The 72,089-nt window shown below is 39.8% G+C and overlaps 1 protein-coding gene across 1 annotated transcript; it reads right to left on the minus strand.

Annotated features, from left to right (window-relative positions):
• Nucleotides 1-5,819: 5,819 nt before the first annotated feature.
• RAB11FIP2 (RAB11 family interacting protein 2) lies at nucleotides 5,820-40,092 on the minus strand. The gene is made up of 5 exons (XM_081104379.1): nucleotides 39,592-40,092; nucleotides 33,893-34,335; nucleotides 32,521-32,989; nucleotides 13,063-13,108; nucleotides 5,820-6,978 (listed from the first exon to the last, which is right to left on the minus strand). The coding sequence occupies exons 1-5, from the start codon at nucleotides 39,939-39,941 to the stop codon at nucleotides 6,751-6,753; spliced, it is 1,536 nt and encodes a 511-aa protein (XP_080960505.1). The 5' UTR covers nucleotides 39,942-40,092; the 3' UTR covers nucleotides 5,820-6,750.
• Between the last annotated feature and the right edge of the window lie 31,997 nt (nucleotides 40,093-72,089).

Raw genomic sequence — 72,089 nt, forward strand, 5'->3', positions numbered from 1 at the left:
ATTATACATCACCTGTCATTTGACCTGAACACAGCACAGCATTAATATTATGTGCTAAACTGATCTTTGGGACACTAATGATTTTTGTACAATTTTTATCAGAAGGCAAGATCATTGTAAATACTGAAGAATAGTAATTACTACAAATAAGGGATGGAGCAGATCCTGGGATAACAGTCAAATGTGCTAAACAGACTGTATTTCCCTGCACTGTTGTCCCTCCCAAATGCAACTGCAGTCACACTCAGGGACAGGCATACTAGAGAAAGTCTTTTTTTCCATTAATTGTAATAAGAACATTTAACCTAACCTCTTAACAAAATTAAAAATATATATATTTTTATTGATTTTAGAGAAAAAGGGAGAGGGAGAGATAGAAACATCAATGATGAGAGATAATTATTGATCAGCTGCCTCCTGCACACCCCTCACTTGGGGACCGTGCCAGCAACACAGGCATGTGCCCTGACCAGGAATCAAACTGTGATCTCCTGGTCCACAGGTCTACACTCAAGCACTGAGCAATACTGGCTGGACTTAACAAATGTTTAAGTGTACAAACAGTATTGCTAACTACAGGCTCAGCTGTCCAGAGGATCTCTAGGACTGACTCGTCGTGCATAACTGAGACCCTGTGCCCACTGAATAGCTATTCCTCCTCCCCTCCCACAAGAAAGTCTGGAGCTGGGATTCTGCCTTACCATCACACACATCCCATATGCCCCTGGGCCCACCCAGATTTTGAATAAACACAACACTGTTCGTGGCAGAAGTAAACAACCACCATACCCTGACTTGTTCTTCCCACGATGAGGAGGAGGAGGAGGAGGAAGTGAACGAGGAGGAGGAGGAGAGGATGACCAGTCATCAGAAACAGTGACTCACTCAAGAAGAGATTGCAAACTGGTGGCCTCCGATTTTTTGTTAAAAAAATAATTAGTTTGCTACATTTGGAAATCATATTTCACAGAAATAGCTGTATTTTCAGTTTCTCTAGAAAGATCATGTTTAGCAACCCTGGCCGTGCATTCACTGCCATATGGCCTCGAGGAGCCGGAGCTGCACAGCTGTTGCCCACTTTCATGGGGGAGAACAGGCTCCCCAGATTGCCACTGTCCCCAGTAATCCCTCCTCTTCCACGCCTGGCCTGCCTCATTAGCCACCGTCCCTGCCTGGCTCCGTAAACATTTGAGTTCCCAATCCCTGCTCTAAGGTGTAGCACAAATAAGATAATTTGCTGGGAACTGCCCATAACCTGTGGTCTGTCTCACACACTTTACACCACTCACCAGAGCTGAGTAGAATATAACGTTATAACAGCGTCAATCTCCCTCTGTTCTTATTAAATAAATAAATCATTTGCAAACTTTGGTACTGGAATGAAAACAAACTGGACCATACCTGCCATTTGTCCACCACACACCATAATTGAAAAGCTCTGCGAGAGAAATCTGTTTTCACGCTGCCCCGCATAAATTCTGACTTTTGAATATGCCTGACAAATGATGAAACCACTGGAAATGTCATTATCGAATTGTAGGCTGTGAGGAGTATAAGACAGAATTGAGTACTTCTAATCCATGTCATTATAGGTCTGTAACTGTCCGTCATAAGAAGGTGAAAGTACGACATTTGTGCCACCATGTAACATTATTTGGGGAGAAAATGTAGAATGTGGGGCGTCCAGGCACAGGCCCTTTACTTTGAAAAGGGCACAGAAACATTTCTGACACAGGCAGTGCATTCAAACAAAACCTACATGAAAAATGGTCGTTCTAATAGAATAATAACTCTCTACTTCCAATTGTTCCAAATACCTTTGTCTTAATAGACTAAGGAAAAATAAACGTGTGTACCAGGGACAGGTAGGAAGGAACAATCTAGAGAGATACTGGGGAAGTGAAGGGTGAGTTACACGGGACCTCCACGTTTGAGAGCGACCGGAGACTAGGAAGGTGTTCCAGTCTGCAGAGAAATCCCTTGTCCCAAATGCGTGTGATTTATGTCCAAGGCTATTGCATATGGATCACAACTCATAATGTAGAACACAACTGCCTAATACACTGCCACACACACACACACACACACACACACACACTCACACACACTCACACACGCACACACACACTCGCACACTCGCACACACACACACACACTCACACACACACTCACACACACACACGCGCGCACTCACACACACACGCGCGCACGCACACACACACACGCACACGCACACACACACACACACACACACACCACACCCGAGCCCCGAGCCCGGGTCCTTAGGTTCCTGTTTCCCTTGGATAGACAGGTGTATCTATAGACGCTGTATCGAGAAAACACTGGGCATAGGCCTTTGCCTATATATACATCCTCAAATGTTATTTTCTACCAAACTTGAGCTCTATCCCTATGAGGGAACATTGTATATACAGAGGGCATTCACACTTTTGTTGACTGTCCACTCTAAGGTACTCGGTCACTCGCCTCTGAATGAATTTTCAGAACTATTTTCATAGTGAATGAGTGTGTGGGTCTTACAGAATACTTGCTGCAATGCGTCAAACAGGAGGCATCCTATTTTTAAAGGACAAGGAGGACTCGTGTATAAATGCACACACCACGCTGTTTTATCTGTAATAAGAAATTAGACAACGAAATTAAGATTAAACACTTTAATCAACTATAATAAATCAATATATATTATATAAAAAAGTCTGATTCATGCATCAGATTACATAAATTATACAACTGTCACATTATGCAAGGCTTACATACTTTTGAGTTTGTGTCGGTAAAAATGTATACAAGTTACTAAGAGCATTTTACTTAACAAGTGTAATACTCTTCAGTTATAAATAATGCTTGTGTCTTTCAAGTACCTGCTAAATATACACATTTCTAGATCTGCAGCATTCTTCTGTACCTCAAAATACAAACCATCTGGAAGCTTCAAAGATTTATAGGCCCAACGTATCATTTGTTACAGACTTCAATTCCATGGTAAGAGGGGATTTTTTTTGACATAGAAAAGAAATGAAATAAAATGCCAACTCGAGTTTAATGCTTGAAGAGCTTCTCCACTACTTATTAAATACATCGCGAAAGCCTCCAGATGCAGATGAATTAGTTAAGGTGCCATCTACTGCATATTAAATACTTCCAATCGCTGCATCTGGATTAGGAGAGTTATAAATCTGTGAAAATGGGGGCTTTCGAATGTGCGCTGACAGACCCTTGCATCTACCATCACGAACCAGCAGCACTGTGATCCTTTACCTCTTACTTCAAAGAGATCAAGTGAGCGAGCATGCTTCATACTTCACTTACACACGCACAGTGACACCTAGCATATCTACAAGACATATGAGCACACGGACATCAAAAAGTCCCAGCCTCACTTACAGACCCGAGGCCGGGAGCTTTGCCTGAAAAGCCGGAGGAAGAGAAAAGCTCCAGTGTAACAAGTACGAGATATATTAAAGCCAGTTCTTTTGTGTTTTTTTAGATTCCCCTTGCTAAAGAGCAAGCACCGTCACAGGGGTGGTGGGCGGGGGAGAGAGGGAGGGCAGAGGAGTTGGTGAAGGCAGGAAAGCAAAGCTGTCACTAATGAGCTGGATTTAACTAGGTTTCTAGTCCTGAAACCCTTTTCAATACAAGGCAACATTTTCACAGCTGGAAAATTACAACTAAAGCTTCATTTACTGCCAAAAGCAATAGATGTAGTTATGTATAATCTATGGATAGCACTATGTTCACGGGAGAATGGCAAAACTAGGCTCAAGGCAGAATAGAGCAGCCAAAAGCAATACTTAAACGTCTCTCATGAATGGGTGACACGTCACTTATATACAATTCTAAGATATGATCCTGCTATTTAGTGAATGAAACTGAGGCATAAGTGGAAGGACAATATGTTCACTATTTTCAGAACTGAATTTTAAAACTGGGAGGGAAACTGGTTTATAAAATAAGGCTACTTTAAAAATAATAGAAATATTTTAATTAATAACAGAAGTATATTAACTTAAGATACTGAGATAAATATCAATTCTGTGGTTTTTAAAAAAATCCTCTTATTGGTGGAAATATTTTTGATCATGCATTTTAAGCATAAATAAAATCCATTTATAAGTCTATAGTGCTGTGCTCTATTATTTAATGAGTACATTTATTTTATTTCTATTTCGAAGCTATTAACAAAATACACCATTAGAATACTACTGGTAAAGGTTACATTTTGGAAAAAGAAACTAAGGTGACTTTTGGCCTTCCTTCTACAATGCTAGCAAATAAAACTAATCTACATGCACTTCTGCCCAAATGCAGGAAACACTGATATGTTTACTGGGGAACTCATTTTCACTTTTTGTTTGTAGTTTATTATATTGACAGATTATGAAAACAAATAACTTGTACTCTGGGTCATGAGGAAAACTTCATAAACATTTAACAGAACATTTTTAGGCAGTGATAAATGCAGGATGAGTTTTCAATAGAATTCTTATCTCAGATTTAAAGATAAAAATATTGAGTCAGTTATAACCAAATCTCTCACGTGTAGATAAATCTAATTCTTAACAGTTTTTATACAAGCAAAGAATGTCTCCTTAAAAATCAATCTCCTCATAAAAAGAATAAAAAGAATAGCAGTTACTTGAATGATACTTTTTACCGATCTCTATTCACATAAAACATAACCCCAATATAAAACTAATATCTTGGTTCATTCTATCAGGAGTAAATTTGGCCAAAGCATATTAAAATATCTGTAACTAATCTGTCATAATACTAAAAACATGAATTTTGATATTTTTAAAAAGTGTAAAAAGAGCTACAATTATACTAACAACACAAAATCAAGTGCTAAGAATTTTGTAAATATTTAATAAATGTTAATTAAAATGGCACCACGTTAAAAATAATTAAGATTTCAAATGGAAAAATAAAATTCTACATCAGATTTGGAGGTTTAGGAAATATATATATATATATATATATATATATATATATATGAAAAAGTTGGTAGAGCTATTTTCCCTCCTCCATTTCTTCATTTCAAAAATTACTGAATTTTTGTATTTGGGGAAAGTTTTCACAATTTCAAAATGTATGCTCTCATAGGAAAACTAAAGAAACTCAGAAAATACAAATAACAGGGATTTTGGCTTATGAACTAAATATAAACTTGGCCAAGTATTATCTGATTCAGAATATTAAAATAAGCAAAATGATTATATCTGCTTTGTATCTAACTTTCAAGTAAGTCTTAGTACAGATGCATATTAAAACAAAAATGCACTTCATTAAAAGGCTGAGAAATATATGTCTCCATATACAGTGTTTTTTCATTTTAAATTCAGAAGAAACAGTGTTTCATAGTAAGTATTTTAGATTGTAAGGTAAAAAATAAGCTGTAATTAATATTTTTATAACCATTGCTTTTCGCTTTACATTTCAGACTAATTTTGTACAACTACAGGAAGATGATTCATGGAAAATATTCAACATTTTGGGGAAGCAGACATAAAAAAAAGTGGACATATAATTTGGTGATAAATCAATTCTTAAAGGATAGATGCAGATTAATGTGTAACGTCATGCTAATAAAGATCTGTTCTAAAAACTCACTCTTTAGTAACTGTTATTTTGGTTCAAGACCCAAATGCAACCATCTGTTCTATTATTTATGGAACTTGAAACCAAGCCTAATTCTCTATTCCGAGAATCTGCCCACTGTTTTGGGTTATCAGACATCAGATGATCACCTACTTTTACCCTCCAAGTTATTTTCAGCTTTAATTCTTACTATTTTCTTTGCTAGTGTTTTATAGGCATTTAGAATGGCAAGAAAACAAATTACATTAGCTTATCTCCCGCTTGTAGCTTAGACAAAACTCAAATGTTACGCTGAAAAATGAATTCGAGAAATCCACGCTGTTTGAAGTTAATGGACTTTCCTAAAACACGTCATTCTTCAACAAGGCCTTCAGAGCATTACTTTTGGATAAAGAGCAAAAACCTGGCGCTGGAGTGACATAGTAGCAGCTCATTTTGAAACCAAGGTTCAGAATCAAGAGTGACTTGAAGCAGCTCCCCTACACACACGTAATACTGCAGGAGCAATGATGCTTCGTTGAGCGCACATACATTTTCCAGTTAAGAAACTGGTATCATTTTAGAGGAAACCAACTGATTTTAAATATCCTAAAAACACATGTATATGTGAGGTATATGCACGTATTTTATATGCAAAGATACATGAACTTATATTCACGTACATACGGATGTATATAAAATATGAACTGTTTGGGAAGTAGTGTTTATAATGAGCAGTACTCCTGCAGCTGAACTGTCTACAAATAGAATGCTCAGGAACCAACCACAGTATCAATTCTCACAATGTCAAGTCATGAGAAATCTTCCTGAGGAATGAGCCATGACTTCTGAAGACACGCCTGGGCCTCGGGCAGGTGAGCGGGCCGGCCAGCACTCCCGTGAATCCCAAGGAGCTGCTGACTTACTGGAATCGGGCCCTTTTCCCTCTCAAAGTTTTAATTATTGAGCTCACTTCAAAGGTCACTCTTGACAGTCCCCGCTCATATTTACAAGTAAAACACCTTTGCACAACGGACGAGCCTGGACTGCAACCTGCAAGTGCAGTCTCTTCCGGTAACAAGTCTTTCCTTTTCTCTTTCCTTTTCTTGCCCCCCGTCTTCCCCCAATTACCAAGGCAGCACAAATGGCTCGTTAGCTGTTGGAGAACTTGCCAGCCTTCCTGGACGGCTCGTAGGGCACGCGGAGGATGCTGGGCGTCTCCTCCATGACCCGCACGAGGAGGTTGTCGATGTAGTCCTCCAGCTCCCGGATGTGCGTGTCCTTCCTGCGCAGCAGCTCTTTGTGCTTCACCAGCTCCTGCAGGACCTCCTCGTAGGTCAGGCTGCGGTACCCGGCAGTGGCATCAAAAGGGTTGCTGTCCTAGAACGGGAGAGAGGCGGCACTTCAGTTCTCGGGAACAAAATCAGAATTATTCTGAACTTCAGCTTCTGGTTTTTCTCTGTCCTTGGCGAGAACCAACGTGACAGTTCACAGAATGGCTAGTCAGTTCTGAGGCAAGCACTGCGTCAGATCAGAGGCATCAAAGCCCTTATTCTAATTCTAAATTCTTCTACAATCATTTTTTACGGTGTGGACAATGTCCTAGTAAAAGAGACAGGCATACAACTTAAGATTCAGATAAAATGTTCTCTAATAAATTTAACTGAAATAGGTAAAAATTAAAGACTGCTAAGAATTAACTTGGAGGAACTATAGGAAGCTGTTGAGAACTATACATTTGGACATGAGTTTAGTTCTCATCAAACTGCTTCCGCTGAACTGTAGTTTAATGCTGTGTCTTTGACTTTACTGAAGATGGGCACAAGCAGCAGCAAGATCAAATCTGCTTCTTGCTATGAAATGTTGAAGGCATTCGGAATTAAATCTTATAAGATGCTCCCATGGGAGTAACTTCTGATTTAATTTAGAGGCAAAGAGCGTTTTCTCCCCCGAGTAACTAGTTCATTTCTATCTCACAGTAGCAATGCCTATACACCTTATCTTATTTCCCTTTTTGCCCTTGTTATCAGGAAACTCAGAGTTCAACTATGATCACGTTAATATTTAGTATATCTGCATTCTCTTCCATTTCACTGTTGATTTACTTTGTGAAAGTTATTCCATTAATGAAAATTCTTTTTACATTAATGTATAAATATAAACAAAAAAGAAGAAAGGCATTGACCTAATTTTCATTACAAAGCATTCTAATATTAAAAGAAAAATATTTCTTAAGAATTCAATAAACTATGTCATCATCCATTTATAGTGGATAGTAATTAGATTTTTCATTATGTAAAATATAAAGCCCACACATAAATTACCAGTAGTATTTTTTATGTCTTTTTATACATAGTTCTATCACTAAGCTCAACAAATTAAAATGTTTTTTATCACTTTCATTCAAAACATTTCCATTTGGCTTTAAGGAAAATAAAATACTGGGGAAATTGGTCTTGCTCTTTCAGACTACAGTATCTAATCTATTCAGTGGGAGACAGAGAATGGGGACCAATGAATGCAGAAAGGTTCTTTTTCCGTTTTCCATAGACATTAAATTTGCCTTTACTCATTTTCAGGATCTACTTTCATTTGCTATGTGTCTAGAAGTTTCCATGAGTAAAGCCAAAGTGTAACTTTTTATCCCCTGTTCCCGCAGGCACCAGGATTGCCAAAACCAAAAATCAAGCTTGAGTGCAGGCATCAATTTGATGGGTAAGTTATCCAACCACACTTTCTTCTCCGGGATAACAATGCAAGTCCAGGAAGGGGACACGCTCCCAGCCCCACAGAATCTCTCAGGTTCTGTGGAGAAGATCTAGCTGGCACCAGGCGGAAATGCAGCAGGTGCAGCTCCAGCAGTGGCTCAGTCTGTTCAAAGGAAGAAGCAAGGCTGGAGGCACGGGGGTCAAACAGGTCATCGGTACAGAATGGCCGGCAAGGAAGGTTCGGGACTGGGAGCTGAGAGGCTGAAATGGCAGGTTCCAAACATCATCGAGGATGACCAATGCCATCACTGAGGACTTGTAGGTTTACTGCTGTGGGAGACAGGAAGCCTTCGAAGGTTTCCGTAGACAAGAAAGATATGATTGAAGCCACGTTCTAGGCCAGTGATGGCGAACCTTTTGAGCTCGGCATGTCAGCATTTTGAAAAACCCTAACTTAACTCTGGTGCCATATAGAAATTTTTTGATATTTGCAACCATAGTAAAACAAAGACTTATATATATATATATTTTAAATATATTTTATTGATATTTTACAGAGAGAAAGGGAGAGAGATAGAGAATTAGAAACATCGATGAGAGAGAAACATCGATCAGCCGCCTCCTGTACATCTCCCACTGGGGATGTGCCCGCAACCCAGGCACATGCCCTTAACCGGAATCGAACCTGGGACCTTTCAGTCCGCAAGCCGACGCTCTATCCACTGAGCCAAACCGGTTTCGGCAAGACTTATATTTTTGATATTTATTTTATATATTTAAATGCCATGTAACAAAGAAAAATCAACCAAAAAAATGAGTTCGCGTGTCACCTCTGACACGCGTGTCACAGGTTGGCCATCACTGCTCTAGGACAATGAAAATGGCAGCAGTGGGGAAATCACTTGGAGGGGCTACGATTAGTTATTAAGCTATTGAAATATCACAGACAGATACTGATGAGGGTCTCCACCAGGTCAACAGAATGAATAGGGAGACTGCTAAGGGGAAGTGAGTTTAAGTTCTGTAAGATATATTTAAAACACCTTATTTTGTTTTAATATTAGAAACTGGGAAGATACAACTTCATGCGTTATATTGCCTTTGTCTCTAAAAACATTTCAGAATGTTACTCTGCAACAGTTAAAGGACAATTCTGTTAATCTACTTTTATTCTCTTCTCTCTCAGATCAATTCATCTTTTTTAAGATTAAGTCTCAATACACATACCCTCTCATGTATTGAATAGTTTAATTGGTCATGAATAGAGATATAAAACATTATTATAATTTCTTAGCCACATTCTTATTAAATAATTATTAAGCAGGTTTCTATAGAAAAGATACACTATAGAGGTAAGTATATATTTTTTAATTTATTAAAAATAAGCTAGAATTCCTCACTTTAACTTGAATAATTCAGCACAAATGAGACAGAGACCAACCTAGCTCACTCTGACAAATGAGATGTTCTCCAAGGTCTTTTAACTCTAAAATGTCCTGGTTTACATAGTGATATTTCTGAACTGCATTTTTAAAAAGTAATACCACCCAACTAATGTGATTTCATCTTTCTAATAAAATATTTACTGAAAAATAGGGATTCTGGTGAGAATTGCAGGGATTCATGAAATTAAACTAAATGGGATTCATTACTGATTGGTTGACTTATGTTTTTCTTAATTTAACTTAAGAATCACATGCTTGAGTCTCTCTAATCTTAATCAAATTATACACATATGAACTGACTTCTACAAACAAATTAAGTGATGAACATAGCTAGAAAATCACTTACATTGTTATATTTAGCACTACGCCAGTAATACCAGAAAATGTAGCTAAAATATTTTTTAAATATTTCTCTAGAGACGATGAGGATGAAAAATGTCAAACTATTCTTATTTTGACATAGTCTAAATTTTATGTCATGACTATCTGACAATTTAATCTCAGAATAGTTATTATCCTGGAATAGTGTTACACTACACAGCCATAATCTGAAATATACAGAAGCCATTATTCAGCTCATTTTGTTCCCCTACAACCCTATAATGCTTGCATATAGGCAGACTTCCCAGAAATACACTTCTGACCTTTTCAATAAATTGTCCACTTGTCCTTTTATGTGAAACTTTTACCCCAAATTTCTACATCAAGTTTTTAGGCAGAAAAACATTTTAGAAACACATGTACTATAAACTATATTCTGAAAAAATATATAAAATAATTAAAAAGTCTTATGCTCAGTTCCAGATTTCATCCCATATTTGAAAAGCAGGTAAATACCTTTTAATTTTAGGCATAAGATTCTTAAATTGATACACTCAATAAATATATATCCTTGTTTGTTGATATAATTCCAAATAAAATAATAACTGATATCAATTCATATGTACAATAGAAAATTAAAATAAGCAAAAAAAAGTATTTTGCTTAAAGTGGAAAACTCTCAGGAAAATATAAATTATTGGTATAGACTCAAGTAAACTACATGGGACGCCTAAGTACTCAACATTATTTCCTCCAGCACTCCACACAGACAGCACATATGTTTTTAAGATGTCATCTTACATTGAAATGTAAATTTTTCTTCCTTCTTCCCCTTTCACAACCAATTCTTTTTCATTCACACCCAACCTCTGTTAAAAATTTCCATATGCAGATATAAGGAATTAGGTGTTAGGTGAGAGAAAAGAATTATTACATTAAGTTTTCTAATCAAAATCTTAAATAACATATAGTTGTGCAAAAGACTTTGAGAATCACTAGTGATCTATTTTTACTTTACACAGTAAACTAGGAAATGTATATATTTTTTTACAATATTTAAATTTGAACAAAAGCAAATGATCAGGACTCAAAATAACTGAAGATTTAAAGAAAGGTTGTCCTGGTAACCAAATATTGGTGGGGCACTAACTGACATCCAAGGCAACCAGAGGAGAGAGAGAGAGAGATAAGAGGAAGGCTTGGCATTCTCTGATCATCTCATTATTGTTCTAATGAGGAACTTTGCTCTGGGAATATCATCGCAGCTACTTTCACATCTTTTGTCCTACTCCCTTCATCTCCCTTTCAGTTCTTAATTAGGCCTTAAAGAGCTCACACTGCCCTTTCAACTGGCTACTGCTCCTGTTTAAACACTGTGCTTTCACAGACAGGTGTTGGCACTAGCATGTAAGACATACAAACTTAATTACAAAATACTATGTCCAGAAGGAGGAAAAATAACTTGGTGGATGGCTATTATCGGAGAACTTAACGGAAATTACTTCAAACATCTTCTAATCTTCAAATAAAAATTGTTCAAATACTTTTCCTCAAAAAACGATCGGTCTGAGGATGGGTTCCTCCTCCTATTTGTATCTTGCAGTAAATTAACAACACCTAAGTAATCCTTTAACTGTCCTTAAGAATCGTTAGTATTCCAGAGAAAAATAATCACACATCAAGGATTCTTTTATCACTTTTAAATCCTTTAACTAAAACAATTTTCACATTTTATTTCTTTAAAGAATTCTAAGGATGCTTTTACAGCAATAAATTACAAGATTTGGAAAAATACATTTACAAGCACATAGAAATTGTAATTAAGGTTACTTAATAAACAATAGCTACACATGAAATCGATTTTTTGATGTTTGCATTTTGTTTGAGATTAAGTAACTTGCCTGATAGAATTCATTTTACTATTTGATCAAAGGCTCACTTCAGATATTCTGACATTTCTCGCCAGACTGCATCTTATAAAGACTGGAGTATTTATGAAGCATAAAAACTTACAAATCATTTACATAAAACAGCAAGAACACAGCACAAAGCTTCTATAATGTTTTCTATAATTTTAAAGAAATAACTACATTTAGAATGGTTTATACACTACCATGGTTTCTTCTGGGCATAGCTCATCATAGAAAATTGTGATATGTTATTGCTTTAAAAAATTCTTATTATACATCTGGATCACACACATTAAGGGCAGATGGTTCAAACAGCAACCACCAGCATCTTGGAGTAAAGGCTCTACTTCTGTTATTCAATGAGAATTTAGTTTTCTACCAAGAACACGTGCCCACATTTTGATAAAGTAACTTCTGCCCTAGGTTTAATATATTTCGATTTGACTGAAGATGCAATGGAACTCTGAACAGAGATCCAAAACTGGATTTCAAATAACAATAGCATGAAGTTAAGATACCTGAATAATCTTTGCCAGATATGTGAGCTTAACTCGACTGCTGGCTACACCAAGCCCGCTAATATGTATGGTTTTGTTCTGTCTGGGAAGGTTAGTGTCCTAAAGGTTCTTTCAAATGCACTCCTGGTTAACTGCATTTCCTGCCAGGATGCAAGATTGTTGAATGTTAATAAGCGGTATTATTCTTTCTTCAGTATTTGTCCCAACAACAAACCGTTTTCTCCACATGCTCTTATTTCCTAACAATAATGTTGACCTTGCCATACAGCTTTCATATTAATTTTAAAAGAGTCTGCAAATAAAATATGTATATGCTAAGCAGGCTTCAATTATAATTATGTTTACCTGAAGTTCTATTAATTGTATAAAAGTCACACCCTATCATATATTAAAAATAAAGACTGGGTTTTGCTTTTCTTCTTTCTCCCCAAATTATCATGCTAATCTATAATCGGTAGGCAACAGGGATTCGACGGGATGGGAGCCTTTCTGGAAACCTGTGCCCCGCAGAAGGCTGGCTTGTGGCTTGCTTTCTGCTTCTCTAACCCCCTCTGCAACTTACCGGGATTTTCCTGAGGTCTTCACTGCTTGTCAGATTTACATGAAAACTGAGCAATAAAAGACAAAACACAAATGTTAAAAATGTATCATGGTCCACATGGGAGGAAACATAAAAACAGGACATTTTAAACCAACATTTCAGTAACAATTTCTAAAGTCCTAAATCACTCGGATGAGTGAAATTTAATCCAGGATGTAGAAGAAAACCAATATTTACTCAACATCCGAAAGCAGCTACAATTTTAAGCTTTGAAGGAAAACCCTTCAGTTATTATCAGAACTGAAAAACTTTACCTCCAAATATGTAGTTTCTAAACATTTTTAAACATGAGCGTTTTACCCAGTGAGATATTTTATAAAACGAAATTTCCTAACGTTATTATTCATTTTACATACACACTCACCTTAGTCCTCCTGATAAAAAATGATGGAGAATTAAATAAATTTAGGATGGAAAGATTGTAGCATAGAATAGACAAAGCAAACTTTGCAAAAAAAAAAATTCTACAGGTATTAAAGCAATTATCTTTTAAATTTTTAAACATCGGGCTATCAATAGAATACATTCAGAGTGCTAGGAACCATTTCTATCATGAATGTGATGTCGAAGTAGCTGATCTTCAAAATTCAAATACCCAAATGGACCAAAAAAAAAAAAAAAAAGGATTTCTTCTGTACAGAGGGTAAGAAAACATCCCGGCTGAGTGCTATCATCACTTTCTTCTCTGAAACATGTCCATTAGGAAGGGCACTGCAACCAAAAAGACGCTAAACTTCAAAGCCATCTGATGAGTCAATATTTCATCATTGCTATTCAAGTTTAATTTTTACCCGGCACTTAAGAGTATTAGCCTTGCTAACCACTACAAAGCATGACTGTCCTCGGAACCTTTTTATACCTCCCCCAAAAGACTTAACAGTAAAATATATTTTTCACGTTATCTGTGCTTTATCAGCCAAATCATTGGAATCCTTTGAAGAAATTCACTTTCAAAACTTTGGGCTGTGTGCACGCAGTCTGGACACTAGATTATAACATCCGGAAAATAATCTATTATTACAGGTACACACCCCGAGCTGTAAATCTACAGAGCATACAGGCCATGGACAGCCACCTCAAAGGAATTTCTCACAGAGCCAAGGTTTCACTTGTTATGACTAAGATTTGTAGTGCTCGCTTCAGAACTGGTGGCTGACCTCTAGCTAGGACTCCTATGGGTAAACTGAGCATTTCAGTAGAGCTGGGTGATTTGGCAGAAAAGACTGGAATATGTTTTAAATACCTACAATGCACCATTTACAGGCAGAGGCGGCTGACTCATTGCCTGTATCTCATCATTTTTACTGTGTTCTATATGGTCCCAGACTAGACCACTGTTCCGGAAAGTCTCACCAGTCTGACAAAAAGAGTGGCTTAAAAGAAAACAACAAAACAAAATCCAAAAATACATTGTCATGGAGTAGTCCTCCGCCTAGGGTGCCACGGTAGCAGCTGCTAACACATGGGGTTCCCATCCTCTCGGATTTTCAACCCAATGTGGTCAACATCAGGGTCCAGTCGGACTACCCTCTCCTCGCGCCATTATCTCACAGCGAGCGGTCTCCCCACAGGTCAAGAAACACATTCTGCTGCCTCTCTCCATCTGACGGTGACCACCTCCGGGACAAAATGCCCGCATTCAGGTTTCACAGCACGGCACAGTGGGTACAAGCAGAGAAGCGGGTGAGGGCCCTGGGACCAGGAGGTGTGAATTCAAAGCTTGCTTCTGCCCTGTAACTGCTGTGTGAGCTTGAGCAAGTTACTTAACTGTTTGTCTGGGTTCCTCCCTCTGTGAAATGGGGATCTACCATACAAGACTGTGAAGGCTGACTTAGTTAGCATGTCAAACACTTAGCACAGTGACTGGCAGACAGGACATGTTCAACATATTATTTTATTTAATCAATATTTACATAGCACTCGAACTGTGTCAGCTACTGTTCTAAGCACTTTCCCAAAATTAACTCATTTAATCTTCACAACCTTAAGGCAGGTTGTACATTCAGAGAAATTGAAGGACAGTTTCAAGTTCGCACCAGTTTACTTGTTTCTTTACTCAATATTTGTTCTACAAAATAAATCAAGAGTGGATGTTATAGGAGAGATAATAATGATTCCTTAAAACATATTTCAGTGTATTAATTTCAAAATTTTAAATTAGTTTACTTAGAAAAATTATTAAAATGTAGGAATACCACAGAGTAAAAAATAAGCTTTTACATTCAGAGTACATTCAGAAAATAGGTATACTGGACTGGTGTTATACTTATTGTGATATAATCATCTTCATTTTCAAAATGAATACACGAGAGCCACAAGGAGGTGTGGTGCCTTGCGTGTGGTCAGAGATGGCAATGGAGTGTCTGGCTCTGGCCCCTGAGCACAGGTTACACTGCAAAGCCCTGAACGTACCAGCCACGTGGGTTGACCAGAAAGTGCACCGCACAGCATTCTGGGCGAGCGCATGGTCCATCCAGCTGCAATTGGGGGAGGCTGGGGACAGCACCCTGGGAGTGACACTGTCAGACCCTGTAGTGGAAAGAGTTCCCTTTTGCAGCAATTGGTGCAGGAAGGCCTGAGTCCATGGAGAAGTAGGACTTTCAATGGCATGAAGAATCGGTCTGGCAGGCCAGAGAGGGAGGACTCCCAAAACAGAGGGCACAGCCTGGGCTGCTAGAAAGCGGTGTTCACAGTGGACATCAGAGACCGGAACACAAGGCAGGCAGCAGGGGAGGAGCCCTTGAAGGGTTTGATGCAAAGATGAGGCTCTTAGACCTGATCCATCGGGCAACCATGTTTCCTACTTTTAGTCTTCTTTCATAAATGCTACTTAAACATTTCATGGGCAGTAGCATTATCCATCCCATTACATCCTTGAAGAATAAACAATATTAAGACTATATAAATTGCATTATGTCTCAGGAAGAAAGCAGTGAACTAAGAAATAGAAATTCTGGTATTAGATTTATTGGGATAAGGGTTCTTAAGAAACAGACATGTAGGACCAAGATTTTATCAAGATCATAAAACTAGCAATACGCAATGTCCGATGGCTGTGGCCTCTGGAACTAAAGTGAAACTCCGTGACAGCCTGAAGCATGTCTGAGAATTATTAGAAAGATCAGACTGAACAGGTCGCAGCAGGGAGGGGAAAGCGTGCCGGGTGCAGCGAGCCCCACTATTTCCCATCCTACCTGCCTGTAATCGGAGCCCCCTGCCACTCAGCAATCCCCAGTGCAGGCCTGGGCTCAGGGCAATTGTATGGGGCATTGTCTCAAGTCTAAAGGCGGAACCCCTCCCTTGTGGTCGGCTTTATAGTCACACACTGACATGTCACACAGATGACGGACTCAGGCATTCACACTGCTTTTTTTGATCCTTCCTTAAGGGGGGAAAAAGAGTTAACTGAACTGGATTGAATTAGCTTGGTGAAAAATAAAATGTCTCTATTTACCGAAGTGTGGCACCAATTTGTGATATCTTTCCCTTTGGACTGCTGTCCTCATGTCACACAAGATATTGAATAATACAGTCTGACTGCTCAACTGAGCTGTTGACAGGTTAAGGAACATGGTGTTCTTAATCAGGTAGAAAATGAACTTAGACATGCTCACACTGAAAGAACTTCAGGAAAAGTTAAATTTCACAATTAAAAGAAATTGTTTTAGAAATCAGAACTGAAGGAGTTTGGGGGTAGCAGGGGATTTTAAAGTAACTATTAAGCTGATACAGATATTTTAAATTCATATTTTAAAAAGATTTTTAAACTAAGAAAATGCTTTACCTTAACATTCTAAAGTTTTTAAGTAAAAACTTATTTTTCACTCTGTGCTATTTCCAAATTTAAATAATTTTTTCTAAGTAAACTCTAATTTTAAATTTTGAAATTAATAGTACTTGTGTATATTTTAAGGAATCATTAGTATCTCTCCTATAACATCTATTGATTTATTCTGCAGAATAAATACTTATACTGCAGAAATCACGGCCGCATTTGGCAACGATCAGAGTCTTTTTCTTTGTCGTTCCTTTTCTCTTCTAAAAACATAAATACAATCATTTGGAGCGAGAATTCCTAAGACAGGGAAGGGACTAATGAGAGTAAAAGGAGTATGAAGTGCTTGTCAAGATAAAAATAAAAACCCACAGAAGAACAAAGGTCTAATAAAACTGATTCACAGTCTTGTTAGTATAAGACAATGCGAACTGTGCAGGTTCCTGGCTCTAGGGGTTGAAGTCCTTCAATGAGAAGTCGCAGTAACAACACGGGGAGCTCTTTGGAAGGCATTTAAGAACAAGTATTATTACATCTTCCATAATGCCTCTCTTTCTAGGTCCCACAAAGGTAAACGCATTTTGGTCTACAAACTTGATCCATTTGTATTTAATAAGTGGATTCAAGTTATTTGAAAACTCCAGGAGGCGTCCCACCTGGCTGGGGGACCATGAGGGGAAGGAGTGAGGAGTAACGTTGAGTTGAGCACCAGTCATTCCTTATTGTGTATGGGGATAAGTACAACTTTAACCTGTCACAGAAGAACTCCTGACATTCATTATGTTCAAAGGGGAGTAGCCCATTGATCTTCCTGTTTCACTCAGAGAGTGGGCTCTGGAGACCCGAGGCTTCACTTTGGAGACAAATGTAGCTAGGGGAGGGGTATAAACAGAACTGTAACAGAACATAACAGCACCTTTAATGAGTCTGAAGCGAGGAAAAGGAAAGTGCCCCATTGACAGTGAAGCAAGGGAGAATAAAAAGACATAGGCCCAACAACACGGTTATTTATTGGACTTTTAACTGTGGTACCTACCAGGTGTCTTTCTGAGCACTTTACATGTTAACTCAGTCCCATGAGGTGCTACTTTTTACTTCCATTTACAGAAGACCAAACAGGCACAGAAAAGTTAAGAAGCTTACTCCAGGTAACAGTTATTAAGTTTTCAAAGGAACAGTAATTAATAAGGTTTTATAATACATAAAGGTGGACACATGTCATTATACATTTGTCGAAACCCATAGAATATACAAGAACCCTAATGTAAATTATGGGCTTTATATAATTATAATGTGTCAATATAGGTCAATCAGTTGTGACAAATGCACCACTCTAGTGAGGGATATTAATAATGGGGGAGGCTATGCATGTGTGGGGTAGGAATACATGGGAATCTCTGTACCTTCCACTCAATTTTGCTGTAACCTAAAACTGCTCTAAATTTTATTTTTCTTAAACTTTGCCTTTTGTGGCCCTGGCCAGATGCCTCAATTGGTTGGAGCATCGACCTGTACACCTAAAAAAGTGGCAGGTTTGATTCCTGGTCAGGGCACATACTCAGGTTGAGGGTTTGATCCCCAGACAGGAGGCACCCTATCGATGTCTCTCTCTCTCTCTCCCTCCACCCCCTCTTCCTTCCTCTCTTGCTAAAATATGTTTAAAAAGTCTGCCTTTTGTGAATCTTAATCCCTGGATTCCCCACCCCTTTCTTCTATAAACTCCTTGAAGAAAGAATGGTATCTCATTAACCTTTTCAGTCCCCGAATGTGACAATACTTAGAGCATCATGGCAGATGCTTAACAAAGGTATGTTGACTAAATGAATAGCCAGTGCTTAGTAAAAATGTGTAAAAGCTGAGCTAAGAGTCTACTGAGTAAATCAATGGAAGGTCAGTTTCAACAACAAGTTTATAAAGTGGCCAGAGGAGAGGAAATGATTTTTTTCTGAATAATAACTATTATTTACTGTATATCTAGGTCTGGCAGGATTATTAATGGATTTTTTTCAGTTCTTTTTAAGATAGGAAGAATTATTCTGATACAACTGCCAATATGAATTGAAAGGTGACTCCAATAAAGTCAACACATCTACCTAGTTTATCCATTTCACCAACCAGGTCCACCAGTTTAGGTATCTGACCACAATACAGATTAGCTTGAGATTTTTCTGGAAAAATACTAAAAACATTTATTCCGTAGAAGTTCAATAGAGTTTAAAGAAGTTAAGGAGTTCAAGAAATGTTCTTGAATGATCCTCTTTATAAAAACCCAAAGAAATGAAGTGTCCAAAGAGAATTTCCACTAGTAAATACAACCTTTTGTACGTTTCAATTCGGTTTATTTCACAAGCAGACACGGCTTAAGAGGCAAGGTGCAACTCCATATTGTCTCTCTCCCTTTCTTTTTAGGAAAAAAAGAAAAATCGGTACCAAGTCAAATTAATGATATAAAGTACTACATTATCTCTCTTGGGTCTGGGCAAGCACACTAAATACATGAATAGCAAAACAAAACCTAATACGATATGTCTATGGGGACCAACAGTAATTGACTTATTAATAGTCTCACAGGACATCTCGCAAGAGATCTCACAGGCAAGACAATTAATGACTATGGTCAGTGACACTAAAGATCATGGACAGCAGGTTCAGACCTAGCTGCTTTTCTATCTGAACAGTAACAAATATATTGTTGAAAAGGTCCTAAAATGTAACGATTTCAAGATATTTACAAAATTAAGGCATTATATTCAATCAAGTTTAACTTACTATTCTAGAAAAGAAGTAATTATTTTAAATATAAATCAACCAAACGATTCACAAATTGTCCAACATAAGCCCTATGAATTCCAACAGTTCTCCATTTATTTAAAACTAAGCTTCTCATTTTTCTCTTTCGCACCGTAATACATGAGAATACATCTGCAACAGCATAAAATTTCCTTGACATCTCAAATTTAACTTAAAACTTCAGGTACATTTTTGCATTTTTCACTCTAACTACAATCATATGTCTTTTTCTTGATAAAAAAAAAGAATCCTTCTCCCCAAATCTTTAGGAATACTGTCACTCTCAGAAGTTAGGCTGTGTTCACCCCGTTGCTCTAAGTAGACCCTGGTCCACTGCCTGCCATAGGTCCACTAGTCCAGTGGTCGGCCAACTGCGGCTCGCGAGCCACATGCGGCTCTTTGGCCCCTTGAGTGTGGCTCTTCCACAAAATACCACATGCGGGCGTGCATGTACAGTGTGATTGAAACTTTGTGGCCCATGCGCAGAAGTGGGTATTTTGTGGAAGAGCCACACTCAAGGGGCCAAAGAGCCGCATGTGGCTCGCGAGTCGCAGTTTGCCGACCACTGCACTAGTCTATTTGGAGTTGGGGATGGGGATGGAGGTGGGAATCAAGTTGTTCATTTTAGAAGCAAAACTGTAAAGCTGGAAAGGTGTGATGAGAACAAGGCATCAGGCCCCTACCAGGGCCAGACCCAGCATAGGCTCTGACTCTGTATGAGCCAGGCCAACCCAGTGCCCTTGATCAGCTTCTTCCTGAGGAAAGAATGAGGACAACCTGTGCAGAGGTAATTCTGCCATGAGGGCAGGAATGAGGCAAGTTGCCCCTGGGTCCTGCTGGACTCGGCACAAAAGGACAGAGAGCCCACAATGCCCCTGGCCAAGAGTACCCAAGCTGGCTTTGTACCTGAGACAAGGCCAAGTTCTGGAGAGGAAGCTATGATGTCCTCTTTCACAATTTAATCTGAGCTCAGCACGTGAGTTTAGGAAATAGTCAGCATGCTTTAAGACAGAGCCAAACGTTAGAAATCTACCACACACTGTCCTTACTCGTGCTATGCAAGAATTTCTGAACACAGGAATTTATAGCAATAGTAGGTATAATACCTTTGCCTTGTATAGTAACAAAATAAGTTTTCTACTTTTACTAAATTTCAATGTAGTTTGGTTTATTTCATCAAAGATTATTACTAAACATATATCTTGAAAGAAACTAGAAAATCTATCAAGTTTATTGTTTTCTTCCAAATGTATACCCTTTATTGGTCAGCTCCTAAATTCCACTTGCATTTAAGTTTTTTAAAGTTGAGAATATTTTGTTACTAATAACTTCACTTAACGTAAAGTGATTCTGTAGATGCTGTGCAGTAAAATCACAGAGAGAGCCACTGTTTCCAGACTCACCCTGTGGCAAACGCTCCCCTGGCACAGTGTTCATGCCCCTGCATAACACCAAGGTAGCTTTATCCCATGTAACACTGAACAACAATGAGGCTCAGAGGTGAGTAAGATCACCCAGCTATTCAACAGACTCAAATCCACACCACACTGATTCCAAAACCTGAGTATTATATTACTATATATATATATTTTTTTCATGTTATTCTGTAAAATCCATGGGTGGAAGAAGTTAAATAGATCTTCTGAATCAAATATTAAATTATGATTTACATTTTTTATTTAGTTTGGGTATTTTATTTAAAAATAATCTATATGAAAAAAAATATCATGTACACCTCAAGTAAACAAAATATGTGATTAACCTGAACACCCCCATTCCCGCACCAGGCTCCATAAAAAGAGGTTTCAATGCAGAGGTGCGGCAGGGCACCCTCCTAATTGGCTCCTTGGTCGCTTAAAGTAGCAACATACTTCCTTGGGGAATGACAGACATGGAGTATATATAGCTCCATGACTCTGACTAGAAAAGAAATGGTGAAATTACTAAGTGATTGGTAAAGAGCTAACGTAGTCCCTATTTATAAAATCTTTCTTCACAATTTTAATGCTTTCCTGCTGTTTGCTGAAATAACTCTCTTACTCATGCCCTATCTTATAAAATCACTGTCTATGGTTAAGAACAGGCTCAAAGGCCTCTTCCTTAAAGAAGCATTTCCCAAATTCTGAGCAAACTGCACCTTCCCTCAGCAAGCACCGTGTTCAACAGTCACTGCCTGGATTACAGGCCACTGTGCACCTTCCCTCTGGCCAGCCGGTGAGGCCACCAGTTCTCTATGAACCATCGCTTCAACCCAGTCAGCCCAGCCCTAATAGAGCTTGACATACGTGTCTGTTAAAACAGCTCTAAACACTGGCCATGTGAATTAAGTTTCATTCTAGGCCAAACTGATTCATGTAATTGCTATTCAAGAGGTATTAGCACTTTTGTCAGAAAGAGCTCTAAGCTTAAAAATACATATAAAATACATAAAAACATGTATTTGATGTATAATACTTAATATGTAATAAATATTTATATATCTTAATATTTATATATTTCTATTTAATTATTATTACATAATAATATTATACTATATTGTATGGAACACATCAAATCAAAGAGCCCTCATTTATCTTTAAAATTTAAGCTCAAGGATTCAAATATCTGGACCCTAACGCTCTTAGACACTAGACAAATGCAAAAAAGAAAACTCATTTCATAATCAAGTTAACCGCTTTATCTTCTACCAGCAGCAGCTACTTAGAACAGCCTGGCCACAGGTAACACTCCCACCATATATTAAATATATGGAAACGGTACCTGTTTTCCAAAAGTTAATGCTTATTGTTATGAAGAAAAGTAATCACAGGTGATATGGTTATAAAGGCCCAAGAGGAAATGTTCTGAACACGGAAGCAGGAGGCCTGGGAAGGTGGGGCACACAGAAGAAACAGAAGTCATTCTCTTAGTGAGAAACTGACAAAAGAGGTCCAACACGGAACTGAGTACAGCCAAAACCACTGGAGAGAAATGCATACAGTAATTACAATGCGAGGGTGAACACACTTTAAATGCATTGAATCCATAAGCGATTACAGAAATTTGCATTCTTCTGTTCAAAGAAGCCAAAGTGTGTTTCCAGTATTAAAAATCAACCTTTCCAGAGCTATTACCATGTTGATGTTAGCTTAACTTGTCTCCATCAGCTCAAAACACATAATTTCTAAAAAAAAAAACACACACACAACCTCTAAACAAGAGAACATCTTATTAAAAACAAAAACCTCAAACCTCGCCATCAAGATTAAAATGCCAAGTTTGATTCAAAAGGCTACAGACCTGACATCGCTGTAATAATCTCTACAATGCTGTGTTTCACCACAGGGAGAGCATCAATTGAGGACACATATCACTGGAATAATCCTCATTGTTTCTTCTTTACCAATCCCCTCTCCTCCCTCCACATATACACACACAAGTAGAATGGTTAAGTCCTATTTTAGACCAGAAAAATATCTCAGAGATGTTTTCTTCTTTTCCATCCTCACTGCTAAGGGACCGCCATCAGCTTTCACCTCAACCATCACACTAATTTCCTAACTCGTTTTCAGCCCCAAGTCCTTCACTCTTCCTTCCACTCCTGACCCCAGCAGATCCCCCATGGTACAGGGCTATCTGTAAGATATTACTTTGATCACATTACAATCCAATTTAAAAATCTTCCATGGTTCCCCAATACCTATATCATGTCCAGTTCTTAGCAGAGAATTCAGACCTAATATTTACATTCCTGCTTCTATGAGCTCTAACAGCAGGATTTCAATCTTCATAACCTCTGATTTCCATGCATATAGTAAATATTTAAAAACTAATGAAAATGAAAACATCATCTCATCACCAAATCTGAGGTGGGGGAAAAAATCATGTTGCTGGACTGACCTAGCCACATGTGAGGAAGCAAGAGAATAAAGCAGAAGGCCTGCAGGGCTTTCTTTACATACTTAGTCTTTATCTCTATATATAAAAGCCTAAGCCAGTGGTTGGCAAACTGCGGCCCCTTGAGTGTGGCTCTTCCACAAAATACCACGTGCGGGTGTGCACGTACAGTGCGACTGAAACTTCGTGGGCACACTCAAGGGTCCAAAGAGCTGCTTGTGGCTCGTGAGCCGCAGTTTGCCAACCACTGGCCTAAGCAACTGTTACGATTGGATGACCGGATGACTGCCAGTAGCTATGATGTGTACTGACCACCAGGGGGCAGATGCTCAATGCAGGAGCTGCCCCCTGGTGGTCAGTGTGCTCCCATAGCCAACCTTCTGCAGCCAGCCAACCTCCTGCAGTCCCTACTGCCCCTCCTCCTGCCAGCTGGCCAACCTCCTGCAGACCCACCCCCACTCTCCACCAGTCAGACCGAGGGCCCCCACACATGCATGAATTCATGGACTGGGCCTCTAGTAGAATATAAAATGTTTATAATAAGGGTTTACTGATGTAGGAGTTTTCTGAATCAAAACTCGATTCACACCCCCAACAATTTCAAATTTACACAGGAAATAACTAGATCAAATATTTGAAATTGGGAAGAACAAGTCTCAGACTTGAAGGTACCACAGGAGCATGACTGGAGGATCTGTGAGTATTGTTAAAAACCAAAGTGTTGAAGGGTAGTCTCTTCTCAGGCCTGGATCCTGACAGTTTTCACATGGATGAGAAAAGTAAGGTCAGCTTAGAATAGGCAATTTTAGACAACAGGCCAGAGATGAAAAAATAAACAGAACAATAAATATCCAAAACAAATAAGAAACATATAATTTTTGTCTTTCCAATGTATTATTCTTAAAATACACATGTTCACTAATGACAATTAACAAAGATTATTAATCTACATGTAAGAAGCTTTCCTGTTTGTTGGATATGACACAGAAATAATCCTCTCAAATAATATATTAAAAGTTAACCCCCCCAAAAAAAAAAATTACATATTGATACACAAAACTTGGTGAGCTGGGGTCACTGGAATATAATTTTAATACTTTCCTATCAGAAACCTCAAGAGGACTTCCATGCTCTATCTTGTATTTGATCATATCATAACAACTTGTTCTCTTTAACTATGGGACTCACTATGTGTTATCCTGTGTCCAGTGCCTAAGAGCTCGTTAATTACCTAAACTATATCTCCGTAGGTCTTGTTAATTACCCGTCTCCTGTCTCAGAGGACCTTGTTAATAACTTGTACAGTCTCTCTAAAGAGGTCCTAACAACACATTAAAATTAAAGATGCTTTTCTTTTAGCACCTGTCAAGCGCTGTAAATTGAGAAATTTTCACATCAGTTTATTAGCCTACAGTAGTTTTTGTGGATTTTTTTTTTTTTGGCTTGTTTTCTTCTCTCACAGAGTCTTTCTGTATCTCAATCTCTCTGCTCAAAATAATAACAACTTAGCAAAGTTTGTCTTTTTTGTTACAGAGCTTTTTTTGTTTTCAATTTTGAGGTCTATAAATATCAATTTGCATTAGTGACTTAGCCAAAGGATGGCATGGTAGGTATCTGCAAATTAACCCATTGGGAGATGTGCCAATTAATGAGACTATTATAATGAGTATTAGGACCACAAAGGGTAAAAAAGTTTCAAGTAGTATCTGGGGAGTTAAACGTAAAGTTCTAGTTAGTGGGAACTAATCACACTGCATACTTCATGTTCCCAGTCACGGCTTCATTAGATACATTCTGTAAATCCCTGGGCATTAATGGATTAATGGATCTAAAAAATCATCTCAAAGTTTTTATTTTCTACCTCATAAATATGGCTACAAATTTTCAGATGTGTAAAAGATTTACAGCCTGCCATGAATGTCAGGCAAATTACCTTCAATATTATAGACAAATATGAACAAAAATATTGCTATTAAAATAAATCTTGTACATCTTAAGGTTTATTATGCGAAAGACAGAGCTTTCCACTTATACAAGAAAAGAAACTCCATAAGGAGCATTATAAAAAGGAAGGTTTTAAAACTAAGAATAGCATCTTTTCTTTAGGATCATTTGTTTACTGTAACTTTTAAAATGTAAGCCTACAGTAAACAGTCATCATTTTTTTTATGGACATGCTATATAACTTCATAACAATGGTTACTTAATGTAAGCCTATGATTTTTTTGATTTGTGAAAATTAGAAACACATTTAAATACAGTCTAGGTAACCAATTTTTATAGCTTCTAAGAAATATATTATACAACCATAGACAGGAATTGACTAGTGAAGGAAAAAAGAAAAGGAAGAAAGGAAGAAGAGAAAGAGGGAAGTAGGTCAACGTGATCCCAAAGGCGAAAGGCATACTTGTCATGCAAAATCATAAAATATCAGTGATAAATATGAGGTCTTGATCTTAGACACTATTTCTGTACTGCCCTCAAAAATAACTGATTGGTCTAAGTTCATCAGTAGAAGATATGTTTTTGTACAGATGACAATTAGAAGATATGTTTTTGCACAGCAAACACGGCAAATGGAAATATATGCATAGGTGCTCTAATAAAATCAATAACATTAAAATAATATTAAAAAACATACCACTAAGTTATCATAGAGCGACTAAGAGTTTGCTACATGGTACTCACAACACAATGAGGTGGAAAAGAATGTTCTTTGTGCCAGTCACAAACAGAAGGATATTCCCAAACAAAATTATCTGGTAAAAATATCTCCCATAATTTAGCTCTCCGATAAGCTGCTCCTCTAACATCAAATATTAGCTCATCTCTCACGGTATGCCTATATTATTAACTACATTATTTAAATTTCAGAAGATCTACACAACCAATTTTCTCCTATATTAATTAATTCCCTTAACTAGGTGCTCTTCAGTCCTTCCTGAATCCTGAGAAATAATTCATCCATAGATGGCATCAGTATTTAATAGTCGGAAATTTCTGCCCGGCCTTCAATGCCTACTATAATTCAGATGTTCCTTAGCTATTCGGCCAAAGCCCATACTCCTCCCCACTTCCCTGGTTTCGTCAGGCTGACCTTCTTACTGTGCCCTCTACCTTAGTTAGGACCCTGCAAGCAAAGCTAATGTGACTAAGTTGTATGCTCAGCTATGAGTATACAAACACAAGTCCTGATTCCTATTCATCATTACGTACTTGTGAAATAGATGATTTAATTTAGATCAGCAATGTTTACACCTGAGAATTAGTGGGAAGTTTTTAAAATGTTGATTTTTATTTCAGACCCATTCACTAAAGATTCTAATTCAGTCTGAGATAGGGCTCAACAAATCATAGTTTTTAAAAATCCCCAGGAACTCTTGATGCTTAGCAGTGAGGACACGCCCTGCTCTAGGTTCTATGAGCACTAAAGACTCAGCCCAACGAAGAAGCTTACATACCTTAGTTAGGAAGACTAAGACCCAGAAACAACAAACATGGTGCAGCAATTATGTCCTCCTGGATCAGCAGAAATCCAGAAGGGAAACATCACATTGCTGATCAAGAAAAAAGTAAAGGCATTGAAGAGTTTTTAGCATCAGGGATAGACAGGCTTAGGACATTCAGGTGGGTTAAGAGTACATTCTACCGCTGAGCCAAAGAATGGAGATGGGAGGGAATGTTTAAGGGCCTCAGGATAGAGAGGTAAGAAAATTAACTTCCCAAGAACAGAGAGGACAAATAGTAAAAGAAAAGTTGCACAATTGAGAAAAGCCTAAAATACAATAAGCCTTGAAAAACAGAAAGCAGAGTTTGGTGTTGCAAATGAGTGGGTTCTTAGCTTTTTTGAAGGAGGCTTTCTTGAACAGAACAAAAGGTACTACGACTCCTGTGCCCTAAGTGCCAAATAATAATAATGCTAAGTGCTATAATAAATAAATAAATAAAAATTACAGTAATTTAATACTCTGAGAGTTCATCATTCAGGTAAGACACAATGGGTGTGCTTGGTTAGTGGCCTTCCATGCATTCAGGGACGCAGCTTGCTCCTATCTTATCAATCTGCCCTTCTCAAAGATTTCCATTCTGCTAGCACAGGGTTCAAGAAACTATTTCTGTTAAAAATAAATAAATATTTTTAATAAATATGCATGCCTAACAGTCTATACTACTCAACTAGCATAAGAGTAGCCATAAACAACTGGGTGAAATGTGCTCCAAGAAAATGTTATTCACAGAAACAGGTAGCAAGCCAGAATGGGGCCCTGAGTCTTGTTTGCCAACCCCCAGCCTAAGTACAGAGAAAGAGAGACAATGTGGAAGAGTGTGGAGGAGGTGTTCGTGGACAAGTCCTGGAAATGCTGTACATCTCTTCCACTAATTCTTCAAGAACCCAGAACTTGGTCACATGCTTCTATGTAATGGGGTCTATCTGTGTATCTGTTTAAAAATATCTATAATAATAAAAGTATAATATGCTAATTAGATCAGATGTCATTCTGGACAAAGCTTCGGTGAGCGGGGGCCAAGGCAGAGGCAGTTAGGGGTGATCAGGCAGGCAGGCAGAGGGGTTTGGGGTGATCAGGCAGGCAGGCGAGTGGTAAGGGGATAAGGCAGGCAGGCGAGTGGTTAGGAGCCAGCGGTCCTGGATTGTGAGAGGGATGTTCGGCAGTCAGATATCCCCTGAGGGGTCCTGGATTGTGAGATGGTGCAAGCTGGCCTGAGGGGACCCTACTCCCCACCTCCCCACCCCCCAGTGCATGAATTTCATTCACCAGGCCTTTAGTGTGTGTGTGTGTGTGTGTGTGTGTATATATATATATATATATATATATATATATATATATATATATATATATATCTGGGATGTGCTTTGGTGAACTCACCACCCACTTCCCCTTTTCAGTGGAAAAACAGCCCAGTGTTAAAGAAAAAAATGGGTGTGAACACATTATTGAAAATGGTATCACAAACATCTAGGTGTATTTGTTTTTGGAAAACAATATACTGCTGATGCAAAAAAGTAGGGCTTTACAAACTGTAGGGTTAATTATACTCCAAATTAGTTAATACTGATGACGCTAAACTACCTGTGATTTATAATTAAAAAGCAAGAGTAGAAGCAATTTTAAAACACAAACAACTGAATGTCAGTAATAAGCTGATAATTCCAACTGTACTTTCGCGTATCTGTGCATGTAGTACAAGTTTTGCAGCATGCCAAGTGTTAGCATGCAGGCTTCTTAGAACTGGCATCCGCAGCAAACAGTACTGTGAACTCCCCACACCCAATACAGTTTCCTCAGAGTCATAGCTAAACCGGATCTCTTAACTGGTTGTACTGAGGTTGGGCCAGGACTGAGCTCTGGCCAATGGGACATATGGGAACAATGCACACCACTGCCAGGCCTGGCACATAAAGATGTCCCACATGTGATCCTCCACTCTCTCTCCCTGCTGCATGACCCTGGAGGTCATGTATGAAAGGAGGGCGTCACAATGAGGAGCCTGGCTCCTGAATGACTGTATGGAGCAGAGCACCCACCTATCATCCCCATCTTAGTGAATTAGGTTGTGACAACAATGAACAATGAACGTCTACTGTGATTAGCCACTGACATCTGGGGATGTTTATTACAGGGGATAACCTATCCTAACTAATCCAGAGTTCCTGATAAGCTCCAGAAATGTGCTATTTAGGGTATGAATATTAAATTTCAATAGTCCTTAGAAATTCTTAGATTTTTAATGTTGTGCTGTGCATACAAATGCACACATCTGCCTTTATGGATCCGTTTTCAGCCTATCAGAAAGATCCTCGCAGCCCACACTGAGCACCAAGCAGACTCCGGGAATGGAAGTAGCCTTTTAGGAAATCGGTCTGTTCTATGTTCAGTTATTCAAAAATGTTTTCCTAACACCTACTACCTACCAAGCGTCATGCTGGAGATTAAGGGCAGAAAAATGAATGAAATGCAGGCGCTGCCCCCCAGTTGTTCATGGTGGTGGGAGGGGGCAGAGGGACTGATCTGGTAGGGAACAACGTGATGCCAGGGCAAGTTAGACATAAAGGAAAATTCTGCATTGCAGGTTCACTACCTCCCTCCAGGAGGAGGGGCCTCCAAGAAGGGCCTGAAGAGGATGGAGACTGAGTCACCTCAGGGAAAGGGGTTCAAAGAGCCCTGTTCTCTGTTGAAGTAACCTCACAAAAACCCTAACTCATTTTCTTATCAGTTCTTGCAAGGCCCTGGGATCTATTCCAGAAACAGAAGCAAAATGCAGAATTTCTGTGATTTACAAAGTGATTTCTTCAGGTGGATTTTACTGACACTAAGAAATGAAAACGCGAACTTCTAAGGAAGTGATTCTCGGTACTTCAGAAATGTCTGGCATAAAGAAGCTTCTCCTGTTGTAATGGCATTACTCACTCAGAGGGAAACAACACAGTCCTCGTGCACCTGCCATCACAGGTAAGCCAGCCGATCCAGAGAACAAACTCAGCGCCACGGCTACAGATCTTACCCTTAACTCCGTCCCCATTCCCACAAGCCTCAGTCACAGGAGCCCAGGAAACTCAGTAGAGATCTACTTAGCACTGCTGGGAAAAATGCACAGCATGCGTCCCAGTGATGGGAGTCTATAGCTTCAAAAGGCACTTGCTGTAGATGCTAGTGTGAGAAATGTAAAATGTCCCCTCTAACTGAGGGATGATACTGGACGATAAACAGGCACCCGCTGTTTTGTAAAGGCAAAACTGCCTCCACCATATCCTCCCAAATTCCATAGGAGGAAAAGCTGCTTCCCCCACAATGGGAATGGCATGCACTCGATCTGTTTATATCAATCTTATTAATTAGAGCTACTTCATTGTAAATGTTCTAAATTTACCACAAAGGTGATTTTTGACACAAAAAGAGTAACTTCCCAAGAACTTACAAATGTTTCCGTTCTCAATTCTGGCATCTCACAGAATAGGAAGATAAGAGAATATAAAAAAGAGGAAGTCTTAAGGTTTTAAAATCTATTGTTTTTTATATGCTTGCAATCACTTTGTACATATAACATGAAACAGCTCTAATTTGTACAGAAAATGCATTAATATTGAAGTAACCCAAAAACAAAGCCTAAATCTGGCAAAATGCCACACTCACTTTTAAAACCAATGGCCATCCACATAATAATAGCCAAAGTGTAGGGCCAGTGTAGCTTTGAGGGTACCTATTTTCCCATATGCTGCCATAATTTTAAAACATTATTTTCCTACCATTTCCCATTTTCTTTGACTCTAAAATAATATAAACTACCCAATCTCTAAGTTATCTTAGACAGTTGTCTTCAAAAAAAGGTTAGTAAAGGAAGCGGAAAAATGCAAATGGATTCCTATTTACCCCCATAATTTAGGACTTAATGCAATATGTAAAGTACACTATGTAAAATCCCAAAATAAAATATTTAAGAATAGCATATCAAAACTATGGACTCCTTATTAAAATATTAATGCCATAAGATAAAAATAAATTTCTTTTTTCTATAGTCTATAAAGAAAACTGACCAAGACCTTCTAAAGCCACAGCAAATACCCATTACTGAAAGAAAATAAAAGAAATACACACTTCCTTCTGAAAGGTTTAAATGCATGTTTCAATGAATCGTTAGATTATATATAGAGAGGTGGGAGAGCACAGTCTAAGGCAGCGGTTCTCAACCTGTGGGTCGTGACCCCTTTGGGGGTCGAACGCCCCTTTCACAGGGGTCGCCTAAGACCATCAGAAAACAAATATATAATTACATATTGTTTCTGTGATTAATCACTATGCTTTAATTATGTTCAATTTGTCACAATGAAAATACATCCTGCGTCTCAGATATTTACATTACGATTCATAACAGTAACAAAATTATAGTTATGAAGTTGCAACGAAAATAATTTTATGGTTGGGGGTCACCACAACATGAGGAACTGTATTAAAGGGTCGCGGCATTAGGAAGGTTGAGAACCACTGGTCTAAGGGGTTAACTGTCAATGCTATAGTTTATATTTATAGTGGGACAAAATTAAGCATTGTTTAAATAAAATATCACACAACAGAATATACAACACAGCAGCCACCATTTACGGGTTCCCTATTTGGGGCCTGGCTTTGTACCTTATACTTTATCATTTATTATCACTCAATCCTACCAGGTAGGAATTATTTTCTTCGTTTCAAAGGTGGGGATGCTGAGGTTTACAGAGGTCATAGAGCTGCTAAGCCAGGATTCCCACTGAGGTCTGTATACATTAGTGCCTGGAGGAAAACCTTCTGTTACATGGCAAACATTCTACCGTGCACTTCTATGGTAACTGCTTCAAATCACAATAAATTCATCTTATTCTTTGTTCGAGGTTCCTTAATTGGCTATTCCATCTTTCTCTTCTGCAAAATCCATAATCTTAAATGTGTATAGTTCCAACTTGCACTAAGAAATGGGAAAAGTACCATTACACAACTGAGAACTCAGATTTTGCAAATCTAATCTTTATGATAGTGATTATTTCTACGACTATAAATGATTATATAGATATTTTCTGACCTATTTATAGTGCCCAACAAGGGTCCCTGAATCCCAATAAACATTCACAAATAAAACTACTTCTACACAGCAATTTGATGAGGACAGTTAACACCTACTATGAAAACCATTAATACCTGAGCCAGTATTTCTTACGGGATAGCCCATGGGCTGCTATTGGCCCACTAAGTACAAATAAAGTAGGGTAAGGAATCAGAATCTTTCATCCTTCTAAGATAAAAAGTTCAAATCCAAAGATGTTTGCAACATTGTCTGACTCCATAATTAATTAGAAAAATAAGATAAATATTTTTTCAAGTTAAATAAAAGGAATTTAGAATATTCAAGTATTTTTAAAAGGGGTATTTGATACTTTCAAGTACAATATTTCTCAAACAGCACAACTTACCCCATGGTAAGCTTACCTTGAAGATGGCATTATATTTGAAGCCCTGAATTTTGTTGTAAACGGATTAGTCGACTCATAATCAAAATAGTCCTGACGATTTTCACTAAACGCATTAGGTGATTTCAAGTCACTGGGGCTATCGGCTGCCCCATTGTTGAGTTTATCAGACCTTCTGCTATCTTTCTTTCCCGTCACTCTTTCAAACAGGCTAACTTTCTCCCTTTTCTCTCTTTTATTTTCTTTTCTTACTTCAATTGATTTTGAAAACAAAGTCATGCTGCTATCCCAGGATTCACTGCTTTCTTCAAATGGATTTTTCTTCCTTGGCAGTGTTGCAAATTTCTGGGGTAATGAAGCCGTCACATTTGTAAATGGGTCATGTTGTCTTCCGAAAGACGGTGCACCTTCATCCACACTGCGGTCGGGTTGGTTCATTTTAGAAGTATCAAAGCTTAATGTTCTTCTGTGTGGAGATTTGAGACTTCCTGCAGATAATTTTGTAGTCAGTACATAATCAGTCACACATTACATCACACTATGACACACTCTGTGTGCACACTGCTGCTTTTAGAATGAGTGCAATTAGCTATTTAAAGAGTTAACCTTTAAAATAACCAAAGAAAACAAGCCTAAAATGCTATGGTATAGCAAGCTGGAGTATGTAGGCTAATGATAATTAGTATATTGCTAGACAATCAGGAATTTACTCACCTCAGAAAGAAAAAAAAACAGACTATAATGTCAAAGCTAGAGGTTGTACTTGGCAGGATAGTGCCATAAATTCTCAAAGACTTTTTTTTTTCATCATTAGTATTAAATTTACTTGCTTACTTCTGAACATAGGTTTTTTTCTAGAAACGTTCTGATTAAATGGAATATTCATTTATGCTTCAGGTTTCCCAGACAGGAGAAGCAACAGAAAAAAATTAAGCCAAGCCCTGGCCGGTAGCTCAGTCGGTTAGAGGGTTGTCCCTGCACACCAAGGTTTCGGGCTTGATCCCCCATCAGGGCACATACAAGATTCAACCAATAAATGCATAAACAAGCGGAACAACAAATCAATGTTTCCCTGTTTCTCTCCCCTCTCCCCCCTCTTTCTCTGAAATCATTCAACCAATAAAAAAAAAATTATTTAAAAAAAAGAAGCCAGGCCATGAAAAGTGACTGGGACTCGCTTTTTTTTTTTTAGCATCATCTAATACTGAATGCAGACAAGCTCTGTCCTTAATAAACTTACCAATTTTGAGGATAGTAGGTATTCAATAAATATTTGATCACTAAATTTAGAAAATACTACCAAGAAACTGTAATTTTTATTTTTTAATTTTAGAAGTGAAACTTTAAAAAACTAAGAAGGGTATTACCCTCAGGAAGAATATGTCACCTACCACCTTCTGGCACTGCTCCAAAGGACTCTATCTGGCGTCCAAGAAGATGCGTTTGGCCCATGGTGCCAGGCTTCAGTTTCTCAGAAGACACGTGGGCCCTGGTTAAGTCAGACATGGAGTGCGCTGAGGAGAGGCGCTGAGGACCCAGGAGGAAAGGCTTTTTTGGTTTAGATTTCATCTGTACTTCACCACTTGAAAACTCAGAATTGGCATCCGCCATGTGAGAACTTGGAATGATTGCAGAAGACGTATCAGAAAATGTCCCATCATTTTTTCTACCTTTCATCTTATCTTTTAATTTTGCAAAAGGAGATCTTGTTTTATCCTTCATTGATAAGTCAAACATACTTGCTGTCATATTGTTCCTCATGAATTGAATATTGACCTTTATCTCACCCCTGTTTTTGGCTCTTTTTCCTTGTTTGGATTCTAATCTAAACCACCTTAAAGAGAAGGAAAAACTGGGTTGTAACATGTAATGAAGACATCAAGCGTGGCTACATACAAATATCTTCTCGGGTAAAGCACATGAAGGTATTCTGTCCGACAAAGTACTACTGTTTTCACTCACTGTTCAGTTTTTAAAAACTTACCACTATCTCTGGATGTGATGTATACTGAAGAAGTAGGTTTCCAGTAAGTTTGAGGATGTCAGATAAACTTTTCTTTCATGATTTGAAAATCATTCACATAAAAAAATTCTTACCTATGACAGCTGTTATGTTTCCATCTGGGTAAGTGTTGCTAAAGGCCTAAAAACATTTTTTAAAATTAAAAGACACTCAAGTACTGACTTTGAAAGAATTCATTGATACAAACCATTTGAGGCACTATAAAAATCATAAATGGCCACATTTTTAATAAAGTAATAAACAGTTCCATCGCCAAATTTCTTCCATAAAAACTATTAAAATAATTTTGTTAATACTGGAGTCCACTACATGTGGTTTATTAATCATGAAAATTGCATATGATGTAATTTCGATGAAAATAAAACGGATCACAGCCTTCTCCTGAGTAAAAAATGCAAAATGAATAAAATGCAGGAAGTGACAAATAGTAATAAATCTTATAAAGAGTTTCTGAAGAAAATAGAAAGCTTAAATGCTTCCTGTTAGAATCTTTGTTTCATTTACTATTGCTACTGTGACAATACTGAATAAAAATTATTTTAATTGGAGCCAAATCTTATGCTATTCTTCACTCTGCCGTGTGACATTGCCCACTGTTAAAATGTATCAGAAACAAAGTTTATTTTGCTTTTGTTCAATAGTAGTTTTACCCATGAGAAAGTCTCCAGTTGTCAGTGTCACAGTGATCATTCTATAGGGCAAACAGCCAAAAACCTGCAAAATCCAGTCTAGAAAAGTTTCTACAATGTTTTCACATTACTTAACAATGGAGCACAATATCCATTCCTGCAGACGGGTTATTATTTAAACACAGCTCTAATCAAGTGTAACAAATTTTCTTAGCTACAAAGGCGCTCTGGTCTAATTTTACATTAGTGCTCTCTCTCACTGTTACTAACAGGATATGCCAGAAGAAGGTGTATTTACTGTACAGCACGAGGAAGACTGGTCTTTCCAGGCAGGAGAGAAGCTGGCACAGAACCTACATCCCAGCTACACTTTAGCAAGTAACATGCAAGAGAAATATTTTCTTAATTAACTTGAAGCAATTCAGCCAATTAAGATCTAGCTGCACCCAAACAGGCAACTTTTAAAATAAAAGAATATTTCATAATAGGAAGCACCAACCGGATACCCTAAACTGAGAAAAATCCTTTATCTGAGGCAAATGGCAAAATCTGAAGATGTAGAGGCTAGAACTGACAGCAATAAGCTCTGTGGAATACAGAACCTTGAACACAAACTTGGGCACTCGAAAAGTCTGGAAATGAGAAAAGGTTAGATACCCAGTTACTCACTTAGAATTTGGAAAACAGAATCATTTTCAATGGGGGAGAAACACTTCTGATGAATGACACTGCAGAAATACTCAGTAACATCTCAGACTTTACAGAAAATAGGTGAGTACACTTTGTTAGAAATATACCAAAAACAAACCAAAAACAAACCAAGCATGTAGGATTTCCACATGTGTAACAAGTCAAAGAAACTGAGAAAAAAGTGAAACAATAACCCAATACATGAAAGGGGGTAAAGGTAATCAAAACTCATAGAATTTTACAAATAAGACAAATAAATCTTCTACTTTAATATCCTTATTGCAGAGATGAGGAAAATGAGGCACAGAGAATGTAAGTAACTTCCAATGTCAAGTTAAAGTCAATAAAGAAAATATCCAAGGCTGATGAATAACATCTGCATGAAAACAGAAGTTCTTCCATATTTGATGAACCATGTATGTTAATGAGATTAAATGCACAGCTGGCCATATGTTACGGGCACTCTATTTAATCAGGAGATTGACAGCCAAAGAAGGCAAGGCATCCTACACCCGAGTGTAAGCTTCATGAAGGCAGCTCAGCTCAACTTGCACTACATAAATGTCAACTGAATTATTTCTAGAATGGTATTTTAAAACAACCAAGCTATAATACACTGTGTGTGCATATGTGTGGGTTCTGCATTGTTTTGCTTTTTTGTAGGGAACACTAAAGACTTACATGAGCTTTAAAGAATAAAGCAAGTCAGTGCTTGAATACAATCTGTAAATACAGTATTCCCCGGCCTCCTCCTATCCCCTCCACAAAATACTGCTAAGAATTTAAATATACTAATTTAAAATAGAGGCATGACAAATAACTGTAGGTGCTTTGTTTTGAAAGGGAAGTCTTAATGAGACCTTCAAAAATCGCCCCAGAGATAAAACTTGTTTTCCCAGGCTTCAAACAGATAAAATGAAGACACAGCATTCGGGGCTTAGTGGATTAATGGCTGATTTTTTTCACCTCGTGAGTGCTGGCTTTAAACTGTATATGGCCTCTGTTCAATTCTTAGCGGGCACAGGTCCACGTTCAAAAACCACCACACATGTGGGAACTATTCCCAAGCAATTGGTGCTGTGTGGTCAGAAATGGGACAGGATTGGCAGTCAGGGTGCCAGAGGCCAGGGCGCAGGTGCACTGCGGAGACACACTCAAAAGTCCTAAAATCGGCATATGTCTGAGTCATACCTAACTCTGGGGACTCTGATTGTTATTACTTTCACGAGCATAAAAAAAAAAAAAAAATCAACATCACCCACTTCTGTACTTCTGTCGTAAAAAAAAAAAAAAATCAATAGATATTACATAACAGCAGGAACAATTTTACCATTCTATTATTAAACATTGTATTATTTCCTTAAATCTTGTGCCAGAACCAACCCAGACACCCATGAAAGGGGGAGGTACAGTTCTTTTTCCATGCTCCGCTCAAAGTGTACAGGCACAGGCCCCTTCCCCCAACCCTCCTTAAAAAAAAAAAAAAAAAAAGGTATTTAACTTCAAGGTATAAAAGTAAGTAAAATAATAGTTTTAGCTATCACACTTCTTTGCCTATCATGACACAACTGGAAGACAAGCTGTAAATACTTGTCTTCAGTGTCAAGAGTAAAAAGTGTCACACCCAGCAGTTTCATGGGTCTTCTAACTCAGCTGGTAACCTTCATCATTCATACCAGTTTTCTAAAAAGCACTTGGGAATACGCTGACAAGGTTCAGCAATGTGCAGAATATTAAAGATCTTTCTTGCAATACACCAGCAACTCAAGTCTGTCTCTTACTGTGCCACATGCACAGCTGTGCTGCAAAAGGAAACTATTAAATATATTAAAAATCTAGAAATATTACCAATAAAGATACCTCATCTAATATGTAGTCCCTGTTTATCCACAAAGAAAGAAAATGTTAGGGATTTAATAACATGAAAATCACTTCGAATGCAATAACATCGCAAGCCTTGTTGATAACATTTTAAAGCATTTCCCCCAACAAAGTTCTAACCAATTTTATATAGTAGCCAATAGAGAATTTCTATAGGGAGACTACAATATGACTGTTTACAGCGAAATGTTTTATAATTGTGATGTTGCCAAAAATAAGGAGTAAAACAAGGAGAAACTTTAAAAGCTTGTTTCATCCTCTGCATCTCTGGGTTCACAGTTGGGCCTACTTTCACTTGGCAAATTTACATTTGAGGAAGGCCTGTAATACATCATTCATCGCAGCAGAAGTACTATCAATGCAGTATGAAATCTGAAGTTACAATATACTTACAAGTTTACACTCAGAACACTTTGAATATTACATAGTGTCATCCAAAACTGGTAATTTGAAACAAACTATTTGATAATTATCCATTTTCAATTTAAATTTGATAAATCCCTCAGAGGAAACGAAATGCCACTTTGTAGGTATCAAACAGTTTTATTAAAATCATTGATATATACTCAACCTTATGCTTTTAAATACCCTTTCTCTCACAATGTTTTCATATCCTTAACTAATCTAAATATTTACCTTTGTTTGTCTTATATGCCTAGTATTTCTTATCTCTCCACCCTTTTACCCTGTGCATCAAATCTTAGGTCAAGTTCTGCTGGAAAACTTTTTTAAATAAAAATAAAAATTCCAATCAAGAAAAGCTTGCAGGAAGAAACGCATAGGCAAAAACAAGAGTTGGTTGCTTTAAAATAAGAAATTAACGTAAGTGTCAAGAAAGTTACCATTATGAAAGTTTCTAAAAGCGTCAATTTCAGTTATCACTGAAATAAACAGCAAGGCTATTTTGTTAAATTTCAATTCCTCTCATAAATTCAACCTATATTGATCTCTCATTAATTCCATCAGTTACAATGTTCTCTCAGAACAGAAAAGTTATGTTTGAGGAAGGGGTAAGTATACCTATCTCTGAAAACATACTATTTTTCAATGTAAGACATAACATCCCAGTGTTAACTTACATTATGGCTTTTTAAATTAGGATATATTTAGCCTTAGCTCAAAAGCCACATTTTCATGGAAGGTGTCACTACATCATTTCATCACAAGAATGTAATCATTGTCCCCAATATGACATTTAATATGATCTAAACACGCTGGTTTTGCATAACTAATTCTGAAGTGATACAGCAGCTCCCATGTTTTGGAAATTCAAAGGAAAATGTTAGTGTGTTCAAGTTGAGGATGTTTTTTCTCTTTGAACGGCTTTAGGCACCACTAAGATGTTCTTACTATAAAAAAAAAAAAACAGTTGCGCTCAAATAAAGGCCACTGTGATTATAATGTTGAAATGACATACTGAGTTCTAAATCTGATCGTTTATCTTTTAGCAGCTTCAGAGTTCGACACAGATAATCTGCCATTATATTGGCAGGTTTAGTTCTCTGCTATTCCATCTCCCGGAAGTGTGTAATGTTGAAAGACAACAATTTACCCACGTGTTGTGTTAGCCGGTCAACACTGGGACCCAGTCTTCTTATACTTACAACCCAGTGCAACATACTCAGTCATTTAAGATGAACACTTCGCCCAAATGAGCGGAAAGGGACCACCCGAAGGCGCCATTTAAAAACTGTTTCTTCCCAAGGGCTATTTTTACTTCCAAGTCATGCCACTACGGCGCTTGAAACTGGGTCGTACAGTCCTAAAACCAGTGCCCCAGATCGCACCAACAATTTCCAAGGACAGAAAACCCGTAAGGAAGACACGGCGAAGCTCCCCCAAATTCCAAATAAACGACACAACTTACTCTGTTTTCCTCCTCTGTTTGTCCTCAAAGATGTCATTGAGGTTGACTGCCACCTGCCCTAAGAACTTATCCAGCCCCACCAGGGACCTGTGCATCACTGTGAGGGCCAGAATGTACTTGTCCGGGCTCCCCTGCACCAGCAAGCCGGGGAGCTCGAAGGAGGCCTCTTCCTTCCAGACGGGCTGCAGGCTTTTCTCGGCCACGGAGGTGGAGTACTTCTCCTTGCCCAGCTGAATGATCGTGTACGTGTCATTGGTGCCACTTTTGCCTTTCGGCCTCAGGTCTCGGGCCTGCAGCACCGTGACCTGCACGTGGGTCGGGAACCACTTCTGGGCTTGCTCGGACAGCATCCTGCCGCCCGTCCCCGGCACCCAGGTCCCCAGCGCAGGCGGCGCCCCTCCGGGGGGGGGGGGGGGGAGCGGGTCCCAATCACCGCATCCTCAGGGCACCGAACGGGCCCGGGCCAGCTTCCCGGGGGCTGATGTCAGCGGGCCTCCCTCCCCGGGGCAGCCCAGGGGCGGGGGCGCGGCCGCTCTCGGGGTCCCCTGTCCTCACAGACACAGGGGCCCACCATCACCTGGCCTCGCCGACCGGCCCCGCGCTCGCGGCCGCACCTTCACGCCCCGCCGGCCCCAGGGACGAGCCCTCGGCGGCGGCGGCGGCGGCGGCGGGCGGCGCCCGGGCCTGCGGGCAGGTGAGGCCTGGCCGCCGGGGCGCGGGCGGAGGGCTGCGGAGGTGGGAGGGCGCCCCCGCCCCGCACACGAGAGCGCGCCCGCCCCGATCCGCAGCCCCCGGCCCCCGCCCGCCTCCTCGGGTCAGGCCGCCCGCGCTCCCTCCGTGCCTCCCGCCCGCCCCGGGCTGGCCCGCGGGCCCGCCGGGCTCCTCCTCCGACCCCGGTAATACGAACCGCCCGCGGCCCGCGCGGCCTCGCTCCCTCTCGCCAGCCGCTCCCTCCGCCTCCCCGCGCTCGGCTCCTCCTCCCGGGCGGGGCGAGGCGGGGCGGGCCGCGGGCGGGTGGAGCGGGGCCTGGGGCAGGGATGCGGCCGCCCGGGCGCCGGCGGGCCGCGGGCTGCGGGGCGGCAGGCACCGGGCTCGGCCTGGCCTGGCGGGGCCGGCGGCTCCTGGCAGCGGACGGGCGGCGGAGGTGGTGGCGGCGGCACTTCCGGGTTGCCTTTCTCCACGCTGCGCTCGGGAACGCGACGGGGCGGGGCCGCGGGGTCGGGGGTCAGCACCTCCCTGGTTGCCATGGCGACCGAGGGCGCTCGAAGCCAGCTCCCTGCCCGGGCTGGATGCTCCCTGGTGGGGTTCCCCGCTGCCTGGCACCGCGCTGGGCTCTGGGGACGTGGGGGCCGACCCCGGCCGGCGGGGGCCGCTCGTGAGAGCCCGGCCACATCTAGGGAGACCCCGCGTCCATCTCTGGAAGCTGTCTTTGCTGTATGTATCCTGGATACCTTGTGCCTGGCACAGAGCCGGCCTCCATAAGCAGGGATGGAATGAATCAATCCCCTTCGTTGACTGAAAACACAGTTTAGTTTTCTCACCCCTTTATCCCCTCTTCTTCTTTTGAGAAACAGAAAAGGCTGTTAATTGCCTGGAATGACACCCTCCCCCCCTCCCCCCCCCCCCCCCCCGACATACACACACACACACAAGGAAAGGGAGAGAGGGAAGCAGATGGATCCCAAAATAACACAGGGATTAATAAAGATAACGGCGGCTTTGGGCTGGAGTCCTCAGACCTGTTTCCGGCCACCACCTGTCTATGTCATCTGTCTTGGTCCAGTCACTTTCCCGCCCCGAGCCTCCGTTTCTTTATGGGTAAGAAAACTCCTGTCTAAGACTCCATTGCGACTCTGTGGACTCAACGTCAACAGGACCCCTTGGGACACGAAGCCTGGTAGACCGTGCGGTTTCTGAACTCCAGCCCAGAGACCATTCTGGTCACATACCATCAACTGAGAAAAGCCAACAGCCTCCTTCACCAAAGCACAGACAACTGCCTTAGCTGCTCCTGAGGGCAAGGCCTGGTGCGCCCCCCACCCCTGCTGGAATGAAAATGGGGATATGTTAACAAGGTGCTTTTCCCACACCAGCCTGATCTGTGGGTAATGGCTGATGAGTCAGGAGCCTTGCTTGATGTCTTAGCTCTGCCAGAAAGTCAGGATACAGCTCCTGGTGGCCACTACGCTTCCTGAGGCAAGAAATTTAGATTTAGACAAAACAGCTAGTGCAGAATTGGGAGGAATATTCTGAGATAATGTATGTTTCCTAGCATAGTATGGCACATAATTCTATATCTCCCTTTGCCCCCCTATTTCTCAATTACAACTTTTTTATACTACCTTTATTGTTTTTTAAAAAATATACATTTTATTGATTTTTTACAGAGAGGAAGGGAGAGGGATAGAGAGTTAGAAACATCAATCAGCTGACTCCTGCACACCCCCTACTGGGGATGTGCCAGCAACCAAGGTACATGCTCTTGACTGGTATCCAACCTGAGACCCTTCAGTCCACAGGTCCATGCTCTACCCACTGAGCCAAACCGGTTAGGGCTACCTTTATTGTTTTTATTTCCATTCATGTCTTATTTTCCCAAGGAAATTCTAAGTCCTTTGGGTTGCCTTGTGTACCCGGGATCATCACTTCACAGAGCTAGCAAGCAGCAGGCACTCGGTTTGTTGAAGGACAATGCTTTTTCTTTCTTTGACTAATTTTGAGAGTAAAACAATGTGATAGATGTACATACAACTTTCCAATTTAAAATGGCCATAAAAATATCAGGTATTGTGCTCATTATCTTCAGGTGCCATTTAAAAGTTTTTCATTTAAGGAAGACATTTATGTTCTCCATGGTTTTTGTTTTTTTTCTTTTTAGTATCATCATATCTACAGATTACTAGCTGCAGTACTTAAAGCTCTAAAAGCCAAGGGTCTTTTCATTAAATATTTTTTGAATGAAGGTATGTGAGGGTCCAGTGTACTATGTGTGACAGAAAAGCAACCAGATAGTTTAAAAACCTTGGGGGGATAAGCGGGGGTCATATTTACATTATTTAAATCTTAAAGTCAAGTCCTAGTCCTTGACTTTAAAGGAAAACAACACAGACCTCAAAGACCACCCAGATTCCAGCATATTCTTTCAGGGACCCACTGGTGTTTGTAAATTTCCTTTCGTATTGGAATTTTTAGTGCTGTTTACACACAGTGGCTGGTGTGAGTCCTGCATGAAGTAGGCACTTCAAAAAGGGACATTTGATTAATTTTTACTACCAAGATCTTCCGGAAACCAAACTTGAATAACCCTGAGCTAGACACCATCAAGAATGGAAAGACCTGGTTTTAGGCCATTCTAATAAAAGTTTACCATAAAAATGTACAGAGAGAGGCAGAATTTTCCATCATCAAGAGACAGTATCTGAAAAGGCCATGTATGGCAAACAGAACAAAAATCATCGTATCGTGAGTATAGCATCTGGATCCCAGAGTGGGCAGTTGTCAATTTTAATGAAAAATCTTCTTTAGGAATTTTTAATTTTTAGGGCGTGCATTGGAATAGTCAAGTGGTGGAATTTCAACCAGGATCCCCAGAGAGAAATCTTTTGATACTTGAAACCTACAAAAACACAATAAGCATCATAAAAACAAATTTAGTTAAGTGGGGAATTTTTATCAATTGCATTTTACAAGTCTTCATGTCTCTATGAAAGGTTGTAATTAAATAAACAATCGGCAATTAGTTACAATAGAGGATGTGTGCTTCTAAAGAGCTCACATTGTTTGGTAAGCTTGATTAATGATTATAAACCTGTTTACAAGTATCGTTTCACTCATCTCTGAAATGTAGCCATCTCTGGGGTGGAAGTTGGCAGTGCTGGTTCACAGCAACACCATAACATGCTGCACCACAATTTAGGGAATCCTCTAAAGGCAAGAGCTGACCAACTGGAATTATGTCTCTTCCTGTAACACCTACATTTCTTCTCAGTTTTCCTAAAACCTGGCCAGAGCCAAAATTGTTTAGTGTTACTCTCTGGCAAGATCAGGAGTTATGAATTAATGTTTGCAAGCCAGAAAAAGAAAATAGTATATTTTGGCCCTAGGGAAGCAAATCAACAACAGCAAAAGAGCTAAATACAATTCAGGATTGTATTGTAAAAGGGAAGTGATTTCCTATAAGAAAGTGGGTTGTTGTTTTTTTTTAATTAGTTGTATTAAGAGAGTAAAAACAGGTCAGTTGAGTCCACTATATCCTTGGCTCAGAGTGAAAATCATGGAAGCTACATAAGATCTGGAATCAAACATTTGGTGACTAATCAGTGTTTTCTAACTCCCATGTCCCACTCTAATTTTAAGCATGTTATCACTATTTTAAACATCTACACTAATAAAAGAGAAACATGCAAATTGGTGTCACTCCGCTATGCCCACCAGCCAATCAGGATGAGTATACAAATTAACCCAACAAAAATGGCAGTTAATTTGCATATGCAGGCACAGAGCGAAGACTGAAGATGACTGAAGACTGAAGAGGCTTGGCTTCTCCACTGAGGCCGGAGCGAAGGCCTGGGTCCCGGGTGCCGGAGCAAAACCGGTGCCGGCAGCCAGGGGAAGGAAGGCCTATTGCACAAATCTCTTCGTGCAACGGGCCTCTAGTTATTAAATAATAGCTAACATTTGCTGATTGCTCCCCTCATGCTAATTTCTTTAATATCGTAATTTCATGCAATTTGAAAGAGAGGAAGCTGAAGCCAACACAAACATTACCATCGTATTTTTCCTGGCCCCTCACAAAGAATGAAGGAAGGCTGTGAGGCGGACTCTCCCCCTTCCGGATTGCTCCCATCCGGATGAGGTAGGAAACCTGGAAGCCAAATCCTTCTATCCGTTGAACAACTCTTGTACTTCACTTGGCTTTCAGCATGATCATCGCAGCCTCTGTGAAAGCACAGAGACATGCAAATGACAATTGATCTAGTTTGCAGCTCATGGTACACTCACAGAAGCAACAACCTGAACGGGGGCTCAACATCCGTCAACTACACACTGAAGGAATGACATGTATTTCAATGTATACATTGCAAAGAAATGCCACCTTTGACATCACTGGATTCTCCGTAGGCTGTCACTTGTGGAAAACGTTCAGCTTCCGTTCAGGATACCAAGGTTCCCACACCACCTCAAGCTACCAAGGACACTTAGGAGACATTTGCTGTAGAGTCTAGCACAATAGATGAAAAGGCATTTTGTAGGTTTTACACGTGTGAAATTTTATCATGGGTTTTAAGCCTGTATCTATTGAATGTGTATCTCTTAGCATTCACACCTTTTCCTCTAGGCTCAACGTTTGCTTGAAACGGTGAGCTAACGGATTTAAAAGCAAGAAAATTCTAGTTGACCACCATTCAAACTTTGTCAAATGCAACTAAACTTGATAAGATAATGAACATGCAAAGGATAAATAGGAACTTGATAGCTAAGTAGATAAACACGTGATGGGTCGAAACTGACTGACTATGCAGAACAGACAATATACTATATGAAGCAAGAGATGATTTTTCGGGGGGCGGGGGGAGGCAGGAGGAGGTTGAAAAGAGTAAAGGAGGTCAAATATTTGGTGATGGAAAGAAACCAGACTTTGGGTGGGGAGCACACAATGGGATATACAGATATCTTGTTTCCCAGGAGGTACCTTAAAAGTGAGCAAGATCCTACAGCTTCCGGTGCCATGTACCATGCTGGTTTGGAGCAGCAACAGAAGCAGCTGACTAGCAGGTCAGGGGACTCTAGGCAGAGACGGCCTGAGGCAACTCCCTGAGCCTCCTGTCATCAGAGAGGCACCAGAAAAACCTCTGAGAATTTCACCTTCCCCCGAAAGGTGTGCAAATGACTAAGAAACCGCTGGATAGACCAAAGCGATCTGCTATGTCAGGACTGTGAAGATTTGTTTTGCATGCATGCATCAAGGACCAGGGACCAACCAGGCCGTGGTTCAAATTTCAGGGTCAAGCTTCCTTTAGCAACAAAATGCATTCTACTTCTCAGCTGAAATGAAATAAAGGGTTCAAAATTCACTAACTGTAAGCTCTGTTGTGTGACAGAAGCACATATTCCTCCAAGTATTTCTTTCTACATCCTATTCATGTCTGTGGATGTTTTTCTTTCAGTGGTTAGACTAATAATGACTGCAAATTATAATTGCTAATATTCTCTAGAGGAGAGGGCTTTTAAATCACCTTCCAGCATTAATACCTGTTAAAAAAAAAACACACTAAGTTGCATTTGGAATTTCCTGGATTCTTCTGTTTGTCATGCAAATATTCAGCTCTGCTCTTTTTATGATAATATGAAATAAAGTAGTTTCTCATAGTAACATTGTAAATCATTTGCTTTCTATTACATGCAGCTGGTCTTGTTACTGTAATGATTTTCTGTGAGTGCATATTGCAGAACACATAAGATGCAATGCGATAGTCCTTTATTCAGAACTTGTATGCAATTCTTGTTTGCCCAGAAATAATGAGACAATTTGGAGATACACTTATTTATTGTAATGCATTTCTTTTTAATAGGTATCTACATTTGGGGGGAATCTAAATTTCTAAAAATGATATGCCATCTCTTTTGGTTATATGGACTCGAGTTTTCATTGCACTGAAAATTCAGAATCAAAATCAGAAACAGCTGAGGTAGTTACTCGGGTGCCTTCCTCCAGTCTTATTCAAAAGACTATAGGATGAACGGTAAGAATTAAGTAAACCACAAATTATTTTGGAGTGTCTGGTTTATATTATAAATAAATTTTTCACTGCTGGTTGTTTTTTCAAAAATATTGCCTGTATTTTTTGATATTCATTCCTATGATCTAATGTAAACGATGTCCTACCAGTTTAATGTATTATTTATTCATAATTACATTTTTTATTACACTCATATGCTATAAATATTTCTCACTCTGCTCTTTTGGGTCTCCTCCAAAGAGCAATAGTCTCCAAAACATGTCTGGAAAATGTTATTGCGAGAACTATCCCCTCTTCGCCTTGGCACATAACTGATTTCGCACCTTGGATGGAGCCTAACCAGATCAGCAATGAAGCATCTATTGGTAAGACACCAGCTTAAAGATTAGTTATTAAGAAGCAACAACAAAATGTCAAGACGGAGTGTCACTCTGGTGTCAAATTTTTCTTCCTTACCGGTCTGGACAAGAATTTTAAAATTCTTGATGTTAAATTTGCATGAGTTTGTAGTTTGATGACATCAAAGTAGATTCGTTTTTGGTTTCAAAGTATAAATGTTTGTAAACCTTTTTTTATATATACTTCAAAATGGTAAATTTATCCAATATTTACTATTTTATTTTTATTTGCAAAGGGAGCATCACCAACATGATGCATTGCATATAATAGGGAAAAAAGGAGATTCCTAGTCTATGGGCCACATATTTTATTTTATTTATTTTTTAAATATAGTTTTATTGATTTTAGAGAGAGGGAGAGAAACATCAATAGGGAGAGAGAATCATTGTTCGGCTGCCTCCTGCTCACCCCCCACTGGGAATCGAGCCTGCAACCTGGGCATGTGCCCTCACCTGGAATTGAACCCTGATCTCCTGGCTCATGGGTCTATATTTGATTTCAGAGAAGAAGGGAGGAGAGAGAGATAGAAACATCAATGATGAGAGAGAATCATTGATTGGCTGTCTCCTGCATGCCCCACACTGGTGATCGAGCTGGCAACCTGGGCATATGCCCTGACCAGGAATCAAACCGTACCTTCTGGCTCATAGGTTAACGCTCAACCACTGAGCCACACCAATGGGCAGGCAACATATTTTAGAAGTATGTTTAATTCTCACTGTTCTGCTCTATTCTCATTTTTCTCAGTGGTCCCTGTGGCTCTGTATGAAGGAGCATAAAGTTTTTAAAAGGAGGCAGAACAGGGCAACTCTGTACCAAGGAAGGTTTTGGAGGCAGGAACTGATGGAGGGGGTTATCCTCTATGAGTGGGACCTCAGTGGAGGCCAGCATAATGCTGACTATGCCAAGAGAAAGCCATGAGCACCCTCCACACGGGGGACACCATATCGGTGGGCATAGGGACATGTGAAACCTGCCAGAGTAACTAAGTGGGAAAGAACCTCTCCACACCCCTGACTAGTAACAACCATGTTAAGTCTTAAAGGAAGTGGGGACAGTTCCTACCACACGGCCCCTCCCACCCCTGCCTCACCTCCACGTAAAGAGAAGGCCAACCTACCTCCCAATCCCAAGTCCCTTGGGCCCTATGTCTGGGGTGAAGTAAGGCTGGGTGGGGCTCTGAAGATGTGAACTGAACTGTAAGCCAGTCCAAGGAGGTTTGTGTTTTAATTCCAGGGTGACCAGAATGTTAGGAAACATGCTGGAGCTATTCTAACAGGATATGCCAACTATAAGTGTCTTCAAAAGCCACCAGAAGAGCCTTTTGGTTCTTAGACCTACTGTGTGCGATAAGGGCGACCACCACCTTGACAGTCTCAGTTGGGAAAGGGTGTTAGGGCCTGGGCTGCTGACGCTGAGGGGGTGATGCAAGGCAAGAGTGCGAGGCTTTTGGGTGGCACTTTGAGCAGCTTGTGACATAACAGCTTTACGTCAGTGCAAAAGCAAGGCTGGGGTCTTGGTGTGAATCTTGCTGAGCAAGTTGCTGGTCTTGGTCAGTAAGCTCCTTAGTCTGATCTTCCAGAACAATCGTTTTCTAGATCAAACAGCCAAGTTCTTTTGCATGATCTCAGTGTTGTCTAACACAGGGACCAGGAAATCGTTTTCGGTCTCAGTACTGTTTATCTTGGGGGCAAGACATTATAAGGGCGCTGTTCTCAAATTAGAAAGGCAGATTGTCCCACAACAGTGTTACAAGCACTGTATGTCCACAGTTGGGCAAAACTAAAACCATTTATGTTTACATCCCACTTCATTGAGATTTTGAAATAAATTAAAGTACACTATATTATTATCCTCGTTTGAAATTGGAAGCCCAAAGCGGTTAAAAACTTGTCCAAGATCACAAATCTAATCATCCGAGGAGTCAAGATTCAGACCTAGCTCTGTGTAAGGACCACCTGGTAAGATATTGGCCGTCTCACTGATGAGCTGGAGTGGTGCTGACTTTGGAATTTTGCTATTTCCCACTCTACCACACTATTTCCAGGGAAGGTAGAGCTTAGCCATTTTTCTTAGCTGAGTTTCAGTCTATTTTTTCCTTTAGTGATTAAAACAAGACCATGTCCTTGGCATGACACATGTTGGTATTTAATTACATGCTTCTTGCACAGCTCTTTATTTATGTCTTTTCACTTTGATAACATTGAAATAAGCCAAATCTGCTTCTTGCATTTCTTTTGTATCTTCCAGCACTTAGTAGGACCCCAATACTACATTGAACTGAGTTTAAATCTTTGCCATTCCTCGGATAATATCTCCACTACAGAGTTTTAGCTACTATTTAAGACACAACTGTGTCTTACAAAGACACAACTCTGCCAATTATTCGTTGTGACAAGGAGCAAACATTTCCCCAAATTTTCCAGCAAGCATATCACGCCCCCCCCCCCCCCATACAGATTTTTCACTGGGAAGCTTTTCTCTGATATTCAAAATCTTAAAAATATATAGATAATTGCATCTCAATTGTATCAGAAATAAGGATAAAGCTACAAAACTACAGAAACATTTGTAAAACAATGGCCAACTGGCATTTCAGCTGCAAAACATAGGGTGGGCTTTGTTCTCCTATATCAGCCAGGGGTGGTTGCTCCAGGCCCCTGCCCTGTGGGACTAAGACAACAACTCAGGGTGTGTGTGTTGGGGGGGGGGGGAGGTGGTTCCCCCTATATACTAAAGTCAAACAAGCAAAAACTAAACCAAATCCCATCTCTTTTATCACAGAGAGTGGAGTAGGGTGGAAAAGGACGGGCAGGGCAGGGCAGGGGATGGGACAGCGCTTGTTTTTCTTAGAACATTCTTCCAAAAGGTAGCCTCGCCATACTTACTACCTGCCCCCGCTCACCTCCCCAAATTTCACGCCGACCTTCTATTCTTCACGGTTGCCACGAATATTTATTTTGTAACTTGATTTTTCACCCGGATCCAAATGTTGGCAATAGGGGACCTTATGTAACGTTCTTTCTCGAAGGCCCCACCTTCCTGACGAAGAGTACTCGGTCTCCATAGATGTTGAATCGCTGGACATGGAGGAAACAAACCGGAAGTGGCCAGTGGTCACGGAGCGCTTTGGCTCTTAGGGGTTTATTTGGAAGCTTAGAGAAACAGATCCTGCTGTCAGCATTGGATGGTGACCATGGACTGCTTTGAGGAGGCAGGGAGATAGTTCATGGTGGTATTGAGGAATGGGTGGGTGCATCTGCCCAGTTACACCCTTCAGCACAAATGGGGGGGGGGGTGCATTTGAGAGCCCGTTCTTTCCCCAGTGGAAATCAATTAGCAGAATGAAAGGGAGAAGTAGGTGATTATTTTAGATATAAACGCTTTCATTTGCAATCACCTAGGTAATGTATGCATTCCCTTTGCCTGGGTTGTTGAAATTGAAGCACTTCTTCGAATTACTTAGCAAACAGCTTTAGTTATCCATTTTACTGAGTGAATGGACTCAATGTCAGATATCCTGGGAATTCGGAAAGTGTCTAGTCGTACAGGAGGATGATGTTCAACCTTGACATAGTAGCAGGGACAGGGTCGGCTCTTTTTCTGAAAGGTGAAGCAAGGATACCGCCCCAGCCCCCCCCCCCCCCCCCCCCCGCTGCTGAGATGAAATGACTTCAGCCTTCCCTCTGGCTCCCTTTGATTTCTTCTCTCTTCTTTGGTCTTTACACGCCTACACTGACCCTCTACATCCGCTACAAACTCGTTGTTTTACTGTTTGGAGTTCAGAATGCTTTTGAGCTGTCTAGACAAAACACTTCACTGTGTGATAAGGAAATTTCCACTTGTATGCAAGGACATGTTCAAGTGGTTGCCTACAGGTGTTACTATCGTTTCTTCCTTGTCTATTACCTCCTTTGGAACTTCTCTTTCCAAATTTTATCCTTAAAAATATAAACCAGCCCTGCCTGGTTTGGCTCAGTGAATAGAGCGTTGGCCTGCGGACTGAAGGGTCCCGGGTTCTATTCCAGTCAAGGGCACATGCCGGTTTGCAGGCTCGATCCCCAGTAAGGGGCGTACAGGAAGTAGCTGATCAATGATTCTCATCATTGATGTTTCTCTCCCTCTCCCTTCCACTCTGAAATCTATAAAAATATAATTAAAAATTTATATATATATATATCAAAGTTACTTGTTCTAGCTGAGCTTGGAGTAAGGGCTTTTCATTGCAGCACCCTGCAGGTCACCTGAATGTCACAACCCCCTTTCAGGTGAGATGCCTGGGGTCATCTGAATACAGAAGCTCTGGCGAAAAATCTTTCTTTATTTTTTTCAGAAGCATTTGATGACTCAGAAGGAAGGAATACCTACCTGGATTCTGAAGAATGTCACCTACTCCTCAGCTTTTATCTCTGTTTAGTTTTCAGGGAGTTGGCCTCCAGCAAGATAACAATTCTTGCCCTTGTCTTATGACTCAAGCTTCTGGTACCGGGTCCTTGTATTTGGCCTTCTCAGTGCCTGCTCTTTCCTTCCGTCTTCTTGTTTTGACCTTGGTTTACCAACCCCATGAACTGGGGCAGCACCAACCTTTAGGGGAGACCAGCTGTACCCCTCAGGCCCTGGGCTGCCTGCGCCTGACCCACCTCCGCCAGCCCAGGCCCAGCTAACAGAGAACACACACTTTCACCTGGTTAGCTTCTTCCCTCAGGGACCCAGAGTTCAGTTCACGTAGGTTAAAGCATTACATTTGTCAATTTGTAAAGGATCAAGTTGTGAAAAGAAGGGCAATCTTGTTCTTGGAGACTTTATTAGCCAGTAAATGCAATATGATACATTTATAGGAGCGAAGACCCAGATTTTCTGAGCTTCACAGAGCCAGAAAGATGTGTTTATTTCATAGAGTTTATGGAATGGCTGTAGCATAGGTACGTTTTTACAAGGCAGTCCAGTGACTTGAGTGATTCATAAAATAAAAATGGGCAACAGGTACCTACAGGTCTAAGTATAATTTATATACATATTTACCTAATTAAATGCAAACAACCAAAGCCATCTGCTTTTAATTTTTGGTTTAATTTTTCAGCTCTTTCATTGCTTTTTTTTTTTATGTGAAAAGAAGGTGAATTAAATTTCTAAAAAATAAAAATGTTGCTCACAAGCTGGTATCACGGTAGATTGCACCTATGGTGGCAAACATTCGTATCAATAAAAGTGACATGAGGTCACATTCAAGAGTCCTTCACCGGAACAAAATAAATCAGAATTATATGGCAAACCCTTTACAGCTTGTTATCATTTTGCTAAGAAAACAGAGCTACTGAACCTTTTATATGCAGAAGCTGAATATAGGCAAGAAAGGGTTTTCAGGTGAAGCCAAATTCTGGAGCTGTACTTTGACACAGGTCTTCTATTAACCTTGTTATTATTGTTACTGCATTCTTGTTCTTCCTCCATTCCATTCGTGCTATTTTATCGCCTTTTAAAAAGAGACCTTCTGAGGGGGGAAAGTATACATTTTAAGACTTGTGTGAAGGGCAGTACCAACTATGCAGGAAAGGCAGAGTATAAATAGCAGGGATAGAAAATTGTTGGATGGGTAGGCAGATAGATGGATGGATAGATAGATAGATATTACAACTTTTCTTTTAATTTTGAATCTCTCCTTTACATTTATCATGTGCCAGGGAATTAGGTGAGTCAGCAAAAAGTTTGCAAGGAAGGACAGAAATTTCACGAGTTGGTTTTAAAAATACTTAGTATTTATTTATTTATTTATTTATTTTTTATTATTTTTGCCCAGCCGTGGTGGCTCAGGAGTTGAGCTTCTAATTATTGAAATTTTTTGTTCTATTTAGAATGGCAAAGAAGAATATGGTGCCACTTTATTTGTTTCTATTCTTGTGCATTTTCTATGCACATGAGCCAAACAAGTCAAGTTACACAAAACAAAGCATGACAATCTCTCTGACCACCTTCCCACGCCGACGTGCCCCTCAGAGGGGTGGGAGGTGAAGCGTTGGTTGTGCATTCTTCAGTTTCCTGTCTATGTGTTTCACACATATCTGTACACATTTACATATATCTGTTGTTTGCATACATAAGATCTCTGTATATTCTTCTTCTTCTTTTTTTCACCCAATATATCATGGAGCTCATTTTAGGCAAGTACACATAAGTCAATTTCTTTTTAATGGCTACACAGAATTTTATAACATGAATCTATGATAATTCAGGTCTCTGTTATAGTACATTTTTTATTTCCATTGTTTTCCTATTATAAAATTCTACAATGAATATCTTTTTGTATTACTTTTTTAAAAGGGGGAGTATTTTTTTAGGATAGTTTCCCAGAAATGGAATTGCTGGCTCAAATAGTAATCCTTTTAAAATTTTTATAGGTTTTGCTAAATTGTCTTCCAAAAGCTTATCTTTTCACTGCATTATGAGTGCCCATTTTCTCACATTCTTGAAAGCCCTTGGGATTACAAATCATTTTTTTTTGTTTCATCTTTCTAATTGTGTGAGTGAACGTTTATATTTTATTATTGAGTTGATCATGTGTTTACTTAATTATAAGGCTAATTGAACATTTATCTCTTTGTGAATTGCCTATGCATATTTTGGCCATTTTTTAATTTTTTTACTTTTGATTTATTGAAGTTTTTTATTAGCTTTGGATATTAATTCTCTGTCTGTTAAATGTATTGCAAATATTTTCTCCCAGTCCGTTCCTTTTTTAAAAGCCTTATTTATTTCTTAATCCTGTTTGAGCATATAAAATTATTGGTAACACTTAAACATTTCAAGAAATTTGGTAGCTAACATATTTCTTCAGTACCACATTAATTATTAAGTAAATTTTAAATGTAAACTTGAATCTTATTATATTCTGAACATTTGCTTAAAGTGCCTTTGAATTTTTTCTCCTTAACTGTTTTTCTTTCTATTAAAACACTGTCCACATTATTCCTGTCACCTTTTGTCTATTTTTGACATGTAAAAAGATACATGGAATATGAAAAGGTTATTTTAGCACCTGTGCACACAGACCCTAAGGTGACCCCCACTGAACTCTGCTTTCTGATATTCATACCCTTGTCTAAGGTAAAGACATCCAGTATCCACGTCTCTTGCCTGAGAATCTGATGGTACAAAGCTGAAGAAGTCAAACTACTCATGACTGTTTGGAAAAGAGAACCAATGTCCAGGTGAGAAATAGGATGATTAGGAAGGCGTTGTGCACTTGTAGAAATAGAATTATAGATAATGTATCTAAAACACAAAGCCTATCATATAAGGTCATCAGTAAAAGGTAGGTATTATTGTCATCATTTCATTTATTTTATCTCCGTTAACCCACAAGAAAACATTGAAAAGTCTTCATTATTATCCCTGTTTTTATAGAGATGGAAACAAGGTAAGAAAAAATAAACACTCTCCATTAGTCACAGAGTGATATTCCACTGTAGTCTTCTGATTCTAATTTTAAGTCCTTTTCCCTGTAACATAGCAGTCTCCTAGACTCAGAGGTCTCACCTCTTTATTCGCTTATCATTACAGTTATAAGTATAGCTATAATTTCCTTATTAATTTTCTCTCAATCATAGACAATGCATATTCTTTTCTATGCTATTATTTAGTAGCCTCTTAAGAAAATGGTGAAACATATGAAAAGGTTTCTATCTAAGACTTCTTAACTCTGGATCTACAAGGAAGAAAGATTTCCTGACCCTTTTCTCAGACTCATAATCCATCTCCCATCACCTCCCCGCCTTTCCATTCCCTTTCCCCAGCTGTTATCCTATGGACTCGGGCACTAGGGATGAAAAGACGCAAGAGGAGGTCCCTACTTGCCATGACTTCCAATTCAGCAACAAGACCGACACCTACACAGTGAACCATAATGCACAGAAAGGGATTCGGTGACATGGAAGCATTGAGCAGGAAGTGGGTGCTGACAGGACAATTGTTACGCTAGTGGCAGGACACTTGGAGTGGCCTTGGAGCTGGTCCTTGAAGGAAAAGGAAGGATAAGGAGCAAGGGTGTCTGGGCAGCAGAAACAAAGGACACCAACACTGCAAGTCATGAGCAAGCCACCTGGGCGTGGCCACCGGTCCAGCCACCCGCGCAGAGGGTTCCAGGAGGGAGCAAGCTGGAGAGAGAGGTGGGAACTAGGCTACAAAGGGCGCCTGCCTTATTCGGGAGTTGAACTAAGAAGTTGGAGCTCGTCAAAGGATTTTAAGTAGAGATGTGATATAATCACATTTTTTCTCCCCAAAATAAAGACCATTCTGGTGCGAGTGTGGAGAATGGATTAAAAGGGTAGGAGATTGGAGAGTAGAAGATCACTTGAGAGGCCAACGTTTACAATGGCCTCTTCGCTCTAGGAAATAAACTCATCTACCTCCCGGTGAGGTTCAAATGAGGAATAAAAGGCTGAGTTCTTTTTTCTTATGAAAAACTAAAGATGAAAGTGGAGATGCCTCACCACTTGGGTGCTTTAATTGAAATTTCTTAGGGAAAGGACAGTTGTAAAACCAGCAAGTAGCTTAAATTTGATTTTTTTTTTTTTTTTTTTTACTCAGATAACTTTCCTGGGACCTCTTGTATTCAATGGGCACTTGCGGGGGAAATGGACAATCCATACTATGAGAGAACCTAATGAAATTAGTCTTTTACTTTTGAGGATAAATAGCCCTTCACTAAAGTGCCGAAAGAATGGTTATTTTTTAAGCAGAACAAAATTAGAAGTAATTCATTAGTTTCCGTTAGAAAGCCTGGCTGTTGATTTCTTAGTACGTTGATGGCATTGAGTTTTCTTCTATTTCTGTGCATCTGCCTCTCTGAGCTACGTGCAAAGCACCTACCTCAAAAACCTAGCACTAACGGCTTAATTTGACAATTTGTAGATGGTATTCTTATATTACCCTTTAGGACCTTAATAATTAGTTTTTCTTTCGTGCAGAATTAAAGCATTAAAGGTCATAAATTCCACAGTCACCTGTATCCATTTATTGCTAATTTATTATGAACCATATCATAAAACTTTCCTTGACATGGAGGCCTCTTCATAACTATAAATCTTTTTTCAACTGTTTAGATAACTTATGCTTAAGTTCAAGAAGAGACCTCTAGGAGCAAATATTTAAAACATCTATTTATTACACATTAAGGGTGCAGGGTGGGTAACCACGTGAAGTCACTGTGAAGGATTCATTAACATTCAGTATATTTATCACTTCAAACCTTTATAAAGATAAATTCGATCTCAAGAGGGAAAAAAGTTAACTGTCAAGTAGCTGTTTTACTAAGTGCTTTAAAATGTCCAGCTGAATAAAGCTATCTCTCCAGTTAGTACAGAACACACACAAAATGTTTCCAGGGAGGTTAAATGTGTCACTAGTAACCTCAGTTCAGCTTAAAAACTTTGCCAAATTGAAGGTCATCTCTTCAGATGACAAATATATCGTGTGATGTGACTGAAAGGTTGTTTCAACTATGGAGATGCAAAGCAGTAAAAACCCACAGTTACTGAAGGCATTTGCCTTCCTGCTTAAACTTCTCACAGATATTGAATGCATTTGCTTTCCTGTTTAAACTTCTATGTGGATGCATATTTGTGGCACACACGTTCAGAAAGCGAGAGGAAAAAATCAACTTGCTGGAAAACCAATTTGTGGAATGAGCAATGCGCTGAAAAATCAGAGATTCCATGAACTTTGTTTAATACTATCAGTATGTGGAGAGTGCCTATAGCGTTCAGACAGGATCAAGCCTCAGACTGACTTGTGGCAAAGCCACATACAAGTCTCCAAAGCCCTCCCAGCAGAATTACAGCCAAAAGGCTATGGTTGTAAGCTTGACCTTATAGTCCAACCCTGCAGTCCTAGGTAGCTAAGGGATGTGGGCTGCGGGGGTGGGGATGGGGGGGTGGGGGGGGGGATGAAATTGTGGAGTGCAGCAGGTGCTGCCTAAACAAAGCTTGATAGAGTTCACAGATTCAGAGAATGGCAACAACAGGAAAGAAGTGGATTTGAAATTCACAAGAACATTGTAAACATCTTGCCCTTGTTTTGCTTTGTGTGATCTGACTATAAAATAAAGCTTTGGCTTACAGGCTGTGTCACTGTTTCCTCATCCAGGCACAGTGAACCACCTAGTCCCAACTGTATTCTCTTGTCTGTCTTCTTTAATCCTTCACCGCCCCTCCTCAGGTTCACCCCTGGCCATGCTGGACGCAATTCATCAGAAACCATAACGCATGAGATGGTTGCAACATTCTTGGGGATTTTCTCTTTCTTTCAAAGCTTTCATTTTGCTTTAATTTTTCTGCAGCTGCAGTGGTGAGCCCAATCAGAATATTCTAGGTTTTACCATACTCTGACTGTAGAAGATAAAAATATCCTGTATATTTCTTTTTCCTAATATATTTTTTATTTCAGAGAGGAAGGGAGAGGGAGATAGAAACATCAGTGATGAGAGAGAATCATTGATCAGCTGCCTTCTGCACGCCCCACACTGGGGATCGTGCCCACAATCCAGGCAAGTGCCCTGACCTGGAATCGAACCATGAGCTCCTGGTTCATAGGTTGATGCTCAACCACTGAGCCATGCCAGCTGGGCTACTTCATATTTCAATGACAAATATAAGTTTATTGACTGCCTTATAAACAATGGTGTGGGTTTTTCTTTTAACATATTTTCAATCCAGCCTTCTGTGCTTTTCTTAATTTGCCATTGAACCAGCCCAATACAATAATGAGCATTTTGCATGTGTTTTTAGCTTCTGAGAAGTATGCACTATCTCAAATCTTAAACAGACATGAACTTAGCATAACGGAACTACACTGGCAAGTTCACTGTAAATGGCTGGGACAAAAGGAGCACAGCAAAACTAAAAATGAGTGAACACCAAAAACTGATAAACTCTTAAACACTCTGCTACATGATTTGCTGAAATCTTCCTTTCTCATGGGAACCATGGGCTTGTATCCCCTGGGCAACATGTCTATGTGCAGAAGTGAAGTTGCCTAGAGTGGATTTCTATCTTCACTGGGGGGAAAACCTCTAATTTGAAATATATCAGCCATCAACAATGAATTTTATAAACTTGACAAAGTGGTGACTCTGAGAATTATTATCATTTGTAAATTATCCGTTGGCCACAGAAAAGCACATTATAAAGAACTAGAGGCCCGCTGCATGAATTCATGCACGGGTGGGGTCCCTCAGCCTGGCCGGCCATTTAAGGTTTTCCTTAGGTTAATTGAATTCCAGTTTTTACACTAAAAATAAATGGGAAAAAAAACAGTCCTTTGGATACACCGAAGCTATTCCAAAGGACACCAAAACTGACATCAACTATAACCCAAGGTGTTTGAAAATATCTCCATTTAGAGAGTTTCAAAAGGAGTCAGATTAGCCTGGTAACATGGGGCCATTTGTCAAGTGAATCAACAGAACCTATCAATGACCGTTAAGTATACACACATTTGGAATGAAAACACATCCTTTTTGAGATTGAGGAGATCAATCCAGACTGCTATTTTTGTTATTGTTTTGAGGAGACAGCTTACCTTAGTCATTATGAAACCAGAATTTACTCCCATTTCAGCTAAAAAGTGGATTGTGAACTCACCTTCTCTTAGTGGAGCACTGCCTTTGTAATGTGGCCAAATGCCAAACAGGCTCAAAGCCCATTATGATCATTTGTAAACATCACTACAGTTTAATAGTTTCAGAATGCACACACTTCCACTTACCTGGAGAGGAAATGCCCTCTTCAAACTCAGTATGATATCTCTCTCTCTCTCTCTCTCTCTCTCTCTCTCTCTCTCTCTCTCTCTATCTCTATCTCTATCTCTATCTCTTATATAAAAGGCCTGTGGCCATCACACAGTAATGCCATCCCAACCAAGTGAGCAGTAGTTCTCACGGGCAAGGCAAGGCGGGGTGCAAACTACTAGCAGCAGAAGGCGGGGCAGCGAGCTATGAGCTGCGATGGGCAGGGTGGCCAGCTGAGGCAAGCGGAAGCGAGCTACTCGCACACGATTTCGTGCACGCTGGGCCTCTACACACACACACACACACACACACACACACACACACACACACTGCTTTTTGCTTTTTTTTTTCCCCCCCACAAAAATGATCTTCAGAAATCTGGTTCATTCTGTGAGCTTTCCCAAAGTGGTAACTTTGGCAGGAAGTCTAAAAAAGGTGACGTCTAGAGAACCACTGAACTCAGTCAGCAATACTTACAGGCATGTAGGTTCATGCAAGCTCTTTCTGCTGTGACAGGCTTCAACCAAGTCTCCAGCCTGTTGTCCTACTTGGGGAAGACTGGTATTGAATACCAGCTTGAGATATCACGACCAGGTGACCAGTGATAATCGCTTCCCAGCTACCTCTCTGTTCTGCACCTATCTCTAGCCTATGTCCCATCCCAAGCAGGATTCATGGTTACTTGCCAATTTAGATTGAAAAGCAAGAGAGAGGCAGCTTTGGGTCTGCCTCTACAACCCACACAAAGACTTGAACTCCTCTTATTGTCATGTTACAGAAGAGCCTAGAAAGCCCACAGCTGGGCCCAGCCGACGTGGCTCAGTGGTTGAGCATTGACCTATGAACTGGGAGGTTACGGTTCAAATTCTGGTCAGGGTACATGCCTGGATTATGGGCTCGATCCCCAATGGGGGCAGAGGGAGGTGCAGGAGGCAGCAAATCAAAAACTTGCTCTCATCATTGATGCTTCTATCTCTCTCTCCCTTTCCTTCCTCTCTGAAATCAGTTAAAATATAGATTAAAAAGAGAAAGAAAACCCACAGCTGGCAATGAGCTGCCACTCTATTACCCCAGAGGAAAGTGATTGACAGTCTGGAAGACAAAAATCTCATTTTGTTTTATATTGCTGAACCCAATTTTAAGTAGTAAATGCTTCTAGAAAAAATAGCAATGTTTTAAAAGGTGGCTTATTTTATTATAAGGGAGGTGCTGTGACATTAAAGACAACTGTAGCCTTCAGGCTCGTTGTTAGATAATTTAAACTTATCATGGCTCAGGGGAAAAGGCTATGTTAATAATATGAAGACATTTTTATCAACAGGAGTCTGAATTGCCTTTGAAAACCCTGCTATATACTTTATTATGAAAAACAGAGTTTCCAAAGGTTAATATTTATTTTTATAAAGGGTGATTTCTAAAATTATAGTTTTTAAAACATTAATAATTGCCAGTGGTTTCAAACAGTCTTCCTTTTATCAAGGAGCCTGGATCTTTTGGTTCCCTAGATCTTAGTCCGTATAAATTGTTTAGTTTTATTTGGTGCCACAGAGATTCCTGAAAACTTATCAGAAGCCTCCGTTTCATACAGAAAAAGAGAGGTTCAGACCATGTCAATATAATACTGTTAATGTTTTCCACGTTTATGATTCCTAGGTCAAAGTCAAACCTCTTATTGTATTAATAATAGCAAAGCAAAAATAGGCTTTGTAGTTGTGAATTCATGGTTTTACGAAATAATTTCCCTATGTTTTTATTAATTCAAGCCATCCACGAAAGCACTCAAGGATTCCATTGCGTATTCCAACGATCTATCTCATGTTGTACCTTTAGTTTTGGAAGACTATGAAAATGGATATGCATGCGATTCTTTACAGTCATCGGCATGAGATACATGAGATATTTCTTTTATCCAAAAGTTGTCAGCTTATAACAGTGCAAGTGAGATTTAGTAGAACAAATGTTAGATAGCTTAGCAGGGAAATAATTAAAATCATTATCTCTACTCATCATTTAAAGCATGGTTTGCAGTACCATTTACATGCTGTATATTACAAAGCATGGCCACATAGTCTGGATTCTAACCAATCTGATCAGTATACCAGTAATAATCAATATTCTTTTTTTAGATTTTTTAATTGATTAAGTTATTATATATGTGTCCTTATCCCCACATTACCCTCCATCCCCCCTACTCATGCCCTCACCCCCCCTGTTGTCTGTGTCCATTGGTTAGGCCTATATGCTTGCATATAAGTCCTTTGGTTGATCTCTCCCTCTTACCCCTCCTCTCCCCTAAATTTTTTTAAAATTTTTATTGATTTTAAAGCGGAAGGAAGAGGGAAAGAGAGAAACATCAATTATGAGAGGGAATCATTGATCGGCTGCCTCCTGCACCCCCCCTTCCCCCCACTGAGGTCAGGCCCACAACCCGGGCATGTGCCCTTGACCAGAATTGAACCCGGAACCATCCAGTCTGCAGGCTGACACTCTATCCACCGAGCCAAACTAGCTAGGGCCAATAATCAATATTCTAATAAAAAAGCTCTAAGGAAAACAGCCTAGGGCAAACTCGTTAGTCAAGAGAGCCAAATATCAACAGTACTTCTTCCAAATAGACTTGCCCAGGCCGAAAACCGACTTCTGCACATGGGCCATGAAGTTTCAATCGCACTGTACACGTGCCCACACATGGTATTTTGTGGAAGAGCCACACTCAAAGGGCCAAAGAGCCGCATGTGGCTCGTGAGCCGCAGTTTGCCGACCACGGGCCTAGGCTCACCACACCCCTTCATTCTGAGGGCATACTGCACTCCTGGCTCATTCAGCAGTGGGTAGTGGTGAAACTGGCCCAAAGTTGCCGGGGTGCTTTCAAGAGGCCTTCGCTTGACCAAAGCTTACCTGAGGGACCCAGCTGGCATGGACGTCCATCTCAGGTGACTGGGAGAGACAATGGAGTGACTTAGCAGCTTCTTTTTCTACCTGAAGGCCTTACTCTTCCATAATTCCCACCTGCCACCTTCCCCACTTTAAACTTGATCCCGGTTGATGGGAGTAGGAATTCCAAGTGCAGTTGAAGATGCTCAAAGCTCCCTGTTATGAGTGTCAGGCCTGGCCTGTTTGCCTCTCAAAAGGGCAAGTTCATCTTCCTGATATATCCCTGAGAAATGCATCACTCCCTAGCCAAACCCACCTCCTCTCCTGAAGAGAGAAGGGGAAGATACTAACCACAATGAAGCAGGCCTCCCCAGCACTCACACACTCACACACACATACACAAGCTATCATATTTCTGGTCACTCAACATAAAGTAGGAAAAAAAGATCTTGAGACAAAACTGTCTTCTTGGGAACACGTTTTGATCAGTTGACATTCTGTAGTTTTACATTTTTTGAACAGGGGACTCCAAGGTATAGTTCATAACATATTTTAGCCTAGTGACATTTCAAGAAAACAACAATCTTTTAAGAAGTGTCTTTAGAGTGAAGCAGGTTCATTTTTCAGAGGAACAAAACCCCTCCTGGGCATTTTTGAATGTTTCATTCAAGACTGAGATGAATCCAACAGAGGTCTGACAGATGTGATTGTCATAGTGTACTGGGACCGAATTCCTCTGAGTACTGAGAACTGAATGCTAAAATAAAATCTGAAAACTCTTTCTTTCCATGAAGTACCCTTCTCCAAATCCCCAGGGCATTTGTTTTGTAAAATCTTAAGTGGAGACACATTTTGGTGTCATAATTTCAAACAAACCATCTCTTTTTGAACTCTGCAGCCTTGATGCATTAACGCAATAGCATATCACATTCACAAAATTTCAGATAAACCACGTACAAGCTATAAAAACAACCCAAAAAGAGGTCTTAATTTTCCCCACATTTCCTTTCCTTTCCCACACTACTTTAAGAAAGCCCAGCTTGGTATCTCTTTGGTAAGAGGAGTTGCTGTAGATACATATATTGTTGTCGGCCATCCAAATATTGTTATGTGTCCTGCCAACTGAATCTATTTACAATTTAATGTCGGTTAGCTCCCCAGGCACCCTGACAAGCAAAGTGAGGTAATCTTACCCACATTTACCATTTTGTGAGGCAGAGTTGAGTAGGCAGTAGAAATTGAACACTACAAAAAAATGAATGATTGGGTTAAAATTAGGGTGCACTATCTTTCATATAAAAACTCTGCCTTTCCCCCCATTTTTTGGCAACTCTCTTTTGAGATAGAAAGAAATGAATAAAAATGTATTATTGTTCTGAGTCCTGCATTTTGCCTAAACTAATATGCTCAAAGCAGTTAAACACTACCACATTGCTTTCTAAAGTCAACGTAAAATATTTCAGTTCAATAAAGTTTATCTATTGAAAATGCCAGATGATAATTTGGATAAGTATGACTGTCTTTGTGTTGTTTAATTTACTTATTGAAAATAGCACCAGAATAAATAAACAAACTGAAAATAGCCCAGAATAATTGCAAAGAATAGTGTGAGAACCCAGGATAATTCCTCTTTAGACAGGTACCCAAATGTTTTATTATGGTACAAATGCTTTGTAAATATATTACAGAAGCTGAAAATTAAAAAAAGGACATCCTTTAGGGGGAAAGGTGAAAATCTCTAAGAGGTAGAGAAGAAAAAATGATTTATTCTGTTTTTCTAGCATCACTAGTTTCCAGGTGTTCACCTTTTGATCCGGCTACAGGCAATGATTTTCTGAAGTGGTTTCTGATGGCGTCTGACATCATTATAGTACTCTTGAACAATCTTGTAATGTGCTAAACTACACCAATTTAAGTGAGTTAGTGGCCAAAAAGGAGACCAATAGACCTATGAGTATCATGAGTGTTTTGCTTACTACTTGTTGCCTCTTGTCTTCACTGCTCCAAGGGAAGAAATGAAGCTTTTTGATTCTCAAAGACCTCAAGTGGAGAGAGGATTTGGTGAAGAGCTGTAACAGATCTGGGATAAGTGTGAATGGATTCAACAGTCTAAAAGTTGTGGAAGTTTACAAGTTGCCAGATTTTGTCCTCTTTAGTCAGTCAGGGGTTAATTGATTGATTCATTCATTCATTCAATCACCAAGTATCTATTGAAGCACAACCCTTGGTCCAATATGCTATGTGGGACATAAAGATGAGAGGTATCTTGATCTTGAACTTTAGGAGTTCATAGTCAATAAGAGAGGAGTCATATATAAGTGAATTGACTCAAAAATAGAATAATGTGTTGATTTGTATAGTGGTGTTATGTTTGAGTTCAGAAGAAGGACCAATTTCTTCTAGCTGAGGTAATCAAAAAATATTCCTTTATACATCCATTAATTTAACACATATACTTAGGGACTATTGTGAGTAAGATACAGATAAAGAAGCCATTAAAATTCACTTATCTGATCATTCAACAAATACATATGAATAGGCGTGGGGGCTGCATTACTCCAGTCTTTGCCTTCTCCTGCGTGTCTCTATTTTCTCTTCTTCTATCTCTTATAAGGACATTTATCATTGGGTTAGGGCCCGTTCAGATAATCTGAGATGATCACATCTCAAGAACCTTAGCTTGATTACATCTGCGAAGACCTCTTTTCTCCCAATCAAGGTCATGTTTACAGCTTCAGAGGGTTAAGATGTGAAGATGTCTTTTGGGGGGTCTACCATTCAACCTACCTTAGACATGCTAAGTCAAAAAAGCCTCTTACACATCTAAATGGAAATGTCAGATAAGAATTGGATAGAGGTTAGAGCTGAAGGTAAAGATCAGGTCTGGAGATAATACATTTTGGAGTCATCAACATATAAATGTATGACATTGTCTAGGGCAGCGGTTCTCAACCTGTGGGTCGCGACCCTCTGGGAGTCGCCTAAGATCATCGGAAAACACATATATAATTACATATTGTTTTTGTGATTAATCACTATGCTTTAATTATGTTCAATTTGTAACAATGAAATTGGGGGTCACCACAACATGAGGAACTGTATTAAAGGGTCGCGGCATTAGGAAGGTTGAGAACCACTGGTCTAGGGCGAGGTGAACATACAGCGTAGAAGAAAACGGAAGGTTCCAGCATTAGAGATTTGGTAGAGAAGCTGAGGAGGTCACAGGAGCCAACAGTGACTTGCTTCTGCAGCCATGAATATCAAGAGGGTGGGAGATGAAACTTCATAAGCAAGGGCCAGAAGTCAAAAATTGCCAGGCTATGTTTAAGGAACAATGAGCAGTTGTTTCATTTAGGATAATTTGATTTATAGAACTACTATTTATACTGAACTTTTGGTAAACTTCGTAGTATAGCAGCTTATAATCAGAATGTTTTCAAAGAAAAGAAGGTAGGCTAAAACCTGTGGCGATTACATCCTGGCACACACCAAACTGTTGTCCAACTGCAAAGAGCAAATGACAAGGCTTCCAAAATAACCTACCACTTTTTGACTGAAAGTGTTAGGCATTAGATGACTGAATCTGGACAAAATACGCTACTATTAAGGGGAATATATCCTTTGCCTATATCACACAGATTGTCTAATGACATTTCTCCAGACAGGCTAATTACTCATTTCTCCATATTGCCTGTACTAACAATTCCTTAGGGTACTAATTATTGAACTTTAATGAAAATAATAAAGAAAACTTTTTTAAGTTTTAAAAATGAAAAGTAGAAGGGAGAATCCAAGCTTCTCTAACATCTTAACTATTTTCAAAAAGCCACTAGCAGGTGATCAATGCGATAAGCCACATCAAATTCCTTCAGACTGTCCATCACATGTCCTACTGCTGTGGACACATCTGTCTTGTATTTATTTTCATTCAGGCACTATTTCATCCTCAGCATCGTTCAGAAATACAAGTCAGCTTCCATGTCTTGCAGAGCTGCAATTCTTGTCAAAAATAGACACACTGGCTCAAGATCCATGGTCTGGTAAGAGGCAAATTCTATGTACTGCTAGGATGGGTGTGTTCCCTGAATTTGGGTGCTTATTGGTCATCTGGGGGAGGACATGATTGCTGACCAGCTATGGTGATGCCTCTGAAAGAGGCTGTGCTTCCAAACTGCCCTTTCTCCTCCCTTTTTCTCTCCTTAACTCCTGTCCCTGTTTCACTCAGTGAGTCAGTTAACCCCCAGGGTTCTTGGAGTAGCTTTACCACGTTTCCTCTTCCACTCAATTCCTCTCAAGGCAGGAAGTACACATGAATGTTGAGTAGTGTTGATTCATCCCAGGGTTAATGCTTGATGCCACTCTGGCACCTTCCATTAGATTTCCTTTCTTAGATTTCCTCTTAGAAAATCTAAAAGGAAGCTTCTGAGGTCTTTAGCAGTCGAGTCAGAGGTTCTGGAAAAATAGGAAAGATCAAGAACCATGGTAAACTTTGAACACTTTTCCAATACAGGCAGTCCTTGGGTTACGTCGGACTCGACGTATGTCGTTTCGTGGTTAGGTCACCATCTCCCATTTATTTATTATAAAAAAAAAAAAAGTTCCGTCATTGTGATGTATGTACATATGTGCTTTATGTTTTTTATTACTTATTTACCACAAGTCAAGGTCAGGAATTGTGATCTTTCTTTTACTGTTTCACTTCATTACTGCTGTGTATGTGCTCCGTGGGAGTCACGTAGGTGCTTATGTAGGTGGGTTCCGACTTACGGTGAAAATCGTGTTATGTTGCCATAGGAACACATCTCCGATGTAACCCGAGGACCTACTGTAGTAAGAAGCACCTCTCATCATTTTCAAGGCATTGAGTAGAAATCGTTGTAGCAGTAGCCTATCTGTGTACATACACCATGCAAGTCCTTAGGAACCTCTACATACTGGAAAATTCATTGCAATCTGTTGTGCTTATTGGCTAGGATGGCTCTCTTTACCTTCTCTGAGGCCCTGGAGAACAGAGGGCATTCCTTTAGCAGCGAGGAACCAAGTCTGCGGATCACTCGGTGTGAAATACCAATCGGAGTAACTCAAGTATCCATCGTTTCTGTTCTTCCCGACCCTGGGTCTGGGAAAGTCCCTCCGTTCCCCATGTGATTTCTCTCTGCAGCTAGAGCACTTCTGTATATTTTCACTTGGTGATATAAACTACTTTTGAGGCATGAAAGTAATTTTTCAAGGCAAACTGTCTACTGTTGTTTCAAAGGACCCTCGGGGAAAGCACACATAGCTCATGCTTCTTCCTGCCAGAACTTTCTGTACAGACAACTCCAAGATCTCTATCGTTGACATCAATCTAATTTTGTTTATGGGTTCGGTTTGACTGAGAGATGGATACTTGGTTTTTTCTGCTCTTCCATTCCTATACCGCATACACTGAAGGCATTTTCCTGAAACAATATCTGCATAGAGTTTTGTCTGTCATTCAATTGGACTAATTGAAAAAATGCTATTTTGCCCTCTTATTGTTAGTCATGGAGAAAAGGTCTTTATCTGGAATTTTTGGAAAGAAGAAAATGAGGAAGAGTATTACAGATAGATATGCATATAGATATTTAGATATAGATATTCGTGTCCATTTTAAAGCCTTAACACTGGAGGGGACTCTAAGGATTATTTAGTCTAACCCATTAATATTGCAAATGAGGAAACTGAATCCTACAGAATTTAAATTATTTTTCCAGTGACATAGAACTAGTTGGTCATAAAGTAAGAATGAGGACCCAGGCCTCCCGACTCTGTCTCAGTACTGCTTTCTCCTTACTGTAGTCTAAAGTGTATGGACAGTGCAGATGGAAATAGATGATTTAACTTTCTGATGAGCCTACTTATATCATGAAATTGCTAGATCAATGAAGATACAGGCATCCATTCCCATAATAACCCCTTTCCATTCATCCCTGCTTTTGTATGTATCGAAGAAATGTCCTCTGAATCTATCAAATTGTGGCTTTTCTTTCTTAGGTAATAGTGATAATAATATGCAAGGTTTAGAATGTAAGATATCTGAGATCTGGAAAGACTTCTCTTTTTGGTGAGAAAAGGATAATTATTTTTGATATCTTATAATAACAGTTAACATGACTCATGACATACTAGCATAATGACTACTTCACCATATCATCCAAATATTCAATTTTCTTTTCAGAAACAGGGCATATTGACATCCATTTTAGCCATATAAAAAAAAAACAAAAAAACCTTTCCATAATTCTGAATGTAACCATGCTCAATTTTCCTCAATGGGACAGAAAGTTGACAAGTATTTAAAGGCTGGAGAGTAATAGAGGGAGGAAAGAGTGAGGCCATCCTCAAAGCTCAGATGTAAACTCCATGGAGAGATAGAAAGAATGTCCATGGACAATCATCAGGTTAGATTTACTTATCAAAGCAGAAGAGAAGGGCCATTTTAATTCAAGGGCATCCCTTCAAGACACAGAATGTATGGTGATTGTGAATTTAAAGATCTTGGTAGCTATGTACTCTGATGGTGTGAGCTTTGCTCATACTAGGCTATCTTTGTGGTTGCTGGGACTTTCCAGAGAATGTAGTATTTGGGAATTTCAGTAGGTCTTATCTGTATTCCCATGAAAGAGCAGATTATGATTGTTTCTTTAGGCATATATGTTACATCCTTCTAAAAATAAACTAGTGGATTTCCTGTTATGTAAAACATAGATATTAAAAAGAAAGGAATATCCTGCCTCCAGCTAACATTTTTCTATTCATTCTTCTTATATTTTTTCTAGGCATTCATTTCTTTACTTAAACACTAATTAATTCCTCAAAAAGGCAACTTATCATAAAACTATGCTCTTCTTTAGGAATAATTAAGTCTATATTTTATGAAAAACATAACTTGTATAATCAAAATAAACACTAACCCTCCCCCCCAAAAAAAAAACTGATATAGAATTAGATTTTGGAACTAGTCTTAGAAATGGTTATACCAGAAAAACTACAGTTCGCTTCAGCACAAGACTCCTTTTCTAATTTTGTGAACAAAGAAGCACTTTACACATCAGTGGTTTTTCTGAAAGACATTTCTTGCCTTAATATGTCTCTATGTACCTTTCCACTCTTTTCCCACTGGTCAAAAACGCTGACTCATATGTAGTGTGGGGCCCAGAAATGTGCATTTCATAATGAGCATTCCAGCCATTTCTGTTGAAGCTGAAGTCAGAGAGGCACTATCTAGAGGAACTATGCCCCTAATTCTTTTTATCGACGGAAAAGTAACAGGAAAATAAAAATGCACACTGCTACTGAGTTTTACACTTGCTCTTAGCCAAAAGGCCGAGAAGTGATGTGCCACTGGGTTTTAAATACTGTTTCTCCTAAAAGGAAAACAGGACTATGACCAAGCACAAGAAGTGTGTATACACAGCAAGGAATTCTGCTTATACAGGAACAAGACAACAAGTTGAAAAGCAACACTTCAGAACTTCTGTCGACATAGAGCCAAAATGGATTTTTGGGGTTTTTTTGCTGATGTCTTCAACAATTTGATGTTTTCCTGCAATGTTGACTGAATTAAGAAAGTAGATACAGAGTGAGTCCTTTATAATATGGTGTGAAGACTGCTGGATTGTACACTTTTTTAAAAAAAATTGATTTCAGAGAGGAAGAGACAGAAACATCAATAATGAGAGAGAATCATTTATTGGCTGCCTCCTGCATGCCCCCTTCTGAGGATCAAGCCTGCAATCCGGGCATGTGCCCTTGACTGGAATTGAACCTGTGACCTTTCAGTCTGCAGACCAATGCTAGGGCTGGATTGCACATTTTCAGCTCAGAGCTATGGCCCCTGGTGAACCAGATGCTGTCCCTTAACTAGAGAGATCCTCGGTTGGTTTATTGAGAGCCTGATATACCATTTACAACTCTGAAGAGCATGTTCTAAAAGCCAAATTGGAAGTTGCTGGCCATTTTGGAGATTCGCTCTAAAACATTTGCAATATCTGCTATCTTGCAGTATTTTTCTAACGCATGCTTTACAGTCCTTCGGAAGGAGGTAAAGTGATGGGAGGTGTCTGCTCCCGAGGTTTGGACCTTAGGTTTTCAGGGTCCCCCATGACGGCAGCCTCAGCCAGACATGAAGCAGTGCTGGTCCCTGGTGGTGGGAGAGGAAGCCTCTTCAGACTGGGCTTTCCCACACACTTTCCCCCACTTCTTGGGCTCAGAGTGTAGCACTTGTCCTGCCCCTCTGGTGCTTGGTGACCTCGACCCATTTATGTCACCTCTGACTCAGAAATCCAGAGAGAGTGAGCCCTGTCATTTGCTTTCAGTCTTGCTTGTCTGTAACCTTGGCCACTTAGATTACTGCAGCCTGTCTGCAGAATGATGACAACAATGACAATGGCAGCATGAGCAGCAACAATAGAAGAGGAAATGGCTCACAGCATGCTTATCCTGTGTCAGACACTAACCACTTGCATGTACTAGTACCTACTCATTTAATTCTTACAACGACCAGATGAGGCAGATCCTGTTAGTATTCTCATTTTACAGATGATGGGAATGAAGCATGGGCCGATTAAGAAACTTGCCAAAGATCAAATAAGTAGTGAGAAGCAGAGCTAGCGCATGAACCGCGAGAGACCATGCTGTTCTCTACCTCTCTATGCTGTCATAATCTAGTATTCAATTAAGTAACAATAAATAGGCCATATATGTGTGTAGCTATAAAGATTAATCTATATGATCTTCCCAAGAACTCTAAAATCGCTGTGATTATCCCATTTTTTAAACAATACAATAACACTGCGCAATGCTCTAATTATTTTAGGCAGCCCGGTAGTGAGCAACCTTGTAAATATTTACTTATACTGATATTCTTCCTACAGCTGAGGACATTTTTATATCCAGCTGTGAGATGTTACTAGAGACTAAGCTTTTTCAATTTTCCTCCTTGATTTTGTTTGATTACAGCTTCACAATGATTGTTTAAAGCCCTCTAAGGTGACCCATTAGAAAGACTGAGCCTGTTCACACAGGAGGACTGAAGGCCCTTCGGTTCCTTCAAAGAAATTTGGGACAGATGTGTCTTTTCTTCTCCTTCTTCCATGAATCCAGAAGATGAAAAATGTATTTTATTTCTTGTGAAATGCATTTTCCTGTTGATCTCAGTATGTGGGACTGTCAAAGCTTATAAGTTTGGCAGTCTTCTAACATGGCCATTCTGTTCTCCTTTAGAAACTTATTAAATCTATATTTTTTTATGAAAAACAGAATGTGGGAGATTTTTTTTCATCTTTTGACATTTACTTGTTGGTGAGTGTTTTTAAGTCATGCTAGAGTTCAAACCAGAATGACAAAACATCCAAGACTTAAGTGCTTCCAAAGCCTCTTTGTAAAGGGGGAGGCACCGTGAATGACAAAGCCTGGCACGTCTATACCATGTTTGATCTGGGAATCAACAGTGATTTTGGAGCCGCTAACTAAGTCCTTTAGGTTGATGTAGGTTTCTCAGGAGGGAAAACGACTAGATTATATTTTATCCCCAAGGTTTCTTACACAACAATGCTACTCAATTGCAATGTAAGGTCCGTGGGATTTTTAAAAGTTGGGTATGGTCGACTTTGGAGGCAGGTGGGCCAACTGGGTGGCATTTCCAGTTTCCTTCTGGGCCTAGGGTCCTACGAGGTTTTCCCCGGAAATCACGAAGCTCCACTGGCCTGCCAGCAGCACTACCCCTGAAACCACGTGGGCTCCTCACCAGAGTTCCAATCTCCTTTGCTATATCAGGCTCTGTCAAGCTCTAGTTTTAATATCTCAGCTTTGCCTGATACAGTAGATGTTTTAAAAAGCTTCAGAGCTGACATTAGTGCATCACAGTGCTTTGGAGAGGTTATTCTATTATCTCCAAACTAGAGGCCCAGTGCATGAATTCGTGCACAGGTGGAGTCCCTCGGCCTGGCCAGTTGGGGCTGATCGGATCTGTCTCAACCAGTCCCCATTGAGCTGATTGGGGTCAGCCGGCTGGGGAAGAGGGACCATGGAAGGTTGGCTGGCCATGGGAGGTTGGCTATGGGAGCGTACTGACCACCAGGGAGCAGCTCCTGCATTCAGTGTCTGCCCCCTGGTGGTCAGTGCACATCATAGTGACCAGTCAACGGGTCGTCCAGTTGTAAGGGTCGCTTAGGCTTTTATATATATATATAGATTATTATACTGGGCGATTGGGTTTTACCACCTCTAAGAGGGTTTGTTGAGGCTTCATGTTCATTCCCCTCTGATCATTGATGGCATTTTTGCATTTGCTAAGAGGATTTCTGCAGGAGTGGAAATGACTAATTTCTATATTTGGCTCATTTCAACTTTCTTCTTATTGAAATATTGTGATTTAAGAATATCCACCTTTAAATATTGTGATTTCAGAATCATAATTATTTGTATAACATACATTAACCAAATCATAGCATGAGTGGTTGATGAGAATTAATATGCATCACACATCCTAACATGAAATTCAGCATTAGTTATGGCTCCCATGTTGTAGTTCACCTCTTCAACCTGCTAGTCTGACAGGGCACAATCTTGGGAGAAGCATGGAAAGAGAGAGAAGAGAAAGAATTCTCCATAGATATGCATGAACATTCATATGATGAAAAAAAAGAAAGGAGCTCAACAAGCACTTTCCTATACGCCCT

The sequence above is a fragment of the Myotis nattereri genome, assembly GCF_964212035.1.
Source record: "Myotis nattereri genome assembly, chromosome: 13".
In the NCBI taxonomy this organism is placed as follows: Eukaryota; Metazoa; Chordata; class Mammalia; order Chiroptera; family Vespertilionidae; genus Myotis; species Myotis nattereri.

What these genes read in the sequence shown, in the direction of transcription:
- RAB11FIP2 (XM_081104379.1), bottom strand. Translation starts at nt 39,941, where the DNA reads ATGCTGTCCGAGCAAGCCCAGAAGTGGTTCCCGACCCACGTGCAGGTC. An exon ending in AAACAGAGGAGGAAAACAGA is followed by an intron (nt 34,336 to 39,591) that starts GTAAGTTGTGTC and finishes CTTCTCTTTAAG; the next exon opens with GTGGTTTAGATTAGAATCCA. An exon ending in TGGAGCAGTGCCAGAAGGTG is followed by an intron (nt 32,990 to 33,892) that starts GTAGGTGACATA and finishes AATTATCTGCAG; the next exon opens with GAAGTCTCAAATCTCCACAC.